We start from the raw sequence: 72,089 nt of genomic DNA, 5'->3' as shown, positions 1-72,089 counted from the left end.
TCCCCCTCCCCGTATCCTCAAGTCCATTCTCTAGTAGGTCTGTGTCTTTATTCCTGTCTTACCCCTACAAACCTGTCACTCTTATTGTAACTACTATTGACCAGAGAGGCCTCAGTAGAGAGCAGGAAAAGTGCCTCAGACTTTGCGGTCGTTTCTCTTCCCTGCATCCCGTGAGGAAGGGCTCTGGATGCCCCGAGATTTTCATCTCAGGATTTAAAAGGTCACTGGAAGCTCTGGCACTGAAAACGCCCGATCCCTCCACAATGACTCGGAATCCGTGACTAACGGGCCCCTTCACATGAGCTGGTTCCTAAAGAAGCGATGGCGGCGGAGGGAGCCTTTACCCCAGAAGACAAAACGAAACCGGCACAAAGGACTCGCAGCGGCGGCGGGCGGGAGTGGTGCATCCTGCCCACGCTCTGCGCACTGGTCCTTCTCCCGGCCGGGCCTCCCTCCGAGGGCTCGATGGCGGGCGGTCAGCTTTGTGCCCGGGGAGGTGCAGGACACCCGAGTCCTCGGTGCGGAGTGCTGCTCAGAATCCGATCTCTCAATCAATTCTGCCCATGACAACAGGATTTCATTGCGTGGCAGGGGACCAAAGTGCCCAGAGAGCCCCGGACACGTTTGAACAGTAACCCAGCACTCGGGCGGAATCTGAATCACCTTGGCAAAGGCCCGGGTCATGGGTGGCTGCCAGAGCAGCCGCTCTTACCCCCCACCCCCGGTTGCATGAGGAAACAGGGAGCCTGCAGTCTGACCTTAATTACTGTCCTCTCTCTGAGCGGAGGTAGGGGTGGGGAGCTTACCTTAGCTCCTATGTGCCACTGCACACCAACGGCCAAGAGCAAGCTGGAACACAGTGGAGACTTGGGAAACAATCACAGCTACGCCAGTTGCGCCTGGACCTGCACTGGGCACAGACCCAGGCGGACCTGTGCTGAATTCTGTTCCGGCCTTTTCCTAGTGATGCCATTGGTAGTTACAGAACCTTTCTGAGTGTTGGTTTTCTCATCTGGAGAGTGCGAATAAAAACATTCCCTGCTGTTCAGGGCAGGTCTGACCATAAGAAATCATGTATATAGCTATTGGCAAAGGGTCAGGAACACAGCAGACTCCCAGGCAACGGTCGGTATCCTTGTTTCTTACCAGGATGCAACCAACTCTGCTATTTACAAGTACTGGGTAAGTCAAGTCACTTGACCATTTTTGAGTATCATCTATAAAACGAGGACACTGGTGTCTCCACATGATGGTTGTGAGATGAACTGAAACGTAAACAGCCAGTCTGCCACAGTGTCTGCAGCGTTCAAGGCGTTTAGTAAATATTAGCGGAATCTGAAAATCATGGGGTCAGAGAAGACGATCCCCTCCTTAGCTGTGAATTTATTTCCATTTCACCTGGAGTCTGAGGAAGCTCAAAGTCCTGTTGGCTCTTTAATGGTTCCCAACTCTAAGCTAATGCTTGTAGCTGACTTCTAGGTCCGTTTGATATCATTTCTTCTGCATGAGACTTGTCATTTCCTTTCGGCTAAGGGAAAAGTTTCCAACGTAAGAGCAAATCATGGTGAGCAGAATGGTCCTCAGTCCTGGCTGATCTTCAGAATCACCTGTGGTGAGGCAAGGGCTTGAAAAACAGCCCCAGCTCCACCAACACTCCCTGAAGTGACTGGTTCAGCTGGGCCAGGCTTGGAGCCCACTTTGAAGACCACTGTTCTGTGCCACATGCTTCTCATAGGGTGCTGAGGACTGGCTGCTGCTTCTATTATCTGCTTGGTCCTCAGCCTCTGTCAATATCTTTTTTGTTTTTCTATTTTCTTTATTCACATAGTTGACAAAATGTACAACTGGAGCGTGTACAAGTTAGGGCTAATCTTGACACTGGACAAAGTTATAGGGTCATGTTTATTGGGAGAGAGGAAATAGTTCTTTTCTAAACATTTAAAAAGAATTTAAATATTTATACTCTATGTGGCAGCAAGTGGATAAAATTGGCCTTTGGGCCAATTAAAGTGTTTGGTGTTAAGTTTAAAAAGGCTGTTTTAAGAGGAAATCTGGAAATGTGGATTATAGTCTTAGCCCTGTCAAAATGGACAGGTTCCTAAACTTCCCTGAATCTCAGTATTTTCCTCTGTGAGATGAATATAGTGAAGACACTACCTGTCCTGTTTACTTCATTATGCCATAGTGAGGAGGGAGGGAATCAAAGAATTGGCAGTGTTTTGTAAAATGCAGAGCACAGAACAATGGAAAAAATCACAAATTCTGCATCTGCCTCTAACTTGCCTTGTGACCTCGGGCAAGTTAATTTTCATTTTAGTCCCTCGGTTTCCCCACCTGCAAAGTGGGACCAACAATACCTAATGTCTGTCTCAGTGGGATGTCATGGGGACAAAATAGAGGGTGTTTGTGAAAGCACTTGGAAAAGCCGGAAACCTGTCTTTTTGTTTTGTTTTGTTTTGTTTGTTTTTTCTTGCGGTACGTGGGCCCCTCCCTGTTGTGGTCTCTCCCATTGCAGAGCACAGGCTCCGGATGCGCAGGCCCAGCGGCCATGGCTCACGGGCCCGGCCGCTCCACGGCATGTGGGATCTTCCCAGACTGGGGCACAAACCCGCGTCCCCTGCATCAGCAGGCGGACTCTCAACCACTGCACCACCAGGGAAGCCCTGGAAACCTGTCTTAAATGGCTGTAGTGTTAGAGTCTCCACTTCACGAGGATGAAATGAAGTTAGTGTGGGGCGATGTCCCACTGAGCATCCGGGGCAGAGCTGGGGTTCTAACCAGGCCTGGTGGGCTCAGCGTCTCTGCCTCTGGTGGACATTCCCAGTGCCATTCGTAACTGCACTGCCTTCTCTTTTCTCTCAGTTGCTAATCTTTCTGAGGTGCAGGCAGGCCCAGACCCATTCTTTGGGTGAGGCCAGGAAGAATAGGGCCATTTACATCTCTGTTCAGGTACTGGAAAATCCTTTTATCCTGCACCGCTGAAAACCATCTGAGGTAAAAACTTGGGGAATCCAAAGGCCTAAGGAGCCACCTAGTGATGACACATGCAAAGGACTGTCTTTCGTCAGTAGCTTCATTGGCATAGAGGTAATAGGGATGCATTTGTTTTCTTCCTCTCTTAAATTTGTGCCTACCCTGGCAACCACCGAACGGAGATTGATGTAACTGTGCCTCTTCTCTGCTTGTAAACCGGATTGCCGAGTAATGCTGAATGAAAGCTGGGAATTCCTGCAGACCTGAACTGCTACAAAGCACGGTTTCCACTCTCAGCTCCCAATTTGTAGTTAGACGCGTGCATGTGACTGAGTTTTAGGTGATGGAATGTGAGTGAAAGTGATGTGCTTCACTTGTAGGTTGGCCCCCTAAAACTTCCCTTGTGTGATCCTCCATGCTTTTTCTCCTTTGTGGTTTGATGCAAATGGGCATGGCTGTCTCGGAATTCATGTGCTGAAGGTGGAGCCACAAGATGAAAGGAATCTAGATCTCCAAGTCATTATTTAGAGGACAGCTGCCAGTCAATGAAGAAAACTTCTTTTGGACTTTATATGAGTAAGAAATAAACCTGTATTGTGCTTCAGCTGTAAGTCATCTTTGCATTTGTTTGTTACAGAAGTTAGAGTGAAGTTAACCAATACAGGTGTGCCTGCTGGTTATGCTAATCAGATCAACAATGGGAATTAGAGACAGGTTTACCATGATTTACCATGAAGCCAATGAAACTGTATCTTTAGGGTTCTTCACTTGCACAGGACCCTTCCAAGGCCCAGGGCGTGTGTATCTGCATGTGTGAGTGTGTGTGTTTGTGTGTGTCCCTGGCAATATATTCATATGGTTATGTTTTGTGCAATTTGTAGAAGTAAGATATCCTTAACTGCATGCAGCTGGTTAGGATGACTGTCTCCTACCTTTTCAGCTTCCCTCCATCACAATTTCCTTTGTATTGTATTCTATTGGAGAGGCCATGGGAATTTTTCTCATAATTTTTATTTATTAAAAAATTTATTTATATATATATATTTTTTATTTTTGGCTGCGTTGGGTCCTCATTGCTGCGTGTGGGTTTTCTCTAGTTGTGGCGAGCAGGGGCTACTCTTCATCACGGTGCGTGGGCTTCTCATTGTGGCGGTTTCTCTTGCTGCAGAACACGGGCTCTAGGTGCGCGGGCCTCAGTAGTTGTGGCGTACGGGCTCAGTAGTTGTGGCTTGTGGGCTCTAGAGCGCAGGCTCAGTAGTTGGGGTGCATGGGCTTAGTTGCTCCGTGGCATGTGGGATCTTCCCAGACCAGGGATCGAACCCGTGTCCCCTGCATTGGCAGGTGGATTCTTAACTACTGCACCACCCGGGAAGTCCCGGAATTTTTTGAATTTAATGGGAAGTTGAGTAGGATACGTGTAGTCTGAGTTTAGTGGATATATTTATATGGTTTTCTCTCTCTTCCGTGAAGAATTAAGTTATTGCTAGTTGTTCAGCATAGGAATGGTTTCCAGGAATGCTCATACACTCACTGTGCAGTTGTTAAAAGAAGGTGCACGGTTAGAGGTTGCACTATAATAGAATCTGTTCTAAAGTGCCTGGTCCAGGAAAAATATGAGCAGTAGAGGAGAAACAAGGTTTGATTTCTGTGGAGTCACAAGGCAGTCTGTGGAAATTTCTTCTAATCCATTAGATATATAAAACTATAGAGTATTCAGTTCTCATTGATGCTTTGTCAAAATTGAATTTCTCTCTTGTCAGAAATATACTTGGTAGTTTTTAAAAAGCATATACAGTTCTAAACATTTTACATTTCTCCTCTTTTTTGACTGGAATAGTTAATTGATAAAACTTTAATATGCATTTAAACTGCTTTTCTGAAAGATGTTTTGGAACATTTCAATAAAGTTGAATTACAGAAATTACAGACTTCTGATATGACCGTATTTTTTTTTTTTTTTTTTTTTCCGGTACTCGGGCCTCTCACTGTTGTGGCCTCTCCCGTTGCGGGGCAACAGGCTCCGGATGCGCAGGCTCAGCGGCCACAGCTCACGGGCGCAGCTGCTCCGCGGCATGTGGGATCTTCCTGGACCGGGGCACGAACCCGTGTCCCCTGCATTGGCAGGCGGACTCTCAACCACTGTGCCACCAGGGAAGCCCTATGACCGTATTTTAACAAATTTAAAGTTAGTTATTTTCAAAGAACTGAGAGAAGATACAGATAAAAATGACAGAATATCAAATATGAAAGTAATAAATAAGATGAGGAAAATAATAAAAAATTATTCTGACTACAAGAAGTGAGTTGAAACAAAATGTTTTTTTCAGATGATGCCCCGAACAGTAATTCACTAGAAGAGAGAAATTTCAAATAGACATAACTATTAGGCTCTTGGATTATTTGGTAATCCATTTACTGAAGAGTAGTAAATTATATGAACACATCAGAAAAGATTTAAATTTCTTAATAATTCTAACGTTGAAAAAATAACATACAGCTCAAAATACACCAGTACAGCAAGAATATTAACAGCAAACTGGTTAACAAGTGTAACAATTCAAGGATGGTTTAAGACTAATCACTGCACAAAAATTCTTGAAATATCTTGAAATCTTAAAGTTCACACATGAAAGAAAATTAATAGAGATTTCCCCAAATTTTGACAGCAATTCTAAAATTTCACATGACATTATAAGTAACAAGTTGTGAGGGTGAAAGTAACTTTCCTGAAATCAAGAGAAAATAAATGAATCACAATGCCAGAGGAAAGACTAAATTGTCTATTTTCTCCATAGAAAATAAGATTACAATATCACTGCCATATGAAGGGGCAATTAAAGAAAACCACTGCCAAAATGTAGGACAAAAGCATTTTGAGAGCGGTTCAGAAAAATATTAATTTACTTTTTAGAATTTGTGGTGTTTGTGGCATTTGATAACTTTTATAAATCTGTCATCTGTTGTGATTTTTAAAAATTTGAAATAAATATTTGCATGGTGATTAATCTCATAAGTTTGTCTTTTTTTTAATACTTATTTTTCCTTGAAGCATAGCTGATTTACAATATATTAGTTTCAGGTATACAACATAGTGATTCAAAATTTTTATAGATTACATTCTATTTAAAGTTATTATAAAATATTGGCTATATTCCTTGTGCTGTACAATATATCCTTGTACCTTATTTTATACGTAGTAGTTTGTACCTCTTAATGCCCTACCCCATCTGTCCTTTCCCCCTTCCCTCTCCACACTAGTAACCACTAGTTTGTCTTTATATCTGTGAATCCGTTTTTCTTTTATGTTATATTCACTAGTTTGTTGTATTTTATAGTTTCCACATATAAGTAATTTTATACAGTATTTGTCTTTCTCTGTCTGACTTATTTCACTTAGCATAATACCCTCCAGGTCCATCTATGTTATTGCAAATGGGAAAATTTCTTTTTATGGCTGAGTAGTATTCCACTGTGTATATATCACATCATTTTTTCCCCCCTTTTTTATAAGTTTGTATTCTTTTTCTTGCGAGGGTCCTAAAGTTGTATAAGCTTTGTTCTCTACAAAACCCAAATTCACCCTTGGGCCTGGAACCTGTTGGTACCTTCCCTGAGTGAGGCTCTGGGAGACTGACATCAGGGGTGATCTCAATGGCCTGGCCAATGGGAGGCCCTGGAGGAGAAAACAGAGGTTGGGGTACTTATTTCCCTGCCTCCGCCACAAGGGTCTGGGTCTTTGATTCTGGCAGAAGCTGTGCTCCTCTTTGGCTGTATCTTAGTTTTCTATCACTGCTGTAACAAATCAGCACATTTCAGGGCTTAAAACAACACCCATTTATCAGCGCACAGTTCTGGAAGTCAGAAGCTCAGGTGGACTCAGCTGGGTTCTCTCTTCAGGGTCTCATAAGCCTGAAATCAAGGTGTCAGCTGGGTTGGGTTTTTATCTGGAGGCTCGAGATGGAGGTGGGGATGTCTGCTTCCAAGCTCATTCAGGCTGGCAGAATCTAGCTCCCGCCACTGCAGGACTGAGGTCCCGTTTCCTGGCTGTCTGTCTGCCCAACTGCCCACTCCTCCTGGAGACTGTCTGCATCCTTCCCACATGACCCCTCCACCTTCAAGCCAGCAATGGTAGGTCAAGTGCTCAAAGTTTGAGTCTTTCTGGCTTCTCCTCCTACCTTCTTCTCTTACCAGGTAGAGAAAACTCTCTGCTTTTAAATGCTTGTGTGATTAGATTCAGCTCACCTAGGTAATCTCCCTTAGTTAAGGCCATTGGTGCCACATGATATAACACAATCTCAGGAGGTATAGCTCATCACATTTAGAGGTTCTGGAGGTGAGAGTGTAAGATCTTGGGGCCACTCCTAGAAATTTTGCCTACCACAGGCTGCCTTTCCTGCTTGGTGGTCCTACTCCAGGGCTCCAGCTCGGTCCAGGTTCTGCTACCACTCTTTTTCTTCCCCGGGCTCTTTCATGCCTGGGGTGGTGAAGCCTTCCTGCTGCAACTAGTGCCTGGCTCTTCATTCATCACCAGTTCCCTTACTTTCACCCACATATCTTTAGGTAGGACCTTTGTAAAACTCTCTTCATTTTCTTCCTTTGAGCATATCATCTGTTTACTGTGGAGACTCTGACTGATGGAGCTGGGAAAACATAGTTTGTTGAGATGCTGTTACTCTTGTGTTCTCCTTATACACAGAGAGGATGTTAGATCTTAGGCCTGAGGAAACCCATAGGGAGAGGAAGGAATTTTGCTACTGTGGACTCAGATTAAGACTGTATTGTTCCACAGGTGCTGAGGATGAAGTCTGGTAATTATATCTGCCTGATTTGGATAGAGCACCAGGCCTGGGCTCAGATTCCTTATGTTCAAAAGCTGATCCTTCATTTTTAAAAGTTGAAGTATAGTTGATTTACAATATTATATTAGTTTCAGGTGTGCAACATAGTGATTCAATATTTTTATAGATTATACTCCATTTAAAGTTATTATAAAATATTGGCTATATTCCCTGTGTGGTATAATATATCCTTGTAGCTTATTTATTTTATACGTGGTAGTTTGTACCTCTTAATCCCCTACCCCTATCTTGCCCCTCTCCCCACTGGTAACCACTAGTTTATTCTCTATATCTGTGAGTCTGTTTCTTTTTTGTTATATTCACCAGTTTGTTTACTTTTTACATGCCACGTATACATTTATACACACAGTATATGTCTTTCTGTGTCTGACATATTTCACTTAGCATAATACCCTCCAGGTCCAACCATGCTGTTGCAAATAGCAAAATTTAATTCCTTTTTATGACTGAGTAACATTCCATTGTATATATATATCACATCTTCTTGATTCATTCATTTGTTGATGGACACTTAGGTTGCTTCCATATCCTGGCTATTGTAAACAATACTGCTATGAAAGTAGGGGTGCATGTATCTTTTTGAATTAGTGTTTTTGTTTCCTTCAGATATATACCCAGCGTGGAATTATTGGATCTTATGGTAGTTCTATTTTTAGTTTTTGAGAAACCACCATACTGTTCTCCATAGTGGCTGCACCAATTTACATTCCCACCAACAGGGTACAAGGGTTCCCTTTTCTCCACATCCTCACCAACATTTGTTATTTGTGGTCTTTTAATGAGAGCCATTCTGACAGGTGTGAGGTGATATCTCATTGTGATTTTGATTTTCATTTCCCTGATGATTAGTGATGTTGAGCATCTTTTCATGTTGACCTGTTGCCCATCTGTATATCTTCTTTGGAAAAATGTCTATTCAGGTCTTCTGCCCATATATTAATTGGTTTTTTTTTTTATGTTGAATTATATGAGCTGCTTATATATTTTGGATATTAACCCCTTATCAATCATATCATTTATGAATATTTTCTCCCACTCAGTAGGCTGTCTTTTTGTTTTGTTGGTGGTTTCCTTTGCTGTGGAAAAGATTTTAAGTTTAATTGGGTCCCTTTTGTTTATTTTTGCTTTTGTTTCCTTTACCTTAGGAGACAGATCAAAAAAAATATTGCTACAATTTATGTGAAAGAGTGTTCTATGTTTTCTTCTAGGAGTTTTATGGTTTCTCATCTTACATTTGGGTTTTAATTCATTTTGAGTTTATTTTTTGTATATGGTGTGAGAAAATGTTCTAATTTCATTCTTTTACATACAGCTGTCCAGTTTTCCCAAACCACTTATTGAAGAGACTGTCTTTTCTTCATTGTATATTTATGCCTCCTTTGTTCTAGATTAATTGACCGTAAGTGTGTGGATTTATTTCTGGGCTCTCTACTCTGTTCAGTTGATTTATGTGTCTGTTTTTGTGCCAGTACCATACTGTTTTGATGACCGTAGATTTGTAGTATAATCTGAATTCAGGCAGTGTGATTCCTCCAGCTCTGTTCTTTCTCAGGATTTTTATGGCTATTTGGGGTCTTTTGTGTTTCCATATAAATTTTAGGATTATTTGTTCTAGTTCTGTGAAAAATGTCATAGGTATTTTGATAAGGATTTCATTAAATATGTAGGTTGCTTTGGGCAGTATTGCCATTTTTACCATATTAATTCTTCCAATCCATGAACACAGGATATCTTTCATTTCTTCATATCATCTTCAATTTATTTACTGTGTTTTATAGTTTTCAGAGTATAGGTCTCTCACCTCCTTGGTTAAGTTTATTCCTAGGTATTTTATTCTTTTTGATGAAGTTTAAACAGTATTGTTTTCTTGCTTTCTCTTTCTGATAGTTCATTATTAGTGTGTAGAAAAGCAACAAATTTCTGTATATTAATCTTGTATTCTGCAACTTTACTGAACTCATTTATTAGTTCTAATAGTGTTTTAGTGGCGGCTTTAAGGTTTCCTGTAGTATATAGTATTATGTCATCTGCAAATAGTGACAGTTTTACTTCTTCCTTTCCAATTTGGATGCCTTTTATTTCTTTTTATTGTCTGATTGCTGTGGCTAGAACTTCTTATGTTAAATACTATGTTAAATAGAAGTGGCAAGAGTGGACATATTTTTCTTTTTTCTGATTTCAGAGGAAACTCTTTCAGCTTTTCACATTGAGCATAATGTTAGCTATGGGTTTGTCATGAGTTGCCTTCATTATGTTGAGATATGTTCCCTCCATACTCACTTTGATGAGAGTTTTTTAAATCATGGAGCGATGTTGAATTTTTTCTTATGCTTTTTCTGCATTTATTGAGAAGATCATGTGATTTTAATCCTTTGTTTTATTAATGTGGTGTATCATATTGATTGATTTGTGGAAATTCAACCATCCTTGCCTCCCTGGAATAAATCCCACTTGATCATGGTGTATTATCTTTTTTATATGTTGTTAAATTTGGTTTGCTAATATCTTGTTGAGGATTTTTGCATCTATATTCAACAAAGATATTGGCTTGTAATTTTCTTTTTTTGTAGTGTCTGTGTCTGGTTTTGGTATCAGGGTAATTGTGGCCTTGAAGAATAAATTTGGAAGTGTTTTCTCCTCTTCAGTTTTTTGGAATACTTTGAGAAGGATAGGTATTAACTTTTCTTTATATAATTGGAAGAATTCCCCTGTGAAACCATCTGGTCCTGGGCTTTTGTCTGCTGGGAGTTTTTTGATTACTAATTCAGTTTCACTTCTAGTGATTGGTCTATTCAGATTGTCTATTTCTTCCTGATAAAGTCTTGGAAGAGTGTATGTTTCTAGAAATTTATCCATTTCTTCTAGGTCATCCACTCTCTTGGAATATAACTGTTCATAGTGTTCTTTTATGATTTTTTTTGTATCTTGGTGTTATTGGTTTTAATTTTCCTCTTTCGCTTCTTATTTTGTTTATTTTGGGTCCTCTCTCTTTTTTTATTAATGAGTCTGGCTATAGGCTTATCAGTTTTGCTTATCTTTTCAAAAAAACTAGGTCTCGATTTCATTGATTTTTTTCTGTTGTTTTTTTGGTCTCTATTTCATTTATTTCCTCTCTTATCTTTATTATTTCCCTCCTTCTGCTGATTTTGGGCTCCCTCCACCAATTCCTTTAGATGGTAGGTTAGGTTGTTTTGAATTGCTTCTTGTTTCTTAAGGTAGGCTTGTATCTCTATAAACTTCCCTCTTAGGACTGCTTTTGCTGCATCCTATAGATTTTGGAAAGTTGTATTTTTGTCTTCATTTGTCTCAAGGTATTTTCTGATTTCCTCTCTGATTTCTTCATTGACCCATTGGTTTTTAGTAGCATATTGTTTAGTCTCCATGTGTTTGTGTTTTTCCCATTTTTCTTCCTGTAATTGATTTCTAGTTTAACACCCTTTGGTCATAAAATTGATATAATTTCTATCCTATTAAATTTGTTGAGACTTGTTTTGTGACTAGCATGTGAGCCATCCTGGAGAACATTCCATGTGCACTTGAAAAGAATGTGTATTCTGCTGTTTTTGAATGTAATGTCCTGTAGATATCTATAAAGACCAATTGGTCTAATATGTCAATTAAGGCCACTGTTTCCTTATTGATTTTCTGCCTGGATGATCTTTCCATTGATGTAAGTGGGGTGTTAAAGTCTCCTGCTATAATTGTATTAATGTCAATTTCTCCCTTTATGTTTGTTAATATTTGCTTAATATAATTAGGTGCTCCTATACTAGGTGAATATATGTTAACAAGTGCTATATCCTCTTATATTGATATTTTTATCTTTATATAATGCCCTTCTTTGTTTTTTGTTATAGACTTTGTTTTAAAGTCTACTTTTGCCTAGGTATGAATATTGCTACCCCAGCTTTCTGCCAATTTCCTTTGCATGAAATATCCTTTTCTATGCCCTCACTTTCAGTCTTTGTCTTTAGATCTGAAGTCAGTCTTTTGTAAGTGGCATATATCAATAGATGGGTCTTGTTCCCTCTCCCCCACCAGTCAGCCATGCTATGTCTTTTGATTGCAGCATTTAGTCCCTTGATATTTATAGTGATTATTGATAGATGTGTACTTATTGCCATTTTGTTACTTGAATTCTGGTTGTTTTTGCAATTATTCTCTATTCTTTTCTTTTTCATTTAGTTTCTTCCCTTGAGGTTTGATGATTTTCTTTAATGGAATGCTTAAGTTCCTTTCTCTCTAGCTTTTGTTTATCTATTGTAGGTTTTTTGATTTGTGGTTATCATGGGTATCAGGTATGTTGATCTATAACTATATCTACTTGTTTTAAACTGATAGTCATTTAAGTTCAAACACATTCTAAAAGATCTACATTTTTTTTAATCCACTCTCCCATGTTTTGTGTTTTTGATGTCATATTTTACATCTTCATGTTTATTCTTTCACTGTTCATTGAAGTTATAGCTGATTTTGTATTTTTTTGTCTTTTAATCTTTGTACTAGCTTATTTAAGTCATTGATCCACAGCCTTCACTATATATTTTCCTTTATTTGTGGAACTTTTCCTGTCCTATAGATTCTTGCTTCTTGTCATAGCCTTTTCTTTTCTACATAGAGAGGACCCTTTAACATTTCTTTTAGGGTATGTTCAGTGTTGATGAACTCTTTCAATTTTTGCTTGTCTGAGAAGTTATCTCTCCTTCAATTCTGAATGATAATCTTGCTGGGTAAAGTATCCTAGGTTGTAGGTTTTTCACTTTCACTACTTTAAATATATAATGCCACTTTCTTCTGACCTGCAAAATTTCTGCAGCAAAAATCAGCTCATAACCTTATGGGGGTTCCCTTGTATTTGACTCTTTGTTTTTCTCTTGCTGCCTTTAGAATTCTCTCTTTACCTTTGACTTTTGCCATTTTAATTATGATATGTCTTGGTGTGTGTCTCTGGATTTATCTTGTTTGTGACTGTTTGTACTTCCTGTATCGGGTTATCTGTTTCCTTCTTCAGGTTTGGGAAGTTTTCTTCCATAACTTCACTGAATACATTTTTTTTTTTTTTTTTGCGGTACACGGGCCTCTCACTGTCGCGGCCTCTCCCGTTGTGGAGCACAGGCTCCGGACACGCAGGCTCAGCGGCCGTGGCTCACGGGCCCAGCCGCTCCGCGGCATGTGGGATCCTCCCGGACTGGGACATGAACCCGTGTCCCCTGCATCGGCAGGCAGACTCTCAACCACTGTGCCACCAGGGAAGCCCTCACTGAACACATTTTTGAGCGCTTTTTCTTTCTCTTCTCCTTCTGTGACCTCCTATAATGTGAATGTTGGTATGCATGATGTTGTTCCAGAGGTCCCTTAAAGTGTCTTCATTTTTAAAAATTTGTTTTTCTTTTCTGATTGGGTGATCTCCATTATTCTGTCTTCTAGTTCATTTACGTGTTCTTCTGTATCATCTAATCTGCTATTAATTCTTTTGAGTGTGTTTTTCATTTCATTTATTGTATTTTTCAGCTCTGAGTGGTTCTGTTTTATATTTTCTATTTTCTTGTTAAAATTCTCACTATGCTTATCTATTCTTTTCCCAAGTTCAGTTAGCATTTTTATTACTAATTCTCTGAAATCTTTTTCTGGTAAATTATATATCTCTGTTTCATTAGTTGTTTTTTCAGGTTTTTTTTTCTTGTTCTTTTATTTGAAACAGATTCCTCTGTTTTCTCATTTTTTTTAACTTCCTTTTTCTCTATGAAATTAGGTGAAACAGTTACCTCTCCCAGTCTTGAAAGGGTGTCTTGTGTGGAAGCATCTCTTTACAGTCTGTGTGTGCCCAGTGGCTTGGGTTAGAGAGCTGGATTTGAAGCGAACATGGGTCATGTCTTCCCCTAGTGTGTGCTGGCAGCTATCACCTTGGTGGGAGGTGTGGCTGGAGATGGAGGGGCTAGAGACATATACAGGTGTAAGCCAGGGCTTCTCCTATGCTCAGTGGCTGTTGCTGCCCTATTGGGAATGGGGTCAGTTCCCAATGGTTGGAGCAGAAGCTCTAAGGGTCAGATCCAAGCTGGTTTTGTTATCTCTAAGTGTGTGTTCTTCCCCCTCTTGGCAGTGGTAACTTTGCCTCAGAAGGGAGCCGTACTGGGGCATGAGGGACCTGAGTGGGGCCCCTGTGTGGTAAAGGAGCTTACTGGGATGATACTGGCATGTCAGTCAGAGCTCCAGACTCCTGATCTGTTGCCATCGTGAGCACCAGCAATGACCACCTTCACCCTATTCAGATGCAGTGCGGTGTCTGAGCCAGCTCCATACCTCCGAAGTGCGTATGTTCCTCAGCAATGACAGCCTTTGCTGTAGTGGGAGCTGAGTGGAGCTACAGGGGTTGGGGCAGGCGCTTGGCAAGGGTAAAAGCTGCACTCTGGGAAGGTCATGGGAACTGGCCAGAGATGAGCAGTTTCAGTCTGCTTCTCCTACTGTATTCCTAGGAGTAAGCAAGTATGTATGTGTTTTTTGCCTGTGCCACGCTTGGGTAAACCAAATTAGGCTGGCTTCAGTCTGTTTCACCTGTGTGCTATTTGGGCTCCCTTGCCCTTTCTTTTCCTGTTTTTTTATCATGATATCTAGAGTCAGAAATCCCAGAAGTTATGGATACAATTTTCTTTCCTCCTCCCTGTTAACAAAAAAGTATTTTGTATTTATTTCACTCTTCCATGTTTATTTATTTAACAGTCAACTGATGTTAAATTTTTTTTTTTTTTTAAATTTTTGGCCGTGTTGGGTTTTCATTGCTGTGTACAGGCTTCTCTAGTTGTGGCAAGTGGGGGCTACTCTTTGTTGTGGTGCATGGGCTTCTCATTTTGGTGGCTTCTCTTGTTGCAGAGCACAGGCTCTAGGCACGCGGGATTCAGTAGTTGTGGCGTGTGGGCTCAGTAGTTGTGGCTCGTGGGCTCTAGAGTGCAGGCTTAGCAGTTGTGCATGGGTTTAGTTGCTCTGCGGCATGTGGGATCTTCCTGGACCAGGGATTGAACCCATGTCCCCTGCATTGGCAGGTGGATTCTTAACCACTGTGCCATCAGGGGAGTCCCATTCCATCGTTTATTTTTGATGGTATAGAAACAGTTGTCTATTTCAAACTAATGCAGCAAACACCTTTTAGGATAAATATGGTAGGGAGAGAGAATACATGGGAAGGGAGAGATAGCATACTGCAAAGGAGACTCCCTGGCTCTCTTACTTTTCCTGACTCATGATTCAGAGAAGCCCCCACCCCATGAGGACAGTGCCTACTCAGTGGGTAGCTTTTCCAGTGCAACACTAATATAATTATTTAGGATTGTGGTTCTCAAAGTGTGATCCCAACCAGCAGCAGCAGCATCACCAGGGAACTTGTTAAAAATGTAAAATTGAGAGCTCACCCAAGATCTAATGAATTGGAAAAATTGAGGGTGGGGCCCAGCAATCTGTGTTTTAACAAGCCCTACAGTGGACTCTGATGCACTTGCAGTTTGTGAACCGTGTCCTTACCTGCCATGCCATATTGCATGTGTGGATTCCAATGGCTGTCTCTGGATCTGGAGCAGTGTCTGTGACTTTGTTCTATATCAGCCTTTCTGCTTCTCACCCACCAAGCTTCTTCCTAGACATTGCCTGGCACAAAGTTGAAGCTTGTCTTTACTCTCTGCTGCTGGCTGCCCAACCGTGTGACATTGCTTAGTGAAGTCAGGTCCTTTGCTGGACAACATGCTTCATTTGTTTCTAGGTATTTTTTGATTTCCTCTTTGATTTCTTCAGTGATCTCTTGCTTATTTAATAGTGCATTGTTTAGCCTCCATGTGTTTGTATTTTTTACAGTTTTTTTCCTGTAATTGATATCTAGTCTCATAGCATTGTGGTTGGAAAAGATACTTGATATTATTTCAATTTTCTTACATTTACCAGGGCTTGATTTGTGACCCAAGATATGATCTATCCTGGAGAATGTTCCATGAGCACTTGAGAAGAGTGTGTGTTCTGTTGTTTTTGGATGGACTGTCCTATAAATATCAATTAAGTCCATCTTGTTTAATGTGTCATTTAAAGCTTGTGTTTCCTTATTTATTTTCATTTTGGATGATCTGTCCATTGGTGAAAGTGGGGTGTTAAAGTCCCCTACTATGATTGTGTTACTGTCGATTTCCCCTTTTATGGCTGTTAGTGTTTGCCTTATGTATTGAGGTGCTCCTATGTTGGGTGCATAGACATTTACAATTGCTATATCTTCTTCTTGGATTCATCCCTTGATCATTATGTGGTGTCCTCCTTTGTCTCTTGTAATAGTCTTTATTTCAAAGTCTATTTTGTGTAATATGAGAATACTTTTTTCCATCTTCTCACTTTCAGTCTGTATGTGTCCCTAGGTCTGAAGTGAGTTTCTTGTAGACAGCATATATACAGGTCTTGTTTTTGTATCCATTCAGCCAGTCTGTGTGTTTTGGTTGGAGCATTTAATCCATTTACATTTAAGGTAATTATCAATATGTATGTTCCTATTACCATTTTCTTAATTGTTTTGGGTTTGTTTTTGTAGGGCTTTTCTTCTCTTGTGTTTCCTGACTAGAGAAGTTCTTTTAGCATTTGTTGTAAAGCTGGTTTTTTGGTGCTGAAATCTCTTAGCTTTTGCTTGTCTGTAAAGGTTTTAATTTCTCCTTCAAATCTGAATGAAACCCTTGATGGGTAGAGTAATCTTGGTTGTAGGTTTTCCCTTTCATCACTTTAAATATGTCCTGCCACACCCTTCTGGTTTGCAGAGTTTCTGCTGAGAAGTCAACTGTCAACCTTATGGGGATGTCCTTGTATGTCATTTGTTGCTTTTCCTTTGCTGCTTTTGATATTTTTTCTTTTATTTAATTTTTAATAGTTTGATTAATATGTGTCTTGGCATATTTCTTCTTGGATTTATCCTGTATGGGACTCTCTGCTCTTCGTGGACTTGATTGACTAATTCCTTTCCTATATTAGGGAAGTTTTCAACTATAATCTCTTCAAATATTTTCTCAGTCTCTTTCTTTTTCTCTTCTTCTTCTGGACCCCTATAATTTTAATATTGGTGCACTTAATGTTGTCCCAGAGGTCTCTAAGACTGTCCTCAATTCTTTTCATTCTTTTTTCTTTATTCTTCTCTGTGGTAGTTATTTCCACTATTTTATCTTCCAGGTCACTTATCTGTCTTCTGCCTTAGTTATTGTGATATTGATTCCTTCTGGAGAATTTTAAATTTCATTTATCGTGTTGCTCATCAGTGTTTGTTTGCTCTTTAGTTCTTCTAGGTCCTTGTTAAACATTTCTTGTATTTTCTCCATTCTATTTCCACGATTTTGGATCATCTTTCCTCTCATTACTCTGAATACTTGTTCAGGTAGACTGCCTATTTCCTCTTCATTTGTTTGGTCTGGTGGGGTTTTTTTTTTTTTTTTTTTTTTTTTTGCGGTACATGGGCCTCCCACTGCTGCGGCCTCTCCCACCGTGGAGCACAGGCTCTGGACGCATAGGCCCAGCGGCCATGGCCCATGGGCCCAGCCGCTCCGCGGCACGTGGGATCCATCCAGACCGGGGCACGAACCCGTGCCCCCTGCATTGGCAGGTGGACCCCCAACCACTGCGCCACCAGGGAAGCCCTGGTCTGGTGGGCTTTTACTTTGCTCCTTCATCTGCTGCATATTTCTCTGTCTTCTCATTTTGCTTAACTTACTGTGTTTGGGGTCTCCATTTCACAGGCTGCAGGTTCATAGTTCCCATTGTTTTTTGTGTCTTCCTCCAGTGGTCAAGTTGGTTCCGTGGGTTGTGTAGGCTTCCTGGTGGAGGGGACTGGTGCCTGTGTTCTGGTGGATGAGGCTGGATCTTATCTTTTTGATGGGCAGGACCACGTCTGGTGGTGTGTTTTGGGGTGTCTGTGAACTTATTATGATTTTAGGCAGCCGCTCTGCTAATGGGTGGGGTTGTGTTCTTGTCTTGGTAGCTGTTTGGTGTGGGGTATCCAGCCCTGGAGACCAGGTTGCTGGTTGTGAAGTGGAGCTGGGTCTTAGCGTTGAGATAGAGATCTCTGGGAAAACTCTGGCTGATTGATATTACTTGGGGCCGGGAGGTCTCTGATGGTCCAATGTCCTGAATTCTGTTCTCCCACCTCAGAGGCTCAGGACTGACACCTGGCCACAGCACCAAGACCCTGTCAGCCACACAGCCAGGTACGTGGGAATTTTCTTGCCTTTTCGGAAGTCTGAGGTCTTCTGCCAGTGTTCAGTGGAAGTTGTTCCACATGAAGATGTACTTTTGATGTATTTGTGGGGAGGAAGGTGATCTCCGTGTCTTACTCCTCTGCCATCTTGAAGATCCTCTCTCCCCCATGTTGTTTTGACAGAAACAATTCTGTTCTGGAATCTACTTCAATGAGCTTTTAATCTCTTAATTAGGTTACTTTTCGGGATTATCCAAATATATGTTCCGGGGTAAAATATTTTACAAGAGTTTCTTTTAATGGATCCCACTGGAATCTAACAGAAGCCTAATTAGTCCCCTTAATTGGTATGTTCTCTAGGAGGAGGCTCAAGCCGACTGCTGCTCTTAGAGTGTCCTTACTCTGCTAAGAGCTTCAGCCCCTGGTTTTTGGCAGTTATTATTTACCCAGACAGATGGTGGATGGTCCATCACCCCAGCAACTTGTCCACCTAGAAGAGGACAAATGCATGCTCAGCTTGAGAATACTGATTCTCTCTCCAGAAAGTAGCTTTATGTATTAAACAAGTTTTGTTTCCAATTTTGTAAGCACCACAAAATAACTCTTGGTCACTCAGGCAAAGCTTAATTTGCATAAAAGTGTGTTATCAATTAGATCCCTCTGATACTTGGTTTGTACACTTTTTTCATTGTTTCAGGCCCAGTTCATATACCAACCCCCTTTCAAGTCATCCTTGACCTCCAGTACAAGGGGTAACATGGTGTCTTGGAAAGACTGAGGGTTTTGAGGTGACACTTAAATTTGTATCTTACTTCTACAAATAGTTAGCTTTGTGAAGTTGTGCAAATTCCTTAATTTTTCTAATCTCAGTCTCCCAAGCTATACAAAGGAGATAAAATATACTCAGTGATGTTATTGTGAGGATAAAATCTGATGCACAGGACAATAAATATTGATCAGAAAATATCATCATTTCTTCACCTCTGCTAAGTGTATGACGTATATCCCTACTTACTTAGCATTTACTGCATTCTGCTTTATACTATAGTCAGTTTTAAACTTAGTACGTGTAGGTTAGGTTCTGGTAACAAAAAGCTCCATGCATGTGATGGTTCAACATAATAAAAGTTATTTCCTTTTTTACTGAAGTATAGTTGATTCACAATGTTAATTTCTGTGGTACACCAAAATGATTCAGTTATACATGTATATACATTCTTTATTATATTCTTTTCCATTATGGTTTATCACAAGACATTGAATATAGTTCCCTGTGCTATACAGCAGGACCTTGTTGTTTATCCATTCTATATATAATAGTTTGAATCTGCTAATCCCAAACTCCCAATCCTTCCCTCCCCTCCCCTCCTTCCTCCTTGGCAACCACAAGCCTGTTCTCTATGTCTGTGAGTCTGTTTCTGTTTTGTAGATAAGTTCATTTGTGTCATAATTTAAATTCCACATATAAGTGATATCGTATGGTAGTTCTCTTTCTCTTTCTGACTTATAGAAGTTTATTTCTTGTTCTTTTAACAGTTCAGGGGTCCATGAAAGGGGGTCTGTTCTATGCAACGGAAGAATATATGGCTGAGAAATTTTGAATTATTTGTTGCATGAAAGTTTCTTCATTAAATAAAGGAACATTAGGCAAATGTCAAATTAAGGGTGTTATTTTCACACTCAACCTTTTCTTTCAGATGATCTCAAGGTAGCTACCCTCATATTGAAAGAGAGAGAGAGAAGCATGGGGACTGGCAAGAAAAGAAAACAGACTTTATGTCACTTATATGTGGAATCCAAAAAATGCAACAAACTAATGAATATAACAAAAAAAGAAACAGACTCACAGATACAGAGACCAGCCTAGTTCTTACCAGTGGGGAGAGGAAAGTCAGGGCAGCCTAGGGAGATTAAGAGGTACAAACTACTATGTATAAAATAAGCTACAAGGATATATTGTGCAACACAGGGAATATAGCCAATATTTTATAATAGCTATAAATGGAATATAACCTTTAAACATTGTGAATCACTATACTGTACACATGTAACTTATATAATATTGTACATCAACAATACTTCAATAAAAAATCAAACCAAACCAAACCAAACCAAAAACAGCTTCCAGAACCATGTGTAGGAAAGAAATTAGGTTGTGCTACCTGGCACATGAAAATGACTGAAAGCAAATTATATCCAGCCCTGTAGGTTATATTCCTGTCTCTTGCTAGAACGCAAGTTTTTTAAGAGCAGCAATTTTGCTTAATATTCTCTTCCTTCATCTCCTTTTACAGTACCTGACACTGTAAATGCTGAATTGAAGTTCATTGAGGCTCTTGGATCTTTTGAATGAGGGATATATCAGTATTGGAGACTTAAATGCCAATGTTTGGATACCACACAGGCATTTTTGGTGCCTATGATATCTTAGGACCTAAGCTAGGTGCTGGGGACACTCTGGAAGCAAAGCAGATGTGGTCCCACCCTGCCCTCTTGCAGCTGTCAGCCTATGGGGGACACACATTTATCTAATGATCACAGACTTATTTAACATCACACTCTAATAAATGCTAAGAATGTTACTTAAAACTGAAAAGAGGGGTGAATGGCTGAATTTCAGATATCACAAAAAGCTAGTGTGAGAGGGACTGAGCAGCAAACTGAAGTTTTGGGGATCTATTGAATCACTCCCAGGTAGGCAGCTTCTCCTGCTACACAATACCTAGCCTGCAAATGTTTAGCCAAATGGCGTTGCCGCCAGGACTCACTTTTGGAGTCAGGTAGATTGAAATTCAAATTCTGGTTCTGCACTTATTAGCTGAGTCACATTGGGTAAGTTACTTAGCCTCTCTGTGACTCAATTTCAAATGATTAAGTGGGATTGATGATGATGATGATGAAGATGAGAACAAAGATTTTTCAAGCCCTCACTGTATGCTTGGCAACATCCTGAATATATTAACTCCTTTAATGAGTGTTGTGAGGATTAAATGAGCTAATATATTTAAAGTTTGTAGCACCATTGGTGGCACAAAGCAGGAATCTAAAAACAGTGTCCATCGACAGTGGTACCAAAGGTGGGGCTGTTGGGTACCTGCTGCATGTGTAAGCAATAAGGAGAGGATTTATAAACAGTAACAGAGCTGTCTGGAAATGGGTTTGCTTTTTATTGTCATCATAAACTAGCAATTCTAAACAATGTCACTTACAAAATACTGGTCCTTGGAAGAAAAGAAAAAAAAAAAAAACCTTTGCTGTGGATACTGTGGAGGTTGAATAATTTCAATATGCACACACACGCACACACATATTTTTAGTGAAGTATAGTTGATTTGCAATATTGTGTTAGTTTCAGGCATATAGCACAGTGATTCAGTTATGTATATATACATTTTTTAAAGATTGTTTTCCACTATAGGTTATTACAAGATATTGAAGATAGTTCCCTGTGCTATATAGGGAATCCTTGTTGCTTATCTATTTTATGTATAGTAGTTTGTATCTGTTAATCCCATACTCCTAATTTACTCCCACCCCACCTCCCTTTCCTCTATGGTAACCATAAATTTGTTTTCTATGTCTGTGAGCCTGTTTCTGTTTTGTATATAGATTCATTTGTATTATTTTTTAGATTCCACATATAAGTGATAACAGGCAGTTTTTGTCTTTCTCTGCTTGCCTTATTTCATTTAATAGGATAATCTCTAGGTCCACCCATGTTGCTGCAAATGACCATATTTCATTCTTTTTTTTAATGGCTGAGTAATATTCCATTGTATATATGTACTACATCTTCTTAAACCAATCATCTGTTGATGGGCACTTGGGTTGTTTCCATGTCTTGGCTATTGTAAATTGTGCTGCTGTGAACATTGGGGTGCATGTGTCTTTTTCGAATTAGAGTTTTCTTCTTTTCTGGATATATGCCCAGGAGTGGGATTATAGGATACTATGGTAGCTCTATTTTTAGTTTTTTAAGGAATCTCCCTACTGTTCTCCATAATAGCTGCACCAATTTACATTCCCACCAATAGTGTAGGAGGGACCCCTTACCTCTACACCCTCTCTAGAATTTATTATTTGTATACTTTTTGATGATGGCCATTCTGACAGGTGTGAGGTGATGCCTCATGGTGATTTTGATTTGCATTTCTCTAATAATTAGAGAAGTTGAGCATCTTTTCATGTGCCTGTTAGCCATCTGTATGTCTTCCTTGGAAAAATATCTATTTAAGTCTTCTGCCCATTTTTTGATTGGGTTTTTTTTTTGATATTGAGTTATATGAACTATTTGTATATTTTTGATATTAACCCCTCTCGGTTGCACTGTTTGCAAATATTTTCTCCCAGTCTGTTGGTTGTCTTTTCATTTTGCTGATGGTTTCCTTTGCTGTATGCACACGTATATTTATGCTCCATCTAGTATACTTTTGTTATTTATCTTTTATCTAAAATTGTAATTTACATGGAAGTTAATTCAGAGATTTTCCAGTTATTCAGTCAGCTCCTAACACATGTGGACTCAGTTACAGGTGTGAGTTTGGAAAGTAATTCATAATGATGTGAAATTGTTCCAGCCCGTTTTGGGCAGAGTTCCCTGTGGTCCTACATATTTCTGCACTTAAGCAAGTAGACTAAAAATAAAAAAACAGATAGTACAGTGATTGTAAAATGAATAAACAGAACTTGAGTTACTTCATTTCTTTCCTTCTCTGTGCAAATCATTCTTGGAATATCGTGGGGTTCACTTTACTGGGAACTTTTCTTCATGCATTTACCTCCCTCTTCTTTAAAAAGAAAGTGAAGTAATTATATTATCCTCCTTTTCTACTTTAATATTTATGTCAGTTTAAAATTTTTTACTGTCATGAATATACATACATATATATGGTACAAATTTTTTTTCACTGCTTGCATTCCTTGTCTGATCATCCTGATTATTTGTTTTCTTTCATAATTATTACTAAAAATGAAGTTATTTTATGGAGGAGGGAGGTGTTAAAAAATGATCCTCATCAGATGTCACATATGCTGGCTGTGGACCGTTTATACTATTCTCTTCCATATTCTTATTTCTTAGGTCAGTTAAGAGACGCTTCACCATCTTGGGTTGCAGAAACCTGTCAATAAAATACTATTGTTTGGGAAACTGCTTCGGGTTTGCCTTAGAAGGAGGTTGAGGTGGGGGGTGAGTGACGACTCACTGGCTTTCCCAAGACCACAGAAGAGATTCCTGACACTCAGGCAATTAGTGGCTGAGAGGAGGACCGTTCGTTCTAAAAGCATCAATCACAGAGGTGGAGGGATATGATGAAAAGACACAGAGGCCTATAAACCTGGCAACCGAGGCAAAGGAAGCTGGTATTCAAGGAATCAAAGTGCGGGAGTGACAGGGAGCAACTCTCAAGGTTGCTGGGGTCTAGGTAGCACCTGACACAGCATTCTGGACAGAACCTTTGGTGAGGGAGCACGCACTGCCTCTTCCAAATTCACGGTAGGTTAACCATCTTGACTGACAGATTCAAACACGTGATGGTGGTGAGCTGTGCTGTACCATCCATTGTGCAAGTTTTCAGTGAACAGCTACTATTCTACTTCAGCTTCATTCCCTGTAGCATTTATTGAGTGCCTGTGATGCGCAGGCACTCTCCTGTGAAAGCAGGGCTTTCACATTCACTCTTTCAAGAACTTGTGTGGTGCTATTAAGAGACAGCAATGGGGGAGGGGTGAGTAAGGAGGCTGGGTTTTTTTTTTCACACTGTTTTAAAGTATTTATTTGTATTTACTCTTATATTCTTCACAATAACCCTTTAAGATATTATTCTTATGCCCATTTTATAGAAGCAAAATTGACACATAGGGAGGTGAAGGAATTTAATCAGAACCACACATTTTGATCACAGAAAAATCACATCCTATGTGGCATTCCCAAAATGGAGTCAAACTGAGCAATCTGATTCTGAATCTTGCACTCTTTCCTCTGGGACCCTAAAGTTCATGCTTTCTCAGCACTGTCACTTCTCAAAATAGCCCTTTGCTCTAAATTGTTTCTCAAGCTCTCTTTCCAAGTGCTGCTTCCCACCTACTCTCAAATACTCTCAGTTCTCTTCACTTCTAAAAAAATATTCTTTTGAATCCACCACCTATATGTGGGCTGCCCTGTACTGCCCTCTTTCCTTCAAGTGTACAACTCACTGAAGATGTTCTTGTTACCTGCTATGTCTACCCTCTGCCTACACCATCTCTTTCTTAAAGGACCCTGCCCACGCCATCCCTGAATCTCCCCATCCACACCTAAATAGTTTCTTCTGTCTGAAACCACCTGTGACTTTCTGCTAACAAAATCCAGGGGATTTGTCCTTGAGTTAACTCCCAACAGCATCTGTCACTATGCCCTCCTCATCACTCCTGATTCTTCATCTGGAAGTTATATCGTAAGCTATCAGGAGGCTGGGTTTTGTTGTTACATAAACTGAGGTTCAAATATGAGTTCTGCTAGTTCCCAGCTGTGTGACCTTGGGCAAGTTACCTAACCTCTCTGGGCCTCCAATTCCTCATCTGTAAAATGGGAATAAATAATAGCTGCCTGGCTGAGTAGTGGAGAGAAGTAAGGTCAGCAGTGTAAGTAAAGCCCAAGCACAGCACCTGACACATCGCAGGCCATCAGATGGCTACAATTTTATCTCTTGGTTCAAATGAAAAAGGCCCAGAGAGGTAAATGACTTGTTTAGAGTGTAACAAAACCAGCCCCTGCTGCTTATGTTTACTTCTTACTAGAAGGCACTCTGCTATAGTTCTCCTGAAGCGGCTGGCAAAGGTGCGGTGGCTCCCCAATGGCGGTGCTGATGAAGGTGATGTAATCATGTCCAGACACAACAACTCCTGTGAACCATGAGGTTAGAGCAGGGGGAGAATATTTCCCAGAAGAAGAAGCCCCAAATGTGTAAAGTGGGCGGGTGTCTATTTAAACAGAACAAGGGGTGTCCACTCAGTAGCGTTAGAGCTCTTATACTTCTGCACTTTGTTAGCTATTCAGAGCTACTAGTGACAACATGCATGCCCTTAGAACGTCTGGCTTTCTCCTCCCTTTAGGTGGTATGGAGAGTCTATACAGTATCAGTATTCACAAGGCTGGCCATGAATAAAGATGCTTTCGTGCCCTAATGTTGAAATGCATGATTCAGGGTGTGAGGAACTCCCATTTAGAAGATGGGTGGGGAACTCCCAGGACCTGCATCTCTGAATTAGGGGTCACGGTATTGGTGGCAGCTGATACTTCTCTGAGAACACTCTTAGTTGCTGTGATTATAGAAAGGGACTAAAGCCAGGAGGGGGTTATGAAATGCTGCCCACTCTAAGTTAAATAAATATCTTCAAAATGCACTCTTTGAATCTGTGTGGGAAATGTATAGCCCTTTTCCCCAATGAGTGGTAGGTCACATGACCGGTAAAATATAAGGCTATGTGGACCTGATGTCCTATTTCTTTTGGTTACTCCAGGCTCTCAAAGAGGCTTTTGGGGCTATTAATGGATTCACCTACTTTATATGTAGTCTCACCTGCCTCCTAATTAGCTGAGAGAACCAGGAGCTACATTTAGTTTGGGCTCCAGATTACAGAAATAGAGTTAGATCTTCTAATTCATTCCTTCATACATGCAGGCTCGATAAATGCTTGAATAGATGGGTAAACAGGAATACTTCTGCATTTCGGAGGCACAGTGTTGCAGAGGCAGATTCTGTGCTGGGCAGAGATGGCCAGATCCTTACCCCACTGCATCAGTTGGTCACTGTATGTGGGTCACCCTGGGGAGGGCATGACCTTGGGCCAGGCAATTCTCTGCAGCAGACGCAATTCCTGGGGCTGACACCTGGAGGCTGTCTACAGCTGAACACTGCCAGAAGCTGGGTGGCAAGCTCTTTAATGAGGGGAATGTAATCAGAGCACGCTGTGCCCACCACACGATGGTATTTTATAAGGGGCGGGTGTCTGTGACAGCGTGTGTGTGATCATTAACATGAATCAAGGGAAAAGGAGACTGTCACCCTGTTTACCTGGTTCAGCTGGGGTGGCGTAATGGCCTTTGAACGCAAGGTGGTGCTGCAGCGTCAGTTTGAGGAGCTTTGATGCAGCTAGGAATACCGAAGGACTATCCCATTCTCTTTACAAAGAAAAACCAAAGGAAAGAGGCTGAGATGCTGTTTTAAAGTCGTTTTCCCCCTGACAGCTAAAATACTCAGAAGAGGTGAGATCTAAGGGTGTGTGTGTGTGTGTGTGTGTGTGTGTGTGTGTGTGTGTGTGCGCGCGCGCGCGCGCCCATTGACAGGTACGGAGGAGACGGGGGATAGCGGAGCCGTCTCTCTTCCGTCTTTCCTTCCTTCCTTCAGAAAACACTCACCTTAGTGCCTGCTCCTGGGTTCTCGGCTCTGGCTGATCACTGGGGTAACACAAATGAACAATATCTGGCTTCCCCTATGTGAGTTTTGATGAAACAATGTAATGGCATTAGTGTGTGGACCCCAAATATAAATTTCATGGGTGCTACCTTCCTAAGTCAGAGTTAAGGGGATGGTTTGGGGAGGGGTGTCGTAGAACTAAGCCTGGAGCTAGGTTACTTCTCTGTTCAAGAGGCAGCTGTAGCACAAGGGTTAAGCCCTTGGTTCTGGGGTCAGATGCCTGGATCTACGTCTGACCCCTACTACTTTCCAGCTGTATGAATTTAGGCAAATGACATAATTACATTGTGCCTTTAAAAAGCTCTTGGATAGGGCTTCCCCGGTGTCGCAGTGGTTGAGAGTCCGCCTGCCGATGCAGGGAATGCGGGTTCGTGCCCCGGTCCGGGAAGATCCCACATGCCGCGTAAGCGGCTGGGCCCGTGAGCCATGGCCGCTGAGCCTGCGCGTCCGGAGCCTGGGCTCCGCAATAGGAGAGGCCACAGCAGTGAGAGGCCCGCGTTCCGCAAAAAAAAAAAAAAAAAAAAGCTCTTGGATAGAACTATAATTATAGTTCCTCCGTGACAGGGCTCTGTGAGGATTCATTGAGAGCCATACATGTGAAGGATTAAGATGAGTGCCTTGGCATATGGCAGGGCTTGCTATCATTTTGAATGTTGTCTGTTAGTTCCTGAGCATCTCTACTATGCAGGGTCCTGTGCTAGTTGCCTGGGAAGCAAAATGGACACACAGGAGACAGGTGTGTATGCTGGGCACTTAAAAATCGAGGTGTGAAGCCCTAGGAGGAGGTACACGCAGGGTTAATGGGAGCCGGAGGAAGGGCACCAAACTCGGTCTTGCTGGGGAGAAGTGGAAGTGAGGGGCTTGGGGAAAGCTCCTGGGCTGAGGTGCTTCTTCTTACTTTTTTTTTTTTTTTTTTTTGCGGTACGCGGGCCTCTCACTGTTGTGACCTCTCCCGTTGTGGAGCACAGGCTCTGGACGCGCAGGCTCAGCGGCCATGGCTCACGGGCCCAGCTGCTCCACGGCATATGGGATCTTCCCGCACCAGGGCACGAACCCATGTCCCCTGCATCGGCAGGCGGACTCTCAACCACTGCGCCACCAGGGAAGCCCTCCCACTCTTGATTCTTGAAGGTAACTGACGCTAAGAGTTTTCTTGGGTTTCTTTCCGGACAAGGGCAGGCAGACCCACCTTCCCAGAAAAACGCAGTGTGGTGCTAAGATGCTGAACTCCGGAGCCAGCCTGCCTGGGTTCCCATAATAACTCTTCATCCCTGCAGCTTTATGTGTTTACCCTAGTTATATAACTTGCCTGTGCCTGAATTTTCCTCTGTGTAAAATGGACACCTACCCCACAGGGTTGTTACAAGGATTAATGGAGTTCATATATGTAAAGCTCTGCACTCAGAGTGCCTGGCCTATAGTGTTTATTTTTATAGAGAATCTCTTAAAAAGTAATATAGGAGGATATTATAATACTGCTTTCCAGCATGCTTTTTCTCACTAAAGTATCTTGCGCATCTTTCCACATCGGTAAACATAAATCCACCTCCTTCCTTTGAATGCTGCGTGGCACTGTGTGGAATGGATATACTATAATTTATTTAACCGCTCTCGTATTTATTTACTGGTTGTTTCCAGTTTTCCACTCTTACTCACAATGCTACCATGGCTATCTTTGTGCAGTCGTTCCAGTGTATCTTTAAGGCAAATTGCTACAAATCACATTTCTGGTTTAAGGGAGAGCCCTGTCTTAGATGCACTGCTCTCTTTTCAGTGAAGGCAGCTTCCAGTTGCTCTCACCCTGAAGCACATCTCGAGGGACAGATCTGAAATCTGCAGATGTGCCCCAGGCTGGGTCCCTACCATGGATGAAAGGTCTAATGGAGCGGGGGGTAGGGGGTGGGGGGAGTTGGGGGGAAGCCGTGGGGAGGCGTTAGGCCAGGATGTAAGCAGCCTGTCTGGGAGGCAGGGGGTTCTGTTCCGCTTTCCTTTTTATCCTGTGCTCATCTTCTCCCTGAGGTTCAGAGTCAGGGGAGCTTTTGGGGTGGACTTGGTGGCCCTAGCTCCAGCCTAGTGATGGGGAAGAGTAAGAGTGTGCAGGATCCAGCCCTCCTGCGGCTCCCTTGCTCTCTGGGGACGCGGCTATGAGAGCTCAGAGAACAGCTGGGATCCTGGCCCTGGGTGGAGCCCTCTGGTCTGGCTGTAACACTGGAGCTCACAGATTTTCACAGAATCACTGGTATCTAGAAGAGGGTCCAACACCACATACTCCAGTAGGGGCCAGATCTGCCACCACACTCCGTACACTGCCTCCTTCAGCCCCAAATCCTGTGGGACATGTTTCCACTGGTGCCAGAAGCTCCGCCACACGCAGCCCAGGATGGACAGACCCTGGCCCTCCCCCTCTTCACAAGGGGGGCATCGTCCAGCCCTGTGGAAGCAGAAGAGCCGTATAAGGAAAACCTAAGGGCTTTGGCTTCGAGGGCCCTGGTGTTACCAGGAGCCCTCTTCCCTGAGCTGACATGGAGGCGGGCATCTCCCACTCTCGAAGAATCCCAGTGACCGAGGCAGGGACCACAAGGGCAAGGCGAGCAGTGGGCAAGAACTGTCTGAGGAATTTTCCAGAACTAGCCTTCATCAGTGACTTGGAGCTGTGGTGAATGAGAAGCAACCGTGGGAGCGGGTACGTCTAATTTTCAGTACTCTTTTAGCAGGAAATTGTGAGCAGGGCTGACAGCCATCCTCTCCCTCTGACTGAAACTTGTAGAAAATTGGGGCAGGCTGTCAGGAAGGAGGTTCTGGACCCTCACATGAGAGCATATGTGTATAAAAATGAAAAAGATGCTGGTGTTTGCACCTTGAGTTGAGGGAGTAGACTTTCCCAAACTGTTCTTCTAAACACTTGGACTGATTTATACTCCCACAGTGGATGACATGTGCCTATTTCTCTTCACCTTTGACAATAGTGAGGATTATTAAACTTTATGTATTTTGCCAAACTGATAGGGATATGCAGTGGTATCCCAAAGTTGATTTAATTTGTATTTTCTTAATTATGAGTGTAATTGAGCATATTAAAGTCTACTTATTGGACATTAGCACTTCTATTGGGTTGTGTGTTTCCTTATTGATTTGTAAAATCTCAATCTGATTTGTAAAATTTTATAGTAAGGAAATTGGCCCTTTGTCTAGCAAATGAATGGCCAATGTTCTCCTAAGTTTTTGTGTTCTTTTAACTTTGTTTTCTTGTACAGAAGTATAAACATTTTATGTCGTCAAATTTATCACTCTCTTCTTTAGGGCTTCCACTCCAAGATCATAAAATGATTAACCCATTCTTTTCTGTTACTGCTATGATTTTATTTCTTTAATTTTTTACATTTGAAAAAATTTCTCTGGAATTTTTAATGTAGGAAGTGATATAGGAATCTAGCTTTTTTTTTTTGCTTTTCTAAAATGGCCAGCCGGTTATCCCAATGCTATTTACTGGCTAATCCTTCTTTTCCTTGCTGGTTTGAAATCCCCGCTCTTTCATATATCAAAGGTTCTCTCTCTCTCTACTTAGGAGATTTGGATTTTGTACCCAGCTGTGTCACTAACTTCTTTGTGATCTTTACAAAGCCCCATCCTAAGGGCTTTACTCCTGTGTAGAATGAAGGGTTGGGAGAGATGATGTTTAAATTCCCATCTAATCTTAACGCTGTGAGTTGATGCCACAATTCCATCGTGATATCAGGCCCTCCTCCTCCCTGGGTCTTTTTCAACCCGTTGTCGGGACCCGCTCACCTAGCACCCAGTGCCTGGGGTCTACTTCCAGGGCTGTGCCTGCATCACTTTTATTGTAACCTTTTTCTTCATGAAATGATTATGTTTGAAACTCTGAAAGCTTAAGCTGTCCCTTACATAAATTCCTGTGTGGCCTGTCATAGTGAGGCAGAAGGAAATAAAAGGGTCTTAATAAGTGGTTCTAACTTGAGTCTCCAGGATCTTTGAGGGGACAGAGGGTTATGAAGATGGTGATGGGAAGATGTTATTTAAACACTTGAAAAGCTTTATGAAAATTGGGGCCCACGGACTGATTTTTACCCTTGCTTTGGGTAAAATGTCTGTCTACACAATGAGCTCACATTAGTTTATGCTGGTTGGGGGGAAGTGAAGAGACATTTACTGAGTTTCAGGGGTTCTGCCTATAGTAATTGTTTAATTCTTCTCCAGCCTTGCTAGAGAGAGCAGCAGAATTATCTCCATTCTGAAGATGTGAAAGCAAAGCGGTGCCTTGCCCTAGGCCACCCGCAGGTCACTTAGTTTGAACTGGAGGATTTCATCTCAGGTCCACACAAAAATCTTTTTTCCTGTACTTCCCACACTGCAGTTCCCCAGTGGGGAAGATCTGATTGGTAGCTAAGCATGTACTTTTTTTTTTAACATCTTTATTGGAGTATAATTGCTTTACATTGGTGTGTTTGTTTCTGCTGTGTAACAAAGTGAATCAGCTATACATATACATATATCCCCATATCCCCTCCCCCATGCGTCTCCCTCCCACCCTCCCTATCCCACCCCTCTAGGTGGTCACAAAGCAGCGAGCTGATCTCCCTGTGCTGTGTGGCTGCTTCACACTAGCTATCTATTTTACATTTGGTAGTGTATATATGTCCATAAGCATGTTCTTGATTAATTAAGAAGAGGGGTAATGTAACTCTTTCCCTCCATAGACCATCATGTACAAAGCTATAAAAATTGTCCCTGGTGGAACCCCTGGGCTTCAGATCCTGATGGCTTTGACCTTGGGATTAAAAGTAGCTGTGGTGGCACAGAATTCCCACAAGGTGGCACTGTGAGCTCAGCAATGGAGTCAGCTTTCCAGCAGCATTAGCCTAGAGCCCGCAGGCACCTCTGGGGACCTGGGTACAGAATCAGCATCCCCCAGCAGGTGGAATTTCCTGTTATGTTTATTCTGAACTACCAGGTGGGGCACAGCAGTGTTGGCTCTCTTTTGGGTTAAAGAAGGCACTGGGTTATCCCTCTCCCTTTCATAACCTGGATCTGGTATAGGGTCTTTCTCCTTGGCAATTAGGATGGGGCTCCAGTACTGTTGGGTGGTTGCATCCCCAGTTGTAACGGGTAATAGATTTCAGGTGGGCTGAGATCTTTCTGCCACTGCTTTTGCTGTGGTGCAGGCAGGAGCAGTTACTAACTGTGGATTGGAAGGTCCTGCTGCAAAGGCAGGAAGTAGATGATAAACCACGAGACCCTGGTGTGCTAGGGTGGAGGCAGCAAGGAGGAAGCAGCATAAGGAAAGGGAACCTTTTTTTTTTTTTTTTTTGCGGTACGCGAGCCTCTTACTGCCGTGGTCTCTCCCGTTGCGGAGCACAGGCTCCCGACGCGCAGGCTCAGCGGCCATGGCTCACGGGCCCAGCCGCGCTGCGGCATGTGGGATCTTCCCAGACCGGGGCACGAACCCGTGTCCCCTGCATTGGCAGGCGGACTCTCAACCATGGCGCCACCAGGGAAGCCCACCATTATTTTTTGAATGGCTACTCTATGCCAGGCACGGAGAGGGGAGATTTCCCCACGTTGTCTTAGTTAGTCCTCACAATGATCCTGTGACTTAAGCAGCTATTATTGTCCCCATTTTATAAATAAAAGAAACTAAGCCTTGGAGAGATGAAGTCACTTGCCCAAGGTCACTAGGCAGGTCAGCTTTGCAGCCAGGATTCTGTCCCAGGACATGTTCCAAGGACCAGATCCCAAAAACGTAGGAAGAAGGGTACAGACAGGAGCTTTAAAAACTGTCATTTAGTAGTGCAGCCAGCACCAAACCCTCTCTTACTTTCTCAAAACTTTGGTTCCTGTAAATGTTCAAGAGACTATTTTTTAAAAAAAAAAAAAAAAAAAGGTGAGGAAACTGAGACACAGAGGGGCTACACACTTGCTCCAGGTTACAGCCAATAAATAGTAAGTAGCATGGCTAGGATTCAAATAAAGATCTATGTGACTCAGAGCATCTGTTCTTTTAGAAAGGCAAATATAATAGGGATGTAAGAACTCATCCTCTCATTCATTCACTAAACACTGACCAGGCAGCACCTAAGCACCAGCGTGGTAACAGCTGCTTTCAATTAAAATTAGTCCTATTAAATTCTTCGGTCTTCCAGGTTCATCCTTGTATTATCCATCCTGGTAGAGTGTCCTGCCATCCTAGGCAGTCAATAAAGGCTTATAGAATGGAATGGAATGGAGTGGGACCGAACTGATTAAATGCAGCTGGAGCACTTGATGTGGTCCACATCTTTGGACTTTCCAAGTCTCATGAAACCAAATGATCAAAACTATTCAATTTGATTCAATGTGGCCAGCACTTGTTGAGCGCCTGGCATTTTATTCCTTCACTATTTAGCTAATTTTGGCCATACCACCCAGCCTGTTGCCAAAATTATATTGTACGCTGAAATATAAAGCTGCACTAAAATCCAGAGTAAGGGCAGAAGCATATGAACCTCATACTGGAGGTTGCTGGAAGAGAGGAAAGTGAAACTCTAGGCTACGGAAAGGTAGCGTTTTGTTTAGAACTGAGTTGTGTTTGAAATTTGGTTATTCTGTTAACGAGCTGTGTGAACTCGGGCAGGTGATATACCTTTCTGAATGTTAGTTTCTCCCTTTGTAGGATGCAATCTTCATCTCACTGGATCATCACCGATATCAGCTCCTTGAGGAAACAGTCTGAGTCCTGAGTGTTATATTTTCAGTCCCTGGCAGAGGGCCTGGCACCTAGTTCGTTCTCAATACATATTGAAAGAAGGAATACTGTTCTTTGAAGTAGGTAAGGCAAATTTAATTATTCCAGTTTTATGGCTGGGAAAACAGATCCAGGGGCTTTATTGAATGAGAGAATTAAACTGAGATTTGTTCAAGGTCTCTCATCTAAAAGTGGGAGAAGCCCATTTTTCTAAATTGTGGCCTTGTAATGTGTTGGGTCTGAGCTTTTCTACCTGTGAAAATGACCTCCTAAGGGATCTCTGTGATTCTTTGTAACTCAAACATCCTACGAGTTTAGGTCGGTCACTCAGGTAACCCGAAAAGAATATGATCTAAGATCATAAACAATGACTAGGATTAGCATAGATACTTGGAAAGTTGCATTCATTCATTCATTCCTTCATTCACTCATGCAACAGTCATGCTTTGAGCACTTGCTCTGTGCCAGATGCCGTGTTATATCTTGAGGGTAAAGGTAAACATGAAGATGAAACGCAGTCTCTGCCTCCACCGAGAGCTTACAGCTGAGTGTGGAGTAAAGCAAGCAGCAGCTACAAGCAGGCGGTTGGTGCCAGGACAGGGCAGGCAGAGGGTGCTCTGGGAGGGAGACGGAGAGGCGGGGAGGGCTCAGAGACGGCGTCCTAGGACATGTGTCTGGGGCAAGGTGAGAACTTAAATTTTTTTAAAAAATATATTTATTTATTTATTTTTGACTGCATTGGGTCTTTGTTGCTGCATGCGGGCTGTCTCTAGTTGCGGCGAGCAGGGGCTACTCTTCGTTGCGGTGTGCGGGCTTCTCAGTGCGGTGGCTTCTCTTGTTGCGGAGCACGGGCTCTAGAGCGCAGGCTTCAGTAGTTGTGGCTCGTGGGCTTAGCTGCTCCATGGCATGTGGGATCTTCCTGGACCAGGGCTTGAACCTGTGTCCCCTGCATTGGCAGGCGGACTCTTAACCACAGTGCCACCAGGGAAGTCCAAGAACTTAATTTATATGAGTAGAAGCCAGCCAGGAGAAGAGTCAGAGCAAAACGTCTCTGTCACTGTGGGAAGGGCCAGGCACCTGTCTCCTGTGCTACGCTCTTCTCTCCTTACCTGGAAGGAGAAAGAGGGATAAGCAGTCTCTGAGGTGGAGTCTGGAAACATGGGCTTTCTTTTCTAGGGAAGGAGGTCGGCACGTGTTTATTTGGCCACATTGTCTCATGTTGACATTCATGTTGACCCAGGCCTATCACTGATGACTCTTATTTCCGGGTTGGTGGCTTTGGTATTTTGGTTTGGGTTCCCCAGAATCAGACCTTGAAACAAGGATTGGTATGCAGTTAGTTTATTGGAAGGTGCAAGTAACAGGAAGGTGAGAGGGGAAGTACTGGGAGAAAAGATGTCAACCATTGAAGGCTGAGTTGTTAAGCCTGTTACCATAGTGGCAATTGTTGCTTAATTCCATGGAGAAACTCTGGAAAATGTTAGAAAACACACATCTCACAGTTCTCCCAGTCAGTGGGAGCTGGGGTAGCTATTGGTTAAAGGCTGCCTACCCTCTCCTCTCTGGAGTGTGTGTGTCTTCGATGCCAGCCACTTCCAGCCTGTGCTCTGGGCAGACAGGATGGGTTCTGTTAGCCTGAGCTAGCTCTCTGAGATAAAGAGGTGCTGAAATGAATGTAAGAGTGACGGGAATCTGAGGGGAATGTGGGCGGAGCACCAACATCTCCTACACTTAGGGCCTTAGCATCACATGATGCTGTAATACCCTGTACTATCATATTGCTGATGATTCTACCAGATGTCATTGAAGCTGTTTGGTGGACAGATTCCTTCTAGTTCCAGTTCATAGCCCTTTAGATGGGAAGAAGATGGATAAATAAATTTAGGACAGAGAACATGGTCTTGGCGACTTAGCTGTAGAGTTCCTGACTTATTCCAAATTTCACAGAAATTCATCTACGAATCCCCTGCCTTTCATAGTGTTTCAGCTCCACAAACCAGACACACCTATAAAACCAACACCTGGTCCCATCTGGTAGCATGACTCTCCAGTAATAGGGAGAGACTGGACCATAGGACTCTTCTCTCTTGATCTAAAAGGACCCATAACCTAACAGTCACACATGTCTGGCTATATGTGTGGGTCACCTACCATGTGCTGGATACTGTGCAAATGTGAGATATGACTCCTGTTCTCCAGGAGCTGATAGATTAGGTTTGAATTCATGATACACCCATAAGACTAAGTACTGAATCTTCCAAAATGGTGACAGAGGTACTAACAACAGTAATTTTCCTAAAGGGAAGAATCAATGTGGGCTTAATGGGTGGGGATGAGGGAAGGAGAAGGGTTTGAGCTGGACTTTGAAGGATAAGGTAGGATTTAGAGAGACAGAAGGGAGCACAAAAAGACTTCCAGTTGGGGAAGTCACTACAGGAAGAGGTGAGAATGAACAGAGCAAGCTCAGAGCACACTGACCACCCTGGAGGAGAAGGTCTGCGTTAGAGAGGGGTGAGAGAGTGAAGAGGTATGTGATATAGCTTATGAAAGGCCTTCCAATGCAGCTCTCATGCTGTAAGCAAGTCGTTTGCAAAGCATGTCTCATGAAGTGTCCTACCTCCCGTCAAAGACCATTGCTAAGGATGAGGGTGATGGGGGGACAGTGGGGAAAGGTTCCCAGGCCTCCCCAACCACATTAACTAGCGTGGTGCTACTTTATTTCTTTTGCATTTTGGGTTTCCAAATGAAAATTCTTTTACCAAAGATTTCTATGAGTAAAAAAAATAAGACCAAAAATCACAGTAGTAGTGGTGGGGGAGCCATTAAATTTTAAGTCAATGGATGAGTTCTTTAATTAGGTTCATAAATCATCGTCGGGCGCTTGCACTATCATATGCTGGGCAGCGGGCCATGTGCAGATGAGTAAGGCAGTGACGTAAGGAACGTTGCTCAATAGCTGTGCGCAGGGCAGGTTGTGGGGAAGGATACCTGCAAGCTTGGAGACAGGTGAGTAGCAGGTTTCAGTCATCCTGACACGAACTGACAACATCTGGAACAAACACTATCAAGCAGCACTTTTAACTCTTTATTCCTCACCTTCTGGGCTTCTATATTTATTTACCTTGTGCTAAACCTCCGTCTCCTAGCTATACCCTAAGCTAAAGACTTCTTTTGTTCTTCGGAAGTGCCTCTGATGCTACTGGTTAGGGGATCCAGCTGTGCACTTCTGTGTCTACAAGGAGCAGTGAATGCGTGCAGTGACCAAGAGTGAGGCAATAGAAGGTTTGAGAGTCATGATGACCTGCAGACCTCTTGCCAGGCCATTTAGACTTTCAGAGTCAATTAGAGAAAAATCAAACCACGGGTGGCCCGAACCATAGATGCTTGTGAGCTGCGCTCTGTATTCGTGCTCAGTTGTTGAGATCCATGCCTGTAGAGCACATGGTTTTTCTCTGTGTTCGGATAGACCTGCAACTTTCTGCCTCTTTCTTGACTGCTCTCACCTGTCGACTTCGTGTCTTGCCTGCTGCCTGTGCAATAGTTAGAGGCAGAATCTTAGAAGCCCGCTCGTTTGGTAGGAACAATGATGTGCAAAGGGATGTGCACATACTCACGCCATTTTGGGCAAATAGAAGTGAGATGTTATCAGGGAAAAATTTACAAGCAGAGCTGTGGAAGAGCCACACCCCACACTGTCATTACCCCACAGGGAGGTGTGCTCAGAGAGGGTTCCACAGCTAGAATTCTAGTAGAGAGGGATCCTATCTCCACCTCCAAAGTGCTCTATATGTTTGCAGACTATGGAGGCAGGAGACATCTACATTGCTGTTAGGATAGAAGGTCCTTGGTCAATAGCGTGACCAACCATCCTGGTTTGCCTGTCCAGATTTTAGCACTCAAAGTCCTGCATCCTGTGAAAGCCCTTAGTCTCATGCAAATTGGAATGGTGGAGTAACTGGCCTTGTTAGAATCAAGAAGCCTTCAGAAGAGTCCAGGAACTGTTCACAGTGTGTTTTTTTTTTTTTTTTTTTTGGCGAGATAACCTATACCTTCTGAGCCAGAGCTCTAGTAAGTTATCAAAAGGGGGAAGGAAGTCAACCTCCAAGTCATCAGGATTTGTCTTTCCTTTTTCTATCCCCTGCCCTTAAGGCTTACGGCATTCTCTCTATTGACTCCAGCTGATTCTATGGCAATGCTTAGGAGTGGGGTGTCCATAAGGCTTCCTGCAGCCGGGTTTGATAAGGAGTTTTATTTTCAGCACCATGATGAGTTTGGGGATTATAATATCCACCTCGTAGGGTTTTTGTGAGGAGTAAGTAAGATAATGTATGCAAAGTCTAGTACCAGATGAGCTGTACATAAATGTCAACCGTCCAACAAATGGCAGTGAGCCATCTGCATCCCACCTGATCCCTACTTAAGGTTGTTGCTAAGTATTTTCCAGAGTGTTTCAAGCTGCACTATGTCTACAGAATAGCTGGGAATCTTGTTAAAATGCAGGTTCAAAATCAGTGGGTCTAGAGTGTGATTTGAGATTCTGCATTTCTAACATCTCCCAGGTGATGCTGCTGCTACTATTCAAGCACTATATTTTGAGTACTAATGCTTTTTAACCTTAGCGAGCACATCTAACCTAGGCAGCTAGCAGACGCCACTCACCTGTCCTCTACTGCCCTTGCTTAACTCAGAAGTTCTCAAGCACAATTTAACCAACTGGTGCCTGTATGACCGCAGAAGAATCAACTGCAGAAGAATCAACTGTAAAAATAAAGATTCCTGGATCTATCCCAGGAGATTCTTTTTCTGTAGGTGAGGGATGGCACTTGGAATCTGTATTTTTAAAAAGCATCCTATGTGATCCTAATGGGACCCACCCATGTAACAACTGCTGCTAGTTGGGCCAGTACGTCAATATCCATTAGTTATTGTAATTAAAATTGAACATGAATCATATACAATCCTGAGTGCTACATCATGAAACTGGGCACCATGGAGGCTCACTGACAGAAGGATAAACAAGAGTGAGCCAAGTCTCTTTGGGTACTTGATTCACATCATAACCAGTATTAGAAACACTTCTCCATTTACCACAGTTATCCAATAAAATATATCCACACATTTTTGGGGTTCTGGTCACATGGCCATTTATGGGAAAACTCAGATGGATTTCACTTTGGAAAGCAACAACATGCATGGTTTAAATGCTCAGACTTAGGGGTCAGATGGACCAGGGCTTATATCCTGGCTCTACTGCTGAAAAGTTGTATGACTGTGGATAAGTCACTTAGCTGTATAAGAAACGGTTTTTTTATCTGTAAAATACAAATAACATTACCTATATCATAGGTTTATGATGAGGATTATTAAGTCCAACAATTCCATTCTTAGTCTTTCCCATATCAGATGGTAGCAACTTGATCCTTCCAACTTCTCAGGTCAGAAGCCGTACCATCATCCTTGACTCATTCCTTTCTCTTATATTCTACATTCAACCCATCAGCAAATTGTTAGCTTCACTTTCAAAGTAAATACAGACTCCAGCCACTTCTCACTAACTCCTTTACTGCTCTCCTGGTTCATTCCACCATTGCTGTTTTTGTAAAAACTTCCTAACTAGTTTCTCTGGCTCTGCTCTTGTTCCACCATCGTTTATTCTCAGTATATTAACCAGAGTGACTGTGTTAAAATGTAAGTAGATCATGTTACTCTCTGATCAAACCCTCCAATGGCTGCCCCTTTTTCTCCCAATAAAAGCCAAAATTCTTACCATGGTCTTCTACAAGGTCCTATATGATCAGACTCCCTGTTACCTCTCTGACTTCATTTCTGATTACTTTTTCTCCGCCACACCCTACTCCAGCCATGGAAGTCCTCTTATTTTTTTTGGGGGGGGGGGTGCAGTTTGGTGCAATCATGTGTCAGAGAGTATGAAAGGTGTTAAGTAAGAGAAAACCATATTTGCTGACTTCATTCCAATAAGACGATGCCCTACACCAAGGCTATCTTTTTGGTCATCTTTTTCTAAACTCTCATTCTGAGACATTAAGAGGCATGTACTTTTTGGAAGAACCTTAAACTTATAGGTCTATGGTAAATATTTTTTAAATAAAAGAGCGTATACTTTTCTTTAGGGATTAATTTCCAGGGCAGGTTAGCTTCTGTGCATAATCTAAAGTCTTGGTTTATAAAACAAAAATCTAGCATCTACCAGGAGGGACATATTTTCCATTCTGAAATGTATATTTGCAATTTTACTTTATATATAGGTTATTTTTATATGTGGCACTAAGGATCTATCATAGAAACTGTATATAAATTGAATGCATTATCTTATTTGGTGGTATGTTTAATTGCCCTACATCTAAATGGTTTGTACATAGCAAGTTTCAGAGATTTCCCAACTTTATTTCTTATATTCTATTATCTCCCTTACCAAATGGATTATTGCCTTGAGGTGGGGATAGTAAGTAGAGAGGTTTAACTTACATACATAGCATTAATAGTCTGGAAGCCCCTTTAATTTTTTTTTTAACTTTTAAAAAAATGTATTTATTTTAAAAAATTTTTATTGGAGTATAGGTGATTTACAATATTGTGTTAGTTTCAGGTGTACAGTAAAGTGAATCAGTTACACGTATACATATACTCACTCTTTTTAAGATTCTTTTCCCATACAGGCCACTACAGAGTACTGAGTAAAGTTCCCTGTGCTATACAGTAGGTCCTTATTAGTTATCTATTTTATATATAGCAGTGTGTATATTTCAATCCCAATCTCCCAATTTATCCCTATCTCCTTACCCCCTGGAAACCATGTTTGTTTTCTACATCTGTAACTCTAATTCTGTTTTGTAGATAAGTTCATTTGTACCCTTTTTTTTTTAGATTCCACATGTAAGTGATATCATATGATATTTGTCTTTCTGTGTCAGACTTGCTTCACTCAGTATGACAATCTCTAGGTCTATCCATGTTGATGCAAATGGCATTATTTCGTTCTTTTTTTATGGCTGAGTAATATTCCATGGTATATATGTACCACATCTTCTTTATCCATTCCTCTGTTGATGGACGTTTAGCTTGCTTCCATGTCCTGGCTATGGTAAATAGTGCTGCAGTGAACATTGCGGTACATGTATCTTTTCGTATTATGGTTTTCTCTGGATATATGCCCAGGAATGGGATTGCTGGATCATATGGTAGCTCTATTTTTAGTCTTTCAAGGAACCTTCATACTGTTCCCCATAATGGCTGTACCAGTTTACATTCCCACCAATAGTGTAGGAGGGTTCTGGCCCCTTAATTTTTGACAAACGTCAATCAAGCTGCAACCTTTGTTTCTTCGTCCTGGAATACCCTCTGCCTTAGGTGCTCTTCTCTCTGGTAACTGCACGACCAATTGCTTCTGCTTCAAGTCTTTGTTCAAATGTCACAATGATGCCCACCCCAGACCACCCTATTTAAAATATCCTCTTCCCCCATCCCTTTACTCAGGACCTCCTTTACTCAATTCTATTTTTATTTTTTCTCATCATCTTCTAACACACCACATAATTTACTTTTTTAATGTTTGCTACTCATTGTTTGTCTTGCCCCACAGGAACGTCAGCTCCATGAGGGCAGAGAATTAACTTCTCTGTTGTATTCTATGTACCTAGCCTGTCCCAGTATCTGTTACATAGTGGATGCTTGATATGTACTTTTAAAATAAATGAGTGATGCGTGTAAAGTTCTGATCACAGGGCCTGGCATGTAGACAGCATTGATTAAATGGCAGTTTTTATTATTTGTAAAGCACTTAGAAAGCTGTTACTCTCTTGGGTGCCCCTGCCTACAGCTTTGCATAGCACATGTTTGCCCATCAGAGAATCTATGTCTTGCCATAGTCCTGCAAGGTGAGTGGGGCTGGGACTCCTATTCTTGCTCTGTCAGAGATGAACAACTAGGCACCCAGGGGCCAAGTGATTCATATAACTAGTGTGTTATAGAACCAGGGCACAATAGACTTCAGGTCTCGCAATTCTGAGTCCAGTGTTCCTTCTTTGCTGCCACGAAAATTAGAAGAGATGAATTCTTACACCAAGTTCTTAGCTTTCCTGAGCCTGGATTATGTGTTAATCAAACACCCGAAGTGCTGATGTGCCCAGGTCCCGAGATGATGTCAATAGTCTGACGTGAGCTTCATTTATCTACATTATCTTGAAACAAAGATCTGTAAATTTGGGCAACATTGAACTGAATGACAAAGGTCAATTATAAGAACTTTCACCCAGTGGATTAAAAAATCACTGATTCCCCAAAGAGATCCTAAATGTCTTTAACTGTTATTTGGCTAAAAGAAAGTCAGTTTGGAATAATGCTAATCTCTGCTTGAAATAAATTATAATAAATGGATTGGAAATTGAAAAATGAACAAAAACATCTGTAATCATGTCAACTTACAAATTAATAGCTGTCATTTTAATGTTCTCTTCTGCTCTTTGCTTATATTCATGTTATTTTTGCATGGTATAGCAATTTTTTTCTTCTTAAATTTAATATATGCTAAACTTTTTAGCTTTATCTAGTGTTCAGAAATATTATAGTTAATAGTTACATAAAATACCATCTGTTTGGTGTACCACAGTTCATGTAACAATTATCCTATGGTTGAATTTGTAGATTATTTTCGATGTTTCATGGTTTACATGTCATTGAAATGAATGTTTTGCATATACAACTTTTCTTTTAGGGATTTTTCCCTCCATAATACAATTCCTAAGAGTGTTTCTACTGGATTAAAAATTTTTTTATGAGTCAGTAAATCTGCTTCCTTTTTTTGCTCCTGTTTATGGCTTGAGATGGTTTCACCAAATGGCTAATATATATTTTATAGTTAGAAAATTAGAAAACAATAGACCATTATCCCTTGCTTGTCAATTATCCTGTCAAGGCTCCAGCTTCTATGATGGCCCTATCCTGGAGGTGATACTGTTGGAATTGTTTTCTTCTCTGATAATTTACTCAGTAAAGAAGGGAGGCTTCTCTTTTTGGAGGACTGTGTTGTCATCCTGAACTCTGGTTTAGATTCCCTTGGGACAGGCTGTGATGGGAAGAGGGCTAGATGCTGAGTTAGAAAACTTGGATTTTAACCTTAGCTATGCCATTTATGAAAAATACTTTGTAAAATTCTTTATATAGCAAGGTATTACTTTTTTTATTTTAGAGAAAGAAAAAAAATCCAATTATCCAGATGGGTCTAAACTCCCAAAGAGTGTTGTGAGGGTTTAGATTTCTGCTTTGACTTTTAGATCTGGCTCATTAGAAAGGTATGTCCTGTGGTAGCAAAGTTGTGTGTTGTCTAGTAGGTTGATTGTACACGGTAGATAGACCTGGATTCGACTCTAGGGAAATTTGACAACCTCTCTGAAGTGGGGATAATAACAGGGCTCAAGCGAGAATGAAATGAGACAGTGTAAGTCAAATGTCCAGCGGAATGCTTGGCACTCAGCCATCTGTAGGTTAGTTCTTCCCAGCTGCCATATCCCATGAGAGCTTAATAGGTATCTTCACAGATTTTATTTTTCAGAAGCTTTAAGGGAGTAAGACTTTACTGTAGCATCAACGTCTTTTATTTTGGTATCCGTAAAATAGGAGTATTGAAAGAAGTGTTTTCTTATTTCACGGGCATCTTGAATTATTTCTGGAGATTGGCTGGCTCAGTTGGCTATATTCAGCAGGTGAGAGCCAACACTTAAGCTATTCATTTTAGTGTATTTGCTATGTGCTGTGCCTTTCCTGTTGGTTCAGATAGAATGGATTTATCTTCAAGTCAAGATGAATGCTTATGTCTAAGACTCAGAGTTTGATGCAGAATTGTAAGCATTGGTAGTTTAAGAGCATAAATAGTGCTGCAACTTGTCTATGATCTGGAAAGTAATAACTTCTCTAATCCATTGCAATCCTATCTAAAAAGGTCTCTGTTTTACTATTGAAAAATATAGCAATTCTTACCATTGCTCTACCACTCTATATGTTATATAATACGTTCACATGAATTGCCTCAACCAAATCTTACTCCATTCCTTGAGGGATTGAGATTCAAAAGGCATTTATTATTAAACCCTCAGTATATGTTAGGTTTGGTTACTGGACACTTCCACATAACTTTCTCTTATAATTTTCATTTTCAACACTTGATGAAGGACAAATAATTGAAAAGTGGAGTAACCAGGACTCGAACCCAGGTCTTGGATGCCCAGTCCAGTAACAATCTTGGGTAACAATCTTGTTCCTCAAGGGGATGGTGTGATGCTGTAGAAAGAACACCAGCTTGTGTCAGACGACAGGGGCTCTAATCACAGTGACCAGGTCATGATGGGTCCTTCATGGAGTCATGCCCCTCTCTCTGGGCCTCAAGTATTCACCAGTCAAATGAGAAGCTTAGATATGATGACCTCTTTGGTCTCTCCCTGCCCTGATAATCCATGTGCCTATGGGACACACTCTTACAGTGGGAACATTCTAAGGAGGTGCTTTCATTAGACAGCTGTCCTGATTTGGAAAGAAGTTTATGAGATGAACTTCAGGTATGGTGTGATCTGGTTTCCTGACTCTGCAGGCCTTTCCCCAGCAGTCTTGACTTTCAGTGCCCACAGACAGCCTGCCCAGGACAGGGGTGGGGTTTTATCTATCCTGCCTCCCTTTTTCCTCATTCTCTAGGAAAGGAATGAGAAGAGAAAATGAAAAGAAAAATTCTGATCTGTTTTTATAATAGTCTCAGATGCATAGACCATTATGGTTGGAAGGGACCTTGGCAAGGATTTGTTTCAACTCAGTAATTCATGATACTAGGACAGTGAACCCAGAGCTAGGCAGTGCAGGAAGGCCCAAGATCTCACAGTGAGTAAGAGGCAGTCAGGACTAGAACTGAGGGTTCCTGGCTCCCAATCACCTTACTCCCAATAACTGGAAACTTTCAGCCATGCTGATTTTCAGGTTCCTGCTAGCTATCAAATATGTAAAGCTATCAGTTGACTGATACAATCTTAGATCGCTTTAATGGAAGCAGCAGAAATACAGTGAGTAGTATTGATAAGAAGTTGGGCTTTGGAGTCACCCAGACTAGGGTTACCAGGTTGTGAACTTGGGAAAGCCACTTAACCTCTTTGAGGACATGCAAGTATTGTGGTGTGGCTGGAGTGTAGAGGGTGAGGAGGAAAGTGGAGGTAGGTGAGACTGAAGGGGTAAGTGGGAGATACATCATGGAGGGTTTTTTAAAATTGAAGTATAGTTGATTTACAGTGTTGTGTTAATTTCTACTGTACAGCAAAGTGATTAAGTTATACATATATATACATTCTTTTTTATATTCTTTTCCATTATGGTTTATCACAGGGTATTGAATATAGTTCCCTATGCTATACAGCAAGACCTTGTTGTTTATCCATTCTATGTATAATAGTTTGCATTTGCTAATCTCAAACTCCCAATCCATCCCTCCCCTACCCCCCTCCCCCTTGGCAACCACAAGTCTCTTCTCTATGTCTGTGAGTTTGTTTCTGTTTTGTAGATAAGTTCGTTTGTGTCCTATTTTAGATTCCACATGTAAGTGACATCATATGGTACTTGTCTTTCTATTTCTGACTTACTTCACTTAGTATGATAATCTCTAGGTCCATCCATGTTGCTGCAAATGGCATTATTTCATTCTTTTTTATGGCCGAGTAGTATTCCATTGTATATATATACCACATCTTTATCCATTCATCTGTCGATGGGCATTTAGGTTGTTTCCATGTCTTGGCTATTGTAAATAGTGCTGCTACGAACATAGGGGTGCGTGTATCTTTTTGAATTATAGTTTTGTCTGGATATATGCCCAGGAGTGGGGTTGCTGGATCATATGGCAACTCTATTTGTAATTTTTTGAGGAACCTCCATACTGTTTTTCACAGTGGCTGCACTAATTTACATTCCCACCAATGGTGTAGGAGGATTCTCTTTTCTCCACACCCTCTCCAGCATTTATTTGTAGACTCTTTAATGAAGGCCATTTTTACCAGTGTGAAGTGGTACTAACTGTAGTTTTGATTTCAATTTCTCTGATAATTAGTGATGATGAGCATCTTTTCATATGCATCTTGGCTATCTATATGTCTTCTTTGGAGGAATGTCTATTTAGGTCTTCTGGTATCGCTACTTCTGTTCATTGGCTTACATCATGAATTCTGTATCACACATCTTATTTATGAATTTATAGGCTGAGTTTTAATATAGTAATGTGATTTTTTTCCTGCTGGTCATTTCAGTGTAAGGGTAAAAAATATAATAAAACAGATTTCTTCGGATCCTCTCCACTTATGATTGAGGAACTTCCAGTTTAACCCCTTTATTTTTTCTAGTTTGTTCTTGATGTTTCCAGGGGCAGACTTTCATGTACTTTCTGCTGCTGTAGGGGGTTCAGCATTTCCTTTTTCCACTCCTGCTGCATATTTGAAGATGCCCATTATGCAGATGAGGGCACTGAAGCTTAAATATTTTCTCAACTTGTTGAAAGTCATCTAACTAGTGAGTGTTAAAGTTTGAAATTGAACTCGGTCAATTTCAGAACCCAAGGTCAAACCCATTTGTTAATTACTATACTATATTAGCTCAACTGGTTTCTCTTAAACATTTTCATTCCATCCCTCATGATTTAGTTATTGTCACTCCTATATATGTAGGAAGTGTAGATGATTTTAATTTCCTTTTTTTCATAGACAAGAACAACTTTACCAGAGTGAGACCCTCAAGACAAAGGAGCCCAGGAGAGAAATCTCATCAGGAAAATAGAGGAAGTTTTCATGGAGTTGCTATGAGTCAGAAACTTTTAATGAATCCAGTTGTATTGTTTACCAAGTTAAGATCCTCTCAGATGTCAGGAGATAGATGCGTAGATGTCAGCTCATAAAGTACAGCTCTGGTGTGAGAGTGGAAATATGAGAAGCTGGAATTCCTCCATGCTAAGAGATAATGAAGGAGGCCAGAGATAAGTTGGAAGAAACACTGGTTACCAAGAGGCATAGCAATTGTTTTTGCTAAATCAAATATTTATGAGACTGGGATTTGATTACCCATGGTTTAACAATTCAAGGAAAGATTATTTTCTAGAAATGCCCAAGGTGTTGGAGTAATTCAGATAACTGTACCTTGTATGAAAATAATTAATCACTAGAATTTGGAATGCACGCAAATTGTGATGGGGATAGAAGATATTTTGCAGTGTGAAGGCATGATGGTATAACATGTTGGAAGGATTAAAATATATCCTGTTGTCATAGACACCACTCTGTCCCTTGTCAATACAGAACATTTGGTTTTGATTTTTGATTTTGCTAACATTTATTGAATGCCTACCATGTGTTAGAAACTTTTATATTGGTTTAAAAAATTTTAATAATCATAAAACCATTAAGGTATATATTATTTCATTTTATGGAAGATGAAATTGTTATTCAGAAAAGTTAAATGGTGCTCAAGGACACAGAGCTGATAAGGTGAAACTTTGGCTTGGTACTCAGGTCTTTATGACACCAAAATCCACAGTCTTTTCCTCATCCCACTCTGCCTTTCAGGTGCTCCTAAACTACAATTTCTGGCCTGAAGGGGGGTTATGGAGACTTAGCCTGGGGTCTGTAGTCTTGGTGGAGCAAAAAAAAAAGCAGTATATTATCTTGAGTGAGGGTGAAGCAAAGGAGGTCAAGATCATTTGTCAAGTGTGCCCACTGATTCATTGCTGGAAAAATCCCGCTCACTACTTTTGGTGAGAAATGAACCAAGTCTGTTACAGCTGAAGGAATCTGGCACTCATGTGATTCAACCTCCTCATTTTACAGATGAGTACTCTGGAGTCCATAAGGGGAAGGTGATTTGTCCAAGATTGTTATGTGATGAATCAGTGTCAGAGTTTGCTCACCAGAATCCTAGCTCTCTGCAGCACAATATTGGGTCTGTTCTCTGGAACTACATGAGAAAAGATTAATTTTCCTTCTATATGACAGCCCTTTAAATATGTGGTGACAGTGCTTGGTGCCCCTGAATCTTCTTCAGACAAAGCAGACTTTCATTGGTCAAATGTTTCTATCATGGCCAATTTTCCAGATTCCTCATCATGTTTGATCTTTTCCAGAAGTGCATCATATTGTCAATTTCCCTCTCAAGCTTTGGTATCCAGAAATGAATACATCACCCCAGGTTATATCAGTAAAAGACTTAATTAAGGAGAGTAAATATAAATTTCTGCAACTTACACAACTAAGATTGAAGCTACAGTTGTTGGTTTCAGGATTATGGAGTTATGAATATGGCAAATTGAGGTGAAATGGATGACTGCTCTTCCTACTTCAAATTTCTGAAAATGTATACAATTATAGAAAAGAATTTTTGCATACATCGCTAAAGAATAAACCAAGAACAGAAAATGCACAGAAATGCCAAAACAAAGAGCTCAAAATCAGAGCAGTAAATCCAAAAAAGCTATGTGGTTACTGTAATATGCAGAATTTAAAGTCTGGAGACTGGGGACTAGCATTCTCTGATATTGGTATCAGGAGGGTATTTAAGGCCTTGGATCTCAGTCTCATGTTATAGATGAACAATCTGACTAAAGGGAGGAGCCATGAAGATCTGTCTATTCTAGGAATAAGGACCAGGAAAACCTGGTCTGTCTCTTCTGCGAGGCAGCAAGGAAGTTTGTAATCCACCTGGGGCTGTGCCTGGTAAACAAAACGCCAATGAGAAATCAGAACCCCAGATGTGCACCACATGGCAGTGGAATACGATTCAAAGTAGTACCGAGGTACTATGAATACCAAACCAAAAAGTTAACTTAAAAACTAGTCTAGAACCAGCAGAGGTTGTGGAGACCAACAGAGGCAGATTTAACACCTCCTACAGGGGTATTTCCAGAGCACCAAGACTCCCACAGTACTGTTAAAGATGAGCACACAGTCACATATTAAAAATCACACAATGGACTAAATTGCCTTGAGAGAATTCAGCAGGTGAAACAAACATCAACAGATGAACTAAATATCACCTAAGATACAGAAATAATAAAACAATCTAAAATAGATGTTAAAATAAATAGATTTAAAATGATTACAGGGAATCAAGAGGAATAGAAACCAAGGCACAAGCCAGGTAATTTGAAAAATCACAGGCAGATTTGAAACAGCACCAAAGTGAAATTCTAGAAATGAAAAAAAAAGGTCATTAAAATAAAGCACTCAATTGAAAGGTGAGGGGAGAAATAATGATTTTGAACATAGTTCTGAGAAAGTTATCCAGAATGTAGCACAAGAGGCAAAGAGATAGAAAATGAGGAAATTGAGACATGGAAGTCAGAGATTCCAACATAATAGAAGTAATAGATGAAGATAACAGGGTTGAGGCAGTATTGAAAGAAACAATAGCTTAGAATCTCCAGATTTAAATATATGAATCTATAAACTGAGAGAACACCTAAGTCCTGATTGGGATAAATTGATTTGTTAATTCAGTAAATACTTACTGAGAACTTATTATACGCCAAATACTGTTACAGATGGCAAAAAACTTTTGCTCTCATAGCACTTACATTCTAGTTGAGGGTGGGGAGAAATGGACAATAAACACAATAGACAAGTGAAATATAGCAGGGCAGTGGGAGAATTGTACTTATCTTCTGGTCATCTAGTACTTATACAGCCACTTAGCCCATGTGTCTTTGCTGTGCTTTGAGGCAGAGATCTGGTCTTGTTCATCTCTGCACAGGATGAGGCACGATGTATCATAGTTCCTGGTATAATCTGGATGTCCAATAAAAATCAGATGCATTTAACAGAATTAAATTCTCCACTCTTTTATCTCACCATCTTTTTGCTCTGACTAGTCCCCATCTTACTGATTTCCAAGCCTGTACTCACCTGTTTGTGGAAAGAGGTAACCAAGAACTTCATTCTTTGCCAGCTCTCAGCCATGTCTTTGGAATTGTCATCCTCATTCATGCTTGTTCACTCATCTATATCCTTACTACTACTACCACAGTTTGGTTCTCATGGTCTCTTTCCTAAATTATTGCACCTGCCCCCAAAAGGTCTTCCTTCCTCTTCCCTCTCTAATTCATTATCCATGCTGGCAGTCAGGATGATTTTTCTAAAATATATTTAGTATGTAATTTTCATGCTTACAGTTTATCAATGACCTTAAACTTTCTTAAACTATGCAAGACACTCTATGATCTGTTTCCTTCTTGCCTCCCTTCTCCTTCTGCCTCTATTCCTACCCCATGTGCCCTTCATACCAAATGACTTACAGCCCCTAGATTGGTCATATATGTTCAACATATTTCTGTCCCTTCATTTATTCTGCTACATGTATATGACAAGCTTTTTCTTCCTTAATTCCCATTCCTGACAGCTGGATACATATTCATTTTGAGATTCAATTCAGGTTTCACACCTTCTGTGGTGCTTCCTCTGATGCCCATTTTATACTTGAATTAGTCTTGAGATATTATGTACTGATAAGATTTTTGTCATAGTGCCCTTATGCTTGCTTTAAATTCTTTTGAGTGTATTTGCCTCCTCCGCTAATCTTGAGGGTAGATGCCATTTCTCATTTTACTCTATTTCCCCTCCAAATATATGACACATCTCTCATACCCCGTAAATGCTTTCTGAAAGGGGAAGTGGGCAAAGGAAAGATGGTTGGCACAAAGAAGACGTTTATTTCAAAGCACAGAATTGATTATTTGACTCTGTTTAACCCTGGAAGCTTGGCTTGCTACTCTTTGGCCACGGTGAGCTAATCTGAAAGTGTAGATTTTTTTGAGGCATAACTTCAAGTCCTAAAACTAGGTGTTCTTTGTTCTGACTTTACAGGAAGCCTCCAGTCACTCGGAGACCTTGAAAGTCCTCCTCAAAGGTAAAGAATGACATTTGCTTTAACCACAGAAGCAATGAACTCTCCAGCAGTGTGGAAAACAGCTTTTGAGCTGTATTTATCGATGCATAGATTTCACAGAGCTGTGATATTTGAAGACAAATGACTGTGCCCATAATTAAGACTGCTGAGGAATTGGCAACTGTGATATGATGATGGAAGACCCAGAGAAAGGGCAAGGGAACGAGATTGGTCAGGATGATACAGTCTCTGTGACCTTGATGACCTCTTCCTATTCATTGATTTCCTGATTAAATAAAACTTTTCATTCAGTCAGCTCCTATATACTGCAAGTTATTGATGCTCTACTGTAGGAAGAACAGATGACCTACAGATGAAACTGTAGGGAAGGATAATCTCACTTTATTTTTTTATTCAGTATAACAAGATAGTGAAGAGGAGGTTCTCCATTAATATTCTTTTCTGTGAAGACTGTTTTATCCTGTCACAAAACCCTTAGAGTAGGCAGAAGTCATAATTGGCAAGAGTCTTGATTTTGTACTGGGTTTGTGTTATGACTCCAACACATTTAAATCTTTTATGTCACGTATTCCTCACAAAAACTTTGTAATGTGTGGTGACCCCCATTTTAGAGATAGGGAAAAGGGAGTCTTAATGAAGTTAACTGAGTTTCCTAAAATCACATGATAAATGGTGGAGTCATTTCAGATCAAAAACTGATTTCATTTGTTTTTGTTGTTGTTGTGGTACGCGGGCCTCTCAATGTTGTGGCCTCTCCCGTTGCGGAGCACAGGCTCCGGACGCGCAGGCTCGGTGGCCATGGCTCACGGGCCCAGCCGCTCCGCGGCATGTGGGATCTTCCCGGACCGGGGTACGAATCCGTGTCCCCTGCATCGGCAGGCAGACTCTCAACCACTGCGCCACCAGGGAAGCCCAGAAGTAGACGCGTCTATTGGGCGTTTTCCTTAACTCCCTGTGTGTGTATATACAATCAGGCTTTATGACTGACTATACAATGAAAATTTCTTTTTTAGGGATAGTTATTTCCCATGAATTTCCTTGAACTTTCAAGAAAGTAAATCCCTAGATCTCTAATGCTGGATAACACCTATGACCTGGGGCTTGGATCCACATTCTCTACTGGTCAATCTACAGTCCAGCTTCAACCCAGACATAACTAGATAAATAGAGACAATGAATATCATGAATAACTGTAGGCTCCTGCCCCTGTATCCTATCCCATGAAATTGGACCCTTCTCCTACTGATGCCAGTCTGGATGAGACCTGAGTTTTCCAAGCCCGTTTGAACAATAAGAATGGCTTACTCCATTCTTCTTTTTGGACCACATTAAGGTCTTGCACGTTTTGTGACCAAGGTTTTTTGGGTTATAGCAGAGGAACAGAGGGATGATGGGAGGGGACTTCTATAAGTTTTTAAGGTTTGAGCAGCTCCATCTGGATGAAACCAAAACAAAGAAAAATTCTGATCATAAGGACAGTGCCTTATGCACTTTAGGGAGATGGATATGTCAACACAATAGTGAAGAAGAAATTGAACCATTTGAGAAATTGAGATATACAGTATTTCTGAGTAAGTCAGCCATTCTCATTCTTCTTTTGGACAGCTACAGTGTCGTGCCTTCTTAGGGGGATTTTAGAACTCTGAGAACTCACTCAATGGGCTGGCTTTAATCAGACTGCAGCCATTTCCTTTTCTGTTGCCTTGTCACTGAGGGGGTTTGGTCAGATGCTGTCTCTCCAGTCCATAAGTTGAAATCCAGGTTTTTATGCATGGTCTCAACACGTAGGTGATAGATGGTACTCAAGATGCTTAGGAAGATTGCCTTATGATTTTGCCCTCAGTAAACTGACCTTCACAAACTGGAGGCATCACTTTCACAAGGGCAGCTTCGGTGCCTTCTTTGAAAAAGTAATTTTCCTTTGCGAGTCACATGCTGTGTCATGGTTTATAACAATAGGGAGAACTGAAATCTATAGAACCCAGGAGGCAAAAAAGGGCTGTCTGTCTAAGGGATAACGAGAACTGATTTTATTCTCTGCCATGCAGTGATAAAAAGGCATCTTGTAAAAGCTTTTAGTTGGTTTTCTTTTTTCCTAAGCGTGTTCAGGAACGCATCTAATGCATTTTGTGCTTTTGAAAGGAAAAAGGAGAATCATTTTAAAGACTTGCGTTCATTTAAAAAGATTTTATCTGACTAGAGTTGGAGACATGGGCTCCTTATGAAGTATACAAGTCAACAGAATGCTATAGGAACATAGAAAAGTTAGTATGAACTCTGCTTGAGAGAATCTGGGAAGGTTTCATACAGGGATGACATTTGAACTGGCCCTTAAAGGGTGCATAGGAGTTTTCTATGTGAAAACAGGGAAAGGACATTCCAAACGAGGGAAAAAAAGCATGTGCCAAGGCGCAGAAGCATCCCCTAAACCTCTACACAGATTTTTTGTGAAGCACCCAGACTGTTTTTTTCCCTTGGACTCAGTGTGAAAGAAATGCTGCTTAAGTTTCCAGAGGAGATACATATTCTATATTAGTAATAATGGATCTGAAATATTGAATTAATAGTACAATTTCAACTATATTCTTTCATTCAAGTATTTATTGAGTACCTGGCACTGTTCTAACTGCACACCAGCCAGATGTTGGAAAAGCAGCTCGCTTCTTTCCTTGTCTCCCTCTCTCTCTATATATTTGTGTGTGTGTGTGTGTGTGTGTGTGTGTGTGTGTGAGTGGAGATAGATGGATACTTCTGTGCTCTTGTAACAGAAGTAACTGGATGTCAGGTTTTGCTGATAGAGGCACAGGGGCTATTATTTCTCCTCTTGCTCCTTTCTCAGACATAGCTAATTAACTATGTCTTTGTTCCTTATTGAATCTGGATCTAGCTCCAGAATCTTTCTCAATATAGCACTTCAAGTAGCCACTTCCAGCTAATCAGAACTGACTGATAAGATGAAAGCTCTAGGTCAGTCACTCTGTGTAGTTTTAGATTTGGGGTAAAAAGGGGCACTTCAGTGTGTTCTGCCCTGGTTGTGGAAGTCAGTCCATACTGGATGATGATGATAGTGATAAATGTTTAGCCTTCTACTTAGTTCAGTTCAACCTAGAAATTTCTTGAGCATATACTATGTTCTGGAAGATGTTATGGTCCTTGCTATCAGGAGCTTAAAGTCCAGTGAGTAGGGGAGGCTGCTATGTTAGCCAATCCTTGCAGTATGAGGCTAATAAACATAACAGAGATTAGGATAAAACATGCCCGGAAACAAAGGAAGGGATGGCTCACTCTACTGGAGGGTTGGGGAAAGCGTCATGGAAGACTCCTGGGAGATGATACTTCAACTAATTTTAAAAGCTAGTTAGGAATCAATCAGGTAGGTGGGCAGTTGGAGTGAGAGAATTCTAGACAGTGAGAGGTAAAGGCAGGGAAGTGTAAAATTATTTACATTATCATTGTATGGATCACCTGTATTACTGAATCCTAGGCTTCTGCTAGATTATTATCCTTGAGGGAAGAAACACGGATTCACGTCTTCACGGCACCTAGCTCAATGTAGGTGTTCAATGAATATATGTAGAAAGAATGAAAGTTGTCTAGTCTTCCCTTTGTCTCTCTGATGGTATTACATATTTTATTAATTCATAGCTCTACTGAAGTTTTCTAAGTGTTTCAAGTTCAGTTACATTGAGAAATCAGTTTGATTCAGTTCAATTAATCAGGATTGAGCACACGTTCCATGTAAGGCCCTACCCTGGAGGATCAGAGAAAAGTCCAGGAGGAGCTGACTTTGAAATGAGCTTCCTTTGAATATCTACAGCTAGGATGGTGCCATAATTTATCATCCAAACCTGAATCTTTGTGGAGGTAAAAGTGTCTGCTATTAATAATTACATTGGTACAACAGGCATAACTGAACCTGTTATAGGTGAACAGGATGTGTTGATTACTCTACCTGTAACTCACTGGCTTTGGAATCAGTCTTAGATTTAAATTTCTACTTCATTCCCATTAGCTATACGGCTTTGCATAAATAACTTAATCTCTCTGAGCCCTTATTTCCTTAAGTGTAAACCTAAGATTATTATACATACCTCATAGCAAAATTTTGAAGATCAAATGAGATAATGTGTATATATTACTTAGCTCAGTGTCTGTGATAGGCAAGGAAGATAACTCAGTTTAAAGGGGAAGATGAACAGATGATTGTCCAAGGTCACACAGCTAATACATGACAGACTTAGGATGGTTGGATGGATGGATGGATGGATGGATGGATGGATTTTCATTTTCCAAAAGCATTTATTAAATGATAACCCAGGCATCACAGACACACAAGCATGCAGATGGAGGCTGGGAGTCTATTTTGTAGACAACAAATGGGGATGGTGAACATAATAGCAGGAGGTTCTCCAGCAGGTCAGCAAGACATGGTGGTGATGACAAAGATGTAGCTGGCTCTGGCAGTGGGGGAAGAACATTTGCCCCTGGCAGCAACTCCAGCCCATCAGGCAAAGGCCATCACTGCAGTGTGCATGCCACAGCTGCCAGCAGCAAAGCCGGGGGGATACCTGCCTCACCAGCAAAGGGGACCTTGCCAGAGGCCCAATCAGAGGTGGGAATAGGCTGAGAGGACTGCCAACTGGGTGGGTTCCTGGATGTTATGGTTGAACTGTGTCCCCACAAAATTCGTAGGTTGAAGTCCTGACCCCCAGTGCCTCAGAATGTGAATTTATTTGGAAAGAAGATTGTTTTTAATTGAAGTATAGTTGATTAGGCCTGGGATTTAAATTCAGATTCTTTGACCCCCAATACTTTTCTCGTTCCATTATTTCCAGTTGACTATCTTCGTTTCCTGTCTTGCCTTGAATATAAGTGTGTGAACATATCTTAGCTTCTCTTTCTAACCAAAAGGTCTTTGAGAAAAAGACAAGAATCTGATTTTTCTCTGCAGATGCTTGATGAAATTTGATGAATTGGCTGATGACACAGAAGGTTCTAAGAAACTTGAGAGTCCAACAAGAATTGGCTTAAAGAGGATTTTCTTGATATCTTGATTTCATTGCCATATGAGAACTGCCTCCAAAGCCAGTGTGAACATCTAGCAAATGGGTGAAATTGCAGAGCTTCAAGTACATTAGTCCTCCAGACACATTGTTAGTGTTGTTGATAAAGGGAATGAGAAAAGCGAAGCTGTTCCTGGAGGGGGAAGCAGAAGGGAAGCTTTTAGTGTGACAGATTCTCACTAATAGAAAATTATCTAGGTATTTCCAAAGAGAAGTTATTTTGCAACAAGCATGCATCAGGCCCTATATTAGTCATCTATTGTTTTATAACAAATTACCCAAAAAGTTAACGACTTTTAAAGCTATTTCAGCAGGTCAGGAACCTGGGCTTGGCTTAGCTGGGTGCCTCTGACTGAGAGCCTCTCATAAGGCTGCAGTCAAGTTCTTAGCCAAGGCTGCAGTCTCACCTCAAGGCTCAAAAAAAGGAAGATTTACTACCAAGCTCACTCACATGGCTATTGGCAGGCCTTGAGTCCTCATTGCCTGCTGACAAAAGATACCATTTCCTTGTTATGTGGGCTACTCCACAGAGCTATGCACAACATGGCAGCTGGCTTCTCCCAGGATGAGAACTGAGGAGAGAAGGCAAGATGGAAGCCATAGCCTTTTTGTAACCTAATCTCAACAGTGACAACCCATCAGTTTTTGCGTTATTCTATTCATCAGAATCAAGTCACTAAGTATAGTCTACACTCAAGAGGAGGGGAATATACAGGGGAATACAAGCAGGGATTATTGGGGACCATTTTAGAGGCTAGGTTTTGAGGAATGTTTTGGGATAAGCAGTTCAGGCAAAGGGGGAGTGGAGTTGAGCTTAGGTGGTGCACCGGAGTGTATGTGGTGCATCTGGGGAAAATAATGAGCTGTTTAGTGTTTCTGGAATTAGGTGGGGGGGAGGCTGGAAATTAAAATTGGATCTAGGCTAAAAAATTCTCAAGTTCTGGGCTGAGTAAACTTTACAATTTTTAAAAAATGTGTAGTTCTGTCATCATGCACACAAAGTTTGGAAAAGAATTAGGCATAGTCCATTACCTTAAAGAATCCAATCTTATTTGGAGCTTGTCATATACTTACCCTCAGTCGAGAGAATGGCGCCAAATATTTCCTTATTGTTTCTCTTTAGGTCAATTTCAGACATGCCATGGTTTCTTGGAAGTCCCTTTCCTACAGGCTGGAGAGAGAGAGAGAGAGAGAGGGGGAGGGGAGGGAGGGATGGAGAGGGGGAGGGATTACTAAAACTATTCATCTCCTTTGTCCAATGCCAGAGAAACCAATTGGCTGGCCTGGCTTGGATCTTCACATTTTTTTCCTTTTTTTTCAGTCTAGCGTCTCTACGACAAACTGAGCTTTTACTTGCTAATACTGACAACATTTTAAAACTAGTGTTGTTGTGTTATGATGCTAAAAAACCATTTCCCTACAAGTTAGAGATGAAGAATAACTAAACTGCATGAAGAGAAGAGAGAATGCCATATTCCCAGTTCATTCATTCATTCATTTGTTCATTTATTCATATAACAAATATTTATTTTGCTAGGTATGCAGGGTACCTATTGTGTTAAATAAAATATATGATTTCTGTCCTTGGGAGATTTATATTTTGATTTAAGACCTAGTTATTAAATAGCTAATTACACACAAAAAATAATTATTCACAATGGTGGCAAGTGCTATAACAAAAAATTCCAGGATGTTCTAAAAGTGAATAATGAGAGAACTAACCCAGCCTGGAATAGATAAAAGAATTCTTTCTTATAGAAGTAATGAATGAGATTTGAAGGATGATTGGGAATAAGCAAGGGGAATGGGGAAAGGGAGTAGAAAAGCATTCTAAGCAGAGGGAACAGCATGTGCAAAGGTCCTGTGGGATGAAGCATGCCACTTTTGAAGACAACTGTGATTGGAGAGCAGAGAAGAAAAATGGCATAAAATTGTAGCCATAGAGCTTCCCAGGAGTCAGATTATGCATGAATGGGAGTCCATGTTTGGGACTTTGATCTTTATCTTGAAAGCAAGAGGAAGGCATTGACATGTTATGTGATCAGATTTACTTTTTTGAAAACAACTCCAGATACACTGTGGACAATGGATTGGAGGAGGGCAAAAGTGGATATAAGAAACTAGTTGTTATAGTTCAAATGTGAGACTAAAGTGTCTTGAACTAGGGTCAAACTGGTGGAGATGGAGAGAATTAGACTCAAGAAATGTTAGTGGTTATATCAAAAGGACTTGGTGATTGATAGGATATGTATAGATGGAGAGGAGAGGGAGGTGTCAAGGATGAGTCACAGAGTTCTGACCGTTGGGTGTTTGTTTGATGATGACATCCCCTGAGATGGTGATTCTGAAAAAGTACCAAGTTTGCGTGAAAACCATCTTACATTTGTATCTTGCACCTAAGGAGCCCAAGAATTAGAGGAATTAAATTAGTTGCTTCAAGTTATACAGCAAATTAGTGCTGACCAGTATTTAGATTTTTGTATATCTCATTATTCATTTTCTCTTCCTCCTCTTCACTGCCATGGCAACAGCCTTTTAAGTGATTTCTAGGTTTATAGACTTCCCTACTTTTAATCTAGCCTCCACATTGATACACCTCTCTGTCTAAAACCCTTCAGAAACTCCCATTCTTTACCTAAATAATAAAGTCAAAGTCCTTTCATGGCATAGGAACTATTTCTTCATCTGAAAAGAACACAAGTCATATAGTTTAGTTGGAGCATAGAATGTGAGTGTGGAGAGAGATAAGAAAAGAGACTAAAGTCTATTAGAGTCCAGATTAGAAAGGATTTTGTAAATAACTTTCATATATTTAGATTGTAATTTTAGAGAAATGGAGTCATGAAAAGATTTTCAAATAACTTTTACTTTTATCCAGTTATATATGCACAAGATTTAAAGGGTTAATTTATTCTACAATGCTTTTGTTAAAAATAAAAATAAAAAAAAGAAAGAAAGAACAGTCCCAGCTCTGCACCCTACCCCCATTTTCTCACTTTAGAGAATTAACCACTTTTAACAATTTTGTTTGATTTTAGATATTTACCTCCAGCTTTCTAAATAAGATGTCAATTTTGCTACTCTAATTTTTTAGTTTTTGATATTTATCAACTTCCCACTACAGAAGATAAGAATTTATCTCTTTTTCACTTCTCATCCTCATCCTGGCCCCATCATACACGTATGAACTAACCATCCCCCAGTTTCCCAAACTACAGTGTAGCTTTAGCTAGGTAAATATTCAGAGTTTACATTATTATGACTATGTCAATTCTATTCAGAGCTTAGAAATAAGGTAAACTTTTCCTTTCCTGCTCAAATGATTATTTTATGTGTAGTTAATAAAGGTCTTGATTTTTATTTGCTTAGTTTTCTAGGTATTTACACATTAAAACATACTGGGTATTTTATTAACTTTATCCTCTCAAAGAAGTTTGCCTCGGAATTTTCTGTTTGAAGTCTATGCTTGTGAGTTGTCATCCTGGTATTTCCTTTCTTCATCATTATGGGTATTCCCTTTTCCTCTCCCTAATGAGGGCTTCCTTATTTCTGTGATTCTGTATCTTGTTCTTTTATTGGTTAAAACTCACATGTCCTCCAAAAGTACGTAAAGAAGGGTGCATCACAGTGAATATTTTGAAACATTGTATGTCAAATAATATCTTTGCTCTCACACTTAATTGATAGCTCGGTTGGGTATAGAATTCTCAGCTGGAAATAAATTTCTCTTTAAATATTGAGAGTATTACTCTGTTCTAGTTTACATTGAGAGGTCCAATGCCATTCTGATTCTCCTTTGTATGAAAGCTGTACAGACCATTTAGTTTCTTCTTGTATGAAACTTGTATAGAACTTTTAGAATCTTCTCTTTATCCACATAGCTCTGAATTTTCTTGTTGGCGTGCTTTGGTATAGGTCTATTTTATCCATTATCCTGGGCACCTAGTGAGCTCTTAACATACAAAACTCCTGTTTTTCTGGAAAAATTATCAATTTATTTCTAAGATAATTTCTTTATTTTTATTTTCTTTGTTCCTTCTTTCTAGAACTCCTAGTATTTAATGTCAAAAAATGGAACCAGTGTTTTAATTTCATATTAAAGGAAATTCTGCTTTTTGTGATAGTTCCTCAATGTTGTGGTCTAGCCCTCATTGAATTTTTTATTCCTGTTATCTTATTTTGAAATTTCCAATCATTATGTCCTCTGAATATTCATTTTTATTTTAAATATACTTTTATTTTTGTTTTGTGGATGCAATGTCTTCTCTTATCTCTACCCAAATATTTCTTTTTCTGCTTATATCTTTCTGCATAATCTGATTCCATATTGAGTTGTTAATTTCTGTTCTGACCTTTGTGTTTCATTTTAAATGTTTTTCTCAAATAGCTGGTGGTCATTGTTGACCATTCATTTTTTTTTTTTTTTTTTTTTTTGCGGTAAGCGGGCTCTCATTGCTGTGGCCTCTCCCGTTGAGGAGCACAGGCTCCAAACGCGCAGGCTCAGCGGCCATGGCTCACGGGCCTAGCCGCTCCGCGGCATGTGGGATCTTCCAGGACTGGGGCACAAACCCGCATGCCCTGCATTGGCAGGCGGATTCTCAACCACTGCGCCACCAGGGAAGCCCGACCATTCAAATTTAAGAGTGGGACATAAAAAACTAATTATGAAAACAAAACAAAACAAAACAAAAAACTAATTATGAGCTGTGTGCACATGGGTAGGGCTTTTTTTCAACTATGGGTGGGTTTTTTGTAAACTATGAGCTTTACCATTGAGAGATGTGGCTGAACAGTTTCACTGGGAGCCCTTTATATCAATATCTTTAGGTCTTTTTCCTTAGACTGGTCAGACCCCAGAAAAGTATCTTCCCATTCATTGCATGAAAGGCATTGTATTTTGTATTCCATGGGAAGCAGAGATTAATACAAGAAGTTTATTAGAGAATACCCTTGGGATCAACACTTATAGAAGTAAAGAGGAAAAAGCACGATTGGACAAAGAGAATTTGGGCTATTATGCATTCTCAGTGAAGGCCTCAGCTGACCCTATGGGAATTCTGAAACTGGGATGACCCTTCTAAATTGTCTGCATGTGTATGAGGGTGTCTGGATCTTCATACCCTCATGTTGGTCAGTCATTGAATGTAGTTGCCCTTGCCATGGGGCCATGGCCTTGGAGGTTTCTTTAGCTGAGACATTTCCTGAATGGGGTTGATAGCTGAGAGTTGCCTGCCATCAGAACTTCTGGCACTTGGGGGAAATTTTTTAGTCCTTGAGATGATTAATTTTATGTGTCAACTTGACTGGGCTAATGGATGCCTAAATAGCTGATAAAACATTATTTCTGGGTATTTTTGTGAGTGTTTCTGGAAGACATTAACATTTGAATTGCTAGACTGAGTAAAGAAGACTGCCTTTGCCAATGTGGGGGGCATCATCCAATCTGTTGAGGGCCTGAGTAGAAGAAAAAGGTGGAGGAATAGAGAATTTGCTCTCTTTGCTTGAGCTGGGACATCCATCTTCTCCTGCCCTCAGATATCAGTACTCCTGGTTCTCAGGCCTTGGGACTTGGACAGAATCATACTACGAGCTTTCCTGTTCTCCAGTTTGCAGATGGCAGATCATGGGACTTTCTGGCCTCCGTAATAGTGTAAGTCAATTCCCATAACAAAGATACATGTATTTTCTATTGGTTCTGTCTCTCTGGAGAACCTTGGGTATTACAATCCTGAAAGAGCATCTAGGTGGCATACCACATTGTCTAATACAGTGGCATAAGCCTGGTTTATAGAGTTCTGCATATGAAGTGGGGAAACAGGCCAGGCAGTCTCAATATTTAGTATGCATATGGAGTTCACAGGAGAAGAAAAAAAATTAAGGAATTATTGAATGAAAATGTAAATATTTTATTTGTCCAAAACATGTGCAGTAAATAACAACAGAGTTTGCAACCTGAAACCCACTATTCCCCATTTCCTCTTCTCCACAGGCTAATTTTTATTCACTTCTTTATATTATCATAGTTTACTGTCTATGTATCTCTTTTTCCATCCTTTCCACCTAGCTGGGTACTTAGTAGTTGCCCAATGAATGTTTATTTTGTTAAATAGGAATTGTCTACTATAGTAATGTATGTATTATCTAATTCACGTATTCTTTTGAAACTGATGCTGTCCCTTCATCCTCCAGCCAAACAACTGGGTGAAGTTAATCAATGGGAGAGAAGGGGGTGTGGTGAAGTCTATTAGTGAGCTTCCAGAGCTTCAGCTCAGCTGAAGGTCTTCCCTTCTCCTGGCATTGTCCTGGAGGGAATTGCCCTCACTGGGTGGACTTCTATGACCACTTGCTGGTAAGGTCTTTTCCTGTTCTTGGGTGGGGCTCCCACTGCTGCTCCTGGGTGACTTGAATGGTAGCTGAGATGATGTGGCTCCCGTGGTCCCTGAGGCCTGGGCTCTTCCTCCACTCCTCCAGTTGCTAACCTGTCATCATTCCTCCTGGGCCTGGGTGATCCCTCCTACTTTCTTGCTCTAATAATTGCTTTCCCTGAGACCAGGAAATAGCCCTTTCTGTGCTGGCCCTTTCTATGTTTCCTAAATAGAGAGGCTGTGATCTGTTTCCTACAATGCCTCTACTGTTTCAACTTTTATTTGATTAAGTTTTTACTGTTTTTGTATTTTTCTTAAGAGTTCCATATATCAGTGCTGTGGTCTGAATGTTTGTGCCCCCGCCAAATTCATATGTGCCCCATGTGATGGTATTAGGAGGTGAGGCCTTTGGGAGGTGATTAGGTCATGAGGGCTCCACATGGGTTCATGAATGGGATTAGTGCCCTTATAAAAGAGACCCTAGAGAACTCCACCACATGAGGTTACATTGAGAAGACAGCCGTCTGTGAACCAGGAAGTAGGCTTTCATCAGATACTGAATCTGCCAGCATCTTAATCTTGGACTTCTAAGCCACCAGAACTCCGAGAAATAAATTTCTGTTGTTTATAAACCACCTAGTCAATGCTATTTGTTATAGCAGCCTAAGACAGACTAAGACATACAGAATGAAGTAAGTCAGAAAGAGAAAAACAAATACCATATGCTAACATATATATATGGAATCTAAAAAAAAAAAAGGTTCTGATGAACCTAGGGGCAGGACAGCAATAAAGATGCAGAGGTAGAGAATCGACTTGAGGAAATGGGGAGGTGGAAGGGTAAGCTGGGACGAAGTGAGAGAGTACCATGGACATATATGCACTACCAAATGTAAAGTAGATAGCTAGTGGGAAGCAGCTGCATAGCACAGGGAGATCAGCTCGGTGCTTTGTGACCACTTAGAGGGGTGGGATAGGGAGGGTGGGAGGGAGACGCAAGAGGGAGGGGATATGGGGATATATGTATACATATAGCTGATTCACTCTGTTATACAGTGGAAACTAACACAACATTGTAAAGCAATTATACTCCAATAAAGATGTTAAAAAAAAAAAACAACAGACAGACTAAGACAATCAAAAACTAGAGACAAATTCTCCCTAGGACTGGTGGTAAGATAGTGATACCACATGGCCTCTTACTTGGAATTGTCCCATCTCATTTACACTTAGCTAATACCCCTGACTCTTACCACATTTAGCTCCTTCCGATTTCAGGACAGGTCAGTTGTCTGTCTGAGAATCTCTCGGAGAGCTAGGGGAGGCTTTTGTTCCCCTATATTGGATTATGAATTTCAGTCCTAAGGCTGGGTTAAAATATATACCAAGTTTCAGCAAGCAGAACCCTGAGCTGACCCCCCTCCCTTGCCCACCAACTTCCCACTACCATAATGGATACCTACATCAGGCTGCTTTGGGAACTCTCTGCACACAGGCTATATTCATGAAATACACATACATTCAGTGAAATATACACATAAAAGTGTGTAGCAGAGTGCCTGGTATGTGATAGCAGTTTAATAACTATTAGATAAAGGAAGCAACAGTTTTTAAGTATCCAACATAGCTACTTAAAAGTATTGCACAATAAAAGTATTGCAAGGCATTGTGCTATGTGATTGATAACCTTTGTCTCTTTAAATCCTTAAAATAGCTTAAAATACATGTGTTAATTATTCACATCTTACTAATGAAGCTGTAAGTTTCAGAGAATTTAATTAAACTCTTCAATGTCACATAACTAGCAAGTGGAAGAACTAGAATTCAATCTCAGGGCTGTTTCTCAAGTTCATGCTCTTTCCATTGTGCTGTGTTTTCTCCTGTTTGAACTTGAGTGTGAATTTGAATATCTGTATCCAAAGAGTATTCCTGTTTCTTATATATGTGTACACATAGTCTCTGACACATCATGAATAAAATACTATGCTATAATTTTTCATATCTCACCCTTCTGTGCTGGAGGACAGACCAAAGGGATTTTGAATGGACACCTCCATCTCAAACGTTCATTTCAAAAAGGAAGAAAGTAGGGCAAAAATAAATTAGGAGCATGGAATTAACATATACACACTATTATATATAAAATAGGTAAACAACAAGGACCTTCCGTATAACACAGGGAACTTTACTCAATATCTTGTAATAACCTATTATGGAAAAGAATCTGAAAAATAATATATATATGTAGAACTGAATCACTTTGCTGTATACTTGAAACCAACAAAACATTGTAAATTAACTATACTTGAATTAAAAAAAATAAAGAAGAAGGAGGAGGAGAAGAATATGAAGAAGAAGGAATGTATGATGAAAAGAAAGATTAAGTTAAATAGAGTAAGTCTTTGGGGGAGTATGACCTTTGGGAAGGAAAACAGAGCATAGATTATTTAAACCCGCATTCGTTTTATTGAGAAAGTATCAGAAAAATGCACTGGATGCATGTTAACTGCTCAATACTTGTGTGCTGAATGCAAATTAATTGCTAAAATCATCTGGTAATCATTTGAATCTGGCAATAAAAGTGATGAGTGAAGCATTTATCATCAATCTGAAGGCACATTTTTCTAATGGACCTTTTATTCAAGTTTTATGTCTGTTGTGAACTCAAGATTTTTTCTAGACACATAGTGCTCCCAACTTCTGTTTGTAATTTGGTTGATTCCAATGACAAAGTGGTGGCACTAGAAGTAATATTGCAATTGACCTTTATTGATCAATCAAGAATCCACCTCTTGACCCCCACAAAATAATGCAAACTTTGATTACATTAAAAAAGCCAATGAATGCACTTCAGTTTTATGAAAGCGCCTCTTACTGGTTTCAGAATATGAATAGAAATGTGTGTGTGTGTGTGTGTGTGTGTGTGTGTGTGTATGTGTATGCATGTATGGCTTAAGGAGCACAGATTTAAATTTCTTTTGTGTATCATTGCAGAGATACTTATCTAACCTTGACAATTGTATGCTCTTCAGGAAGATAGTAAAATAAAGTCACATCTTTGGTTTCAGACTAACATCTTTAGGAGGGTTATCACCCTTAAACTGGGGCAAGAGAGGTCCCTATACTGGGCCCTGTGCTTTATTGGGCCCTGCAGATGACAAACACACAAAATAAAACTTATTTAAAAGCACATGGATAGCTGTCTCATGTAGAATCTGGTGTTTAACACTGGCATATTGTAACCTATTATCTCAAACATCAGCTCCTGTGATTACCATCATTCAGGCCCCAGGGAAATACTTCTTTATATCTCTTGCCCTGTATTCTCGAAATAAGAGACAACTGTATCTGAATACTTGAAGTTTTGTGGGTTTGCCTCAATTCATGTCAGAGATGGACACTCCTTTCCAATGCAGGGAACAGTTGAGTAGCAGAAACTTTAAAGAGAAAAGGCAAAGTAACTATCTTGTTACATCTCTCCTCTTCGGTAACATATGTAATAGGTTTTTTGCCTAGCAATTCATTTGTATTCCAGTATGGCCCAGCATCCATTAGGAAATGCTTCTTTTTGTTTTGTATTATGTGGTCCCAGAGGTTGTCATGAATCAGCATGATATTCACAAGAGCTGTACATAAATGTTGAGCAATATTTGGAGATATTAATCAAAATTGTTTAAGGTGGAGATTTATTTCTTTGAAAGTATAATTAATTCTTGTTAATGTTTTAAAATAAAAATCACTTTGCAATTCTAGTATTCAATGTCCATGTATTTGCCAGTGTAAATCATCAGTCTCACAATTCACTTGCTTATGTCTAGACCTGTCTGCACAAATTGGCAGATGAATTTTTGAATGTCTTTGGGGGCCAGTTTTGGGACTCTTGAAGTTAGAATTGATTAGGGAAAAATATGGGTAAAGATGATTTCAGGACATTGTCTAGATTACAAATTAGCTAGATGGATAAATAATAATCAACGTGTATATTAGTTTTCTCTTGCTGCTGTAACAAATTACCACAACATAGCACCGGAAAATAATACAAACTTATTATCTCAGTTTCTGTAGGTCAGAAGTCCAAGCACAATGGGGCTCAGCTGCTTCTTTGCTTAGTGTCCCCAAGGCTCTAGGTGTTAACCGGGCTTTAATCCTTTATGGAAGCTCTGGGGATGAATCTGCTTCCAAGTTCATTCAGATTGTTGGTAGAATCAGTTCCATGCAGTTAGGACTGAGATCCCCATTTCCTTGCTGGCTGTTGGCCACGGGTTCTACTCTTCTAGAGGCTGCCTGTACTCCTTGGCTTGTTCTCTCCTCCATCTTCAAAGCTGACAATGGTAGATCAAGTGTCTCTCACACTTTGAATCTCTTTGACCTCCTCTTCTGCTTTATCTCTCCTGCCTTCTTCTTTTATAACATCTCTCTAATTCCTCTTCTGCTTTTAAGGGCTCATGTGATTACCTTGGGTCCACCTAGATAATCAAGGTAATGTCTCTCGCTTTTTAAAAAAAGTTTTAAAATTCATTTTTGGCTGCATTGGGTCTTCATTGCTGTGCGTGGGCTTTCTCTATTTGCAGCGAATGGGGGCTACTCTTCATTGCGGCACAGAGCCTTCTCTTGTTGCAGAGCATGGGCTCTAGGCACGCGGGCTTCAGTAGTTGTGGCATGTGGGCTCAGTAGTTGTGGCTTGTGGTCTCTAGAGTGCAGGCTCAGTAGTTGTGGCGCAGGGGCTTAGTTGCTCTGTGGCATGTGGGATCTTCCCGGACCAGGGCTCAAACCCGTGTCCCTTGCATTGGCAGGTGGATTCTTAACCACTGTGCCACCAGGGAAGCCCTAATGTCCCTCTCTTAAAGTCAGCTGATTTGTAAGTTTAATTCCATCTCCAAAATCCCTTCACAGCAGTCCCTAGATTAGTGTTTGGCTGAGTAACCAGGGAATGGAAATGTTGGGGGAGATAACTTTAGGATTCTGTATACTACAAAGTGCTTTGTAATAATAGTGATTTTTTAATGTTTATACAGAACTTTACCATTTGTGATGGGTGTTCACATTATTGAGTCTCACAACAATCCCATTAGGAGGTGTTACCTCCATTTTACAAGTAAGGAATCTAAGCATATGTCTCTCTGCTCCATTTTAGGTATCTAGTGGATACTTCCCCATTTTGTTTTGTTAATCAATCTTAGTGCCATGGTTGCATTTTAGGCTTAGAGACAGAATTTGGCCCTTAGGTTTTATCCTTGGCAACCCTCACATCATGGCTCAGTCTCATATTCTTTCAGATTCTGACTGCTTTGCAACAGTTCTCAATAAGACCCAACTTGGTATGCCACTCTTTAAAAATTTTTATTTTAATTAATTAATTTTTTAGCCAATCTAGCTGGTGTCCCAGACATCCTCAAGGTAACATTGGACACCTTGCTCCTGTATGTAGTCTATTTCACTCCGTGGTCTATACTTTTGGAAAGACTACGTGACAGAATGGAAAGAACATGAACCTTGTAATAAGTGAGACTCTGTTGTCATCTGAGTATATGACCTTGAGCAATCTATATGACCTCACTGAGTCTGAATTTTCTCAATCATAAAAATGAAAATAATTATAACTGCTTCTCAGAGTTGCTTAAGGATTAAGTTAATAAAACATGGATGCACCTGGCACCACTGTCTGACACAGGTTAACTGCCTGGAAAAATCATAGCTGCTATTATCATAATTATCAGTTTATATCACTGCTTTCTCTTTTCATTGTGAGTGCTTGGAGGGTTGGAATCACATTTTACTCATTTTTTCATCTTTGCTTTGTTTCCTAGAGACATGGTGGATTCTTAATAGATTCTTGAATTCAATTTAAAATAAACTTAAGACAGGAATCTTAACTGTTCCCACATTATTTTATGGGGAAAGTGCTTGGTATAAGATGAATGGTACTGATGGCTACTGCTCCTTAGCTATTAATTGAAAAACAGAACTAGAAGTACATTATATTTTCTTCTCTTTAACTTTGTTTTCACTTGTCCAGGTTCATTCTCATTGACTCTGAATTGCTCCCAGGTGTATGGTTGTATTATCTTTGCTCTCACACAGACTATTGGCAGGGGCTGCCATTCTTTGGTGTTACAATGTCTGCAGTCCTTTTCATGGCCCTTAGATTTAGCTCTCTTGTGTAGCATATTGGCGCCACAGATAACTCCTGCTTGTCTTCCGTTGTCTCTTTATTGCCTCCCCAGCAAGTTTTGCTTCTAAGAGCTTCTGTGCTGCCATGGGTTGATGATTAAGGAGCTTCTCTAAATGGAGTTACCCAACACACCCAGATGCTACAGAACCTTGAATGATCTGTTTCCTCAGGGGTTTTTTTTTCCCAAGAAAATATTGGAAAGAGAAAACATTTGTTTGTTATATTGTGTCTTCTATCAGACATTTCCTAGGAAAGAGCAGGAGTGGGCTCATATATAGACTGAAATACCCAATCCGAATTTAATGCCCTAGTTCAGAATGGTGTCAGCTTTCGCCAGGATTATGGCAATGACCTTCCAGTGCACTACCTGCACTCATTCTTGCCCCTTTCTAAATCGTCTCCATGCAGTATCTAGAGCAATGCTTTTGAATGCAAATCTCATTTTGTAACCCTCTGACCTGCAACTCCTTTTAACCTCTAAGTTGTTCAGTTGTTACTGTTCCCAGTGAGTTTGTTGGCATTTTATCAGTTAGGATGAATCTAGCATTTTTAAACCTCTTTAACATGTATTTGTCATTCCTCTTGATTGAAGATTATCTGTGCATTTAATTATTGATTCTCGCTGATCATTAGAGTAGTTCATAGTAACTTGGAACTTTATATTTATTCCAAAGAAGCGAATTCAGTATGTACTTAGGCTTCTGTGAGGATTGTAAAGAGTCAGAGAAACGTGGTATTCAGTCACAGTTCCATCAGCTCTGATAGCCTCATGCCTTTGGCAGTCTTCCTCTCTGAACCTCAGTTTCCATATCCATAAAATAGGAAGAATCGTTTCAGCCTTTCTCCTATGGATATTAAATGGATTGATAAGCGTAGAACACCTAGCATGGTGTCTGGAAGAGAGTAAGCTCACTATGAAATGTATTAAGCTTGTTATTATTATGGGAGAAGTACCAGGGAAAATCCTCCTAAGCAAAATTTTCTTCCTCACTACCTTATTTATTCCAACTTTTTACTTATTCCTTTGTGGTCAAGAATGAAAGACTGGTTAATGTAATTATTCTGTGAGAAGCAATGTGGAGTAGCAGAGGGAGCATGGTCTCTGGCTCACATAGATATAAGATTGTATTCCTGGACTGCACCTTACTGGCTGGATGACCACAGGCATGTTAACTTACCTCTTTTAAGTAGTTAAGTTCCATAGAAATACAGAAATGCAACTAAAAATAAGCTAGACCATCAGAAAGGATGCTATTCAGCCAACAAATGTTTAGTGAATGCCCAGTATTTGATGGAGAGATAAAAAGCAAATCCTTGTCCTCAAGGAGCTCACAGTCTAAGCTTTCTGAGCTGAGATGGCATTGGACCTGCCAGATGCTAGATATGGATCAGCCACCATAGGTATATCCCTGCTGAGGGTGGACAGCAGGGACTAACATTGTTGTGGATTAGTTGTGAAGACATTGTTCAGGACTAGCTGTGGATCCTGGGTTGTAACAGGGACCATAGCATCCCTGTGGAATGTCGCTATAGTCAGAAAAGGAACTGTGAACAAAACAGGGACTCCTACTACCTGTTGTAACCTACTGAAGACCATTCAAGATCCTTAGAAATTTTATTTACTGTTATGTCTGGGACACAGGAAGAGCAAACTAAAATCATTTCCTATAGGAGATCAAAGCCCTGAGTCCAGGGCATATCAGGAAATAGTCACAGAGTAATGTGCAGTATTTAATAATTCAGAATGTAATATGTTGCTATGGGAACAGAGACCATACCATGTATCTTAGCTTGGAATGGAATGGGAAGACCTCATAAGATGGCAATCAGTGGACCGAGTCTTGAAAGTGCTCAACAGATATATCCTGACACCTGGCCAACCCTCAGCTTGGCTCTGATTATGACCAGACCTACCGGGAGCAAACTCAGGGTGTTCGTGGCTAGGCTACCTTGTTAGTATCCCAGGATCCAGTAACTTTGGGTAACTAGGGTGCGAAAAAAGCCCTTTCATTCGTATTTGCTAAATTTATACTTTTGCATAAATCTAAACGTAACATTGATAAGTCAAGACTCACTTTTTCAGTTGTGAAGCAGCATTCTTCAGACAATTTGTGGTCTGTCTTGGGCTTCTTGAATTTTTTCCATTCTGCCCAGGTCTCTTTGCTGCTGTGATGACCCAAATAATCCCAATCCCTACTCCAACCAAAGGGGTTAATGCCCCTCAAGCTCCCGCTATCCAACTTCTCAAGACGGTGGGGGAGGATTGGGCCCCATGTCCTTCACAGGCTAACTCACCCTGTCTACCTATTTTCTCCATCCTAAGCACCCAGGACTTTAAGGCACACATGCAAGATTCCTTATTAAAGAATCAAGCAGATCTCAGAAGTGTATCACTGTGAAGGGAGAGTAGAGACTGAAATTCCAGATTACATAATCATCCCTTCTACTGGGTGTGAGCCTTGGTGAGCATGTCTCCTTGGGGTACACCTGAGCTAACCCTCCTCTTAGGCAGACTTTTCTTATGCAGCTAACTTCAAATTTCTCAGGCTTATGACCCCACCCTCCTCACTCAGAACACTCTGCTTATCCCATGCAAAGGAAGAGGTGTAACTCCTTGGATCTTGCAAATTTGTATTTTCCTGTAGCTTGCAAACTTGAGCTACGCTACAGATTATAGCTGGATGCACACTGGTGCTTGTGACCCAAAAAGGGCTCCAGAAAGGAGGTGAGATCTGATTTCCTGAATTAGGGTAATATGGGTCCCGCTTAGTCTTTCAACCACTGAGAATCTTGACCTGGATAATTTTCTTTATAACATCACCTGTGAAGTAAGCAGACCTTGTAAATATAAACCTTATTCTTTCTCAGAGATTATGCAGTACAATCCCATATTAATGATATTTCTCCTGTCAGCAGGGTTTTGTCCTTGATCTTATGAAATATAAACTCTCCGGTTGCTGAGTTGAGAATCTCTTGACTTTAAGAATCTCAGACTTCTTACTCTGCTAATAGATATTCTTTTGCTACCTTAAGGGAGGGAGGATGGTGCCAGTTTGAACTGGCTGGATCTGATTAAATTTTTGATTCTAAGTCTCCTTCTGATGAAAGCTGGTGGATGGGTGGTAGTGAGGAGGGCTGGTCAGTTTATCCCACCACACAAATAATATTGGGCTAACCCTGTATTAATTTCTATCTATATGGCAAGAAGCCAGACTAGATTAGATGACCTTACTTTGGGGTACAACTGCTCTTTCTCTCTAATTACCCCTGGACTTGTCTGCTTCACTTCCTGTTAGACTGTGGATTCCTTGCAGGCAGGGGCTTATTTATTTATTTGGTTTTTTTTTTTGGTAATTTATCAACTAATTTTTCAAATGCAGCCATAGTTACAGTAGAATATACATATTTATGTTTTAAACCACAAAGTTTGGCAACTTAACTAGCCACCTGGTTAGTATTCAAAAAGATGTTGGCTGAATTGAAACAACCAAAGCAAAATAGATTGTATAATTCAAAATAATCTTTAAAAAACCCCTCTACCAGGGCTGTTAAATGCATCTTAATCGTGTGAAAATACATTGAAAAGATTTTCTCAAATTTTCTCCTTAAACTGCTCTATCTCTTTTGGCAGACCATCGTTAAGACCAAAGACAGAGGCATTTTAATCTCTCTCTGGAATCTTCTGGTTGCCAATTTTCTGTGACACCCTCATATGTGGTTCCATTCTGATTCCTCTCCTGAACCCACCGAGGCAGCTGCAGCTGAAAGGGTTGTTGACCTTCTATCAGCAGGATAGAATCTTTTGTAGATATCAGCTTCTTAAGGGCTAATTTTCTTCAGTTAAGCTGCCTGGATCTTGTTGCATTGATCACACAATTAACTGATGGCTGAAGACATACCTGAAAGTACAAGGCAGCTTTTTATTTTAAACATATTGAGTTTTGTTCTCTTTTTTTTTCCTGCCGCCCAAATGTATAAACCTTTGTTTTTATACTCAGTTATGGGTATCTTTTGGTACTTCTTTTAAAACTCACTTCTGGATTCAGGAAGAAAGTAACACGTTTTTGATCACAGTAATCCAACTGTTCATATTTCTTCAGTATATGTTTGTGGTCTGGCTGTATTGAATTAGATTTTGCTTTTAGTATTTGACTCTCCAGCTGATGTGAATTCATAATTCCTCTTATAGGTTTGCTAAAAGCAAAGGTAGCAACCCTACTCTGTCCCCTCATCAAGAGGAGATGGATTGCTCTTAAATAATAGAATGCTTGTTACAGGGGTATATGTGTCTGCAAAGATGCATAATGTTGGCCTTGGAAAACCATCATGATCTCACAG

This window comes from Orcinus orca, chromosome 8 (assembly GCF_937001465.1).
Source record: "Orcinus orca chromosome 8, mOrcOrc1.1, whole genome shotgun sequence".
NCBI classification, from domain to species: domain Eukaryota; kingdom Metazoa; phylum Chordata; class Mammalia; order Artiodactyla; family Delphinidae; genus Orcinus; species Orcinus orca.
The sequence above is the reverse complement of the archived record's forward strand: the minus strand, read 5'-3'. Positions refer to the sequence as shown.